The 72,089-nt window shown below is 38.2% G+C and overlaps 5 protein-coding genes across 5 annotated transcripts in view; 1 reads left to right on the plus strand and 4 right to left on the minus strand.

The window, feature by feature from the left end:
- The window catches only part of LOC108671277 (malate dehydrogenase, cytoplasmic), an 11,086-nt gene extending 10,402 nt beyond the window's left edge, over positions 1–684 (minus strand). Inside the window, exon 1 of the mRNA XM_018158779.2 lies at positions 507–684. Within this exon, the coding sequence (XP_018014268.1) occupies positions 507–509 (3 nt within the window). The 5' untranslated portion in view covers positions 510–684. The remainder of the gene's footprint in view (positions 1–506) is intronic.
- A 5,448-nt stretch (positions 685–6,132) lies between these two features.
- On the minus strand, positions 6,133–8,126 carry LOC108671262. Its single transcript, XM_018158760.2, has 2 exons — positions 8,101–8,126; positions 6,133–7,100 (listed from the first exon to the last, which is right to left on the minus strand). Exons 1-2 carry the CDS (start codon positions 8,110–8,112, stop codon positions 6,687–6,689), a joined length of 426 nt encoding a protein of 141 aa, XP_018014249.1. The 5' UTR covers positions 8,113–8,126; the 3' UTR covers positions 6,133–6,686.
- A 4,364-nt stretch (positions 8,127–12,490) lies between these two features.
- Positions 12,491–15,645, minus strand: LOC108671293. The gene is made up of 3 exons (XM_018158801.2): positions 15,606–15,645; positions 13,756–15,027; positions 12,491–13,614 (listed from the first exon to the last, which is right to left on the minus strand). Exons 1-3 carry the CDS (start codon positions 15,615–15,617, stop codon positions 13,417–13,419), a joined length of 1,482 nt encoding a protein of 493 aa, XP_018014290.1. The 5' UTR covers positions 15,618–15,645; the 3' UTR covers positions 12,491–13,416.
- A 6,026-nt stretch (positions 15,646–21,671) lies between these two features.
- LOC108671257 (protein amalgam-like) lies at positions 21,672–58,498 on the minus strand. Its single transcript, XM_047885597.1, has 9 exons — positions 58,305–58,498; positions 38,646–38,761; positions 31,824–32,031; positions 30,494–30,658; positions 30,030–30,164; positions 28,116–28,400; positions 24,964–25,020; positions 24,359–24,705; positions 21,672–21,752 (listed from the first exon to the last, which is right to left on the minus strand). The coding sequence occupies exons 1-9, from the start codon at positions 58,453–58,455 to the stop codon at positions 21,672–21,674; spliced, it is 1,545 nt and encodes a 514-aa protein (XP_047741553.1). The 5' UTR covers positions 58,456–58,498.
- Positions 58,499–71,528: 13,030 nt separating this feature from the next.
- LOC108671294 (26S proteasome non-ATPase regulatory subunit 4) overlaps positions 71,529–72,089 on the plus strand; it is a 10,150-nt gene continuing 9,589 nt past the window's right edge. The window contains exon 1 of the mRNA XM_018158802.2: positions 71,529–71,629. Within this exon, the coding sequence (XP_018014291.1) occupies positions 71,604–71,629 (26 nt within the window). The 5' untranslated portion in view covers positions 71,529–71,603. The remainder of the gene's footprint in view (positions 71,630–72,089) is intronic.

The raw sequence follows: 72,089 nt of genomic DNA on the forward strand, positions 1-72,089 counted from the left end.
CAACACAATTTTTAGTATTGCAATATTTTGATTAGTTTAGCTGCCACAAGATTTCTATGAAATGTGGGATGACTGTCCCAATTTATATACCCCACCCAACACCCATCCCTTATTATCCCATTTGACAGACCAACAGTAGTGGACTGTGGACAAACAGTTTTTTATATAAAATCGAGGATTTCTTTTGGAAACTGCAATGTTAGTGCTGCGCCACCTGCAGCAGCATTAGTGGCACTGATAGAGTGATAGTAGCCCAGTCCCCAAGGCCAACTGTATTACTTTTCTTTTTGGCTCTATAAGAAAAATTTCAATATTGACCACAAATTGAACTTGGGAGTTGCATGCTTTTTGAGGGGAAGTTTTGGCCTAAGGAGAAATTTTCAAGTTACAAGGTGAAAAATTGAGATAATTTAGTAAATTCCAAAACAAAAAGTATCATTATGAATAACATAAAGTTTAGATCTCAGCTAACTATAAGGTTAAAAAAATTAATGCAATTATCTCACCATTTTCGATTAGCTAACTAAGATAGTAAGGATCTAACACGCACTTGTGGCTTGACAATCAGCTAACAGCCGGTTTCGTTTTCTAGGACACAGAGTTTGAAAGGAAAAACGTTTTCATTTCATTACTATATTCGTCAATAGATGGCGCTGTTTTACTGGACTTGTCTAATTGAAACGCAGTATAGACCCCTGCATAGCCCAAGGAAATGGCACCTATGGCTTTAGGCACTTAATCACACCGGCTAATATGCCCTCTAGCGTGATTACGAGCAGAAAGGAATAGATATTGAATTGTGGGCAAGGGCTATGCAGGGGTCTATACTGCGTCCCCTAACACGCTTCGGAGGCTCGGAGCGACACATAGACATGGATCGACACTTTTTGCTTAATTAAACCATGAAAGTGACATATAAACACATGTTAATTTCATTCATAGTAATACAGTGGACACTCTATAATTGAATAAAACCACATCAGCGCCCAATAAATTACAAATTGTGAGTGCATGGATCGACTTCACTTCAGGGTTATTGTCCAGGCATTATAGAGAACATATGTTAAATTGTCCATTTATGTGGAAATAGTCTATATTTTATGGAATGATCATGCGATGTGTGTAGTCAAACATCATGCGATGTGTTGACTTTAACAATTAACTCGCAGATATGTGTTGCACCTTAGTGTTCATGAATACCTAGTGCGACTAATATGTTTTGTTGAGATAATCATGAATTGCAATACTTAATCCCCCCACTGGGGTTTGGTCAAGTGAGGAACAGGTTCGGTTAGTGTGATTCCCCCCCACTGAGGTTGGGTCAAGTCAGGAACAGGTTCATTTAGTGTGATACCTGTCTCTTATACACATCTAGATGTGTATAAGAGACAGTATATCAACAAGGTTACGGTATGAGGCTTCTGTTTATCATTGGAATATATCAACAAGGTTACGGTATGAGGCTTCTGTTTATCATTGGAATATATCAACAAGGTTATGGTACGAGGCTTCTNGATATTATCTACTTATATTTTAAATTTGAAGAAAATCCGTCCATTATTGACGGAGTTATGCGTGCCACAGTTGAAAATTAAGTTAGGTTTTCCGTATTAAAAAGAAAATTATTGATGAAAAAAATTGAAAAAAATACCCTCCGCAGCGTACTGATATTATCTACTTATATTTCAAATTTGAATAAAATCCGTTCATAATTGAAGGAGTTATGAGTGCCACAGTTGAAAATGAAGTTCGAGCTCGCAGGCGAGTTCGCACGCGAGTTCGCTGAAGTGTCGAATCGGTTTTAGTCCTGGCGATGACTGCATTTAGACATAGCAATGATATAGGTATAAAGCTATGACATAGTAGCAATCATGGTTGAACTAATACAAGGTTGACCCACGCGCAGCTGCGATTTGTGTATGTCATTTGTTATTCGTGATGTTACCTTGGTCGTTGTGACGTCACCTTGTGACGTCATCCTGTGATTCAAATTGATTTGTAACACCTGTTTTGCTTAAAATAAGAATAGTTGCAGTAAATAAATTTTTTTGGCCATTTTAATAAGGTCACTTTTTTGTGGTTGAACTTACACAAGGTTTTACCTGGTGCAGCTGGGCCTTGCGAATGTCATTTGTTATTCCAACTGTGACGTCACTTTGGCTATTCTCACATTGGCTCCTGTGACGTCACCTCGTGACGTCAAACTGATTTGTAAAACCGGTTTTGCTTAAAATATGACTAGTTGTATGCAGTAAATAAATTTTCATGGGCCATTTTGAGGAGGCCAATCATTTTTTAGATGCTTTCAAAAATGACATGAAAACAGTGCATTGATCTACACTATTTACATTTTGTGCCTACAGTGACGTCACTCATGAGATGCGCTCCCCGCAGAACGGCGAAAAATCGTCATCGCCGTGGGTCAACCTTATATTAATTCAACCATGGTAGCAATGACATACTTTAGCTATGGAATGGCAATGACATAACTATGATTGGGTTATGACATGGCGGTTATACTGCCCTATGAGGCTATGACTAGGCTATGACATGGCTATGATAGCTATGATATAGGTGTGATATGGCTATGATATAGGTATGACATGGCTATGATATAGCAATGTTATGGCTATTATAAAGCTATGACATGGCCATGATATAGCTATGATGAGGCTATGATATAGGTATGACATGGCTATGATATAGCTATGATATTGCTCCGGCATAGGTATGACAAAGGTATGATATGGCATAACATAGTGATGTCGGCGCTGAAGATCGAGTAGGCCTGATGTGGCCTGTCGCCGATCCTTGTACTTTTTGTGACTTGTTCACAGAAGATCCAAAAGCATGTCATTTGACTGGATCTTTTCAAGACTGACGATAATTTGAAATTGCTACTCGACTTCCACCGGGATCGATTTGGTTGTAGCGGGTCTCGCTACATAGAAATAATTTTATGTTTATCATATTTACTATATCTATAAGAATTGTCCAGAGAAAACTCACTGGGCAGGGTGGCCCAGTGGTTAAAGTTCAGAGTACCAAGGTTGACGCAGAGAGGCGCGGGTTCGATCCCAGCTCTGTGCGCCAGTTTCTGGTCAGAATCGGCAAGGAGGCCGGGCGATTAAGCACAGCAGAATTGTAGCAGTGAGTTGCGAGTTCGAGACCGCAACAAGCTGTGAATGTTCTGCGATGTTGAGAATCGGCGACAGGCCTACGGCCTACTAAACGCTGAAACCGCTATTATAATATTATTATTATTATAATTATTAAAACTCGCTTCCGTTGGCAGGCAACATTTCCCTTCCACTAAGTCCCTGCCCCTCTCTTTCTAGCTTCCTCCCACGCTTCGAGCTTATTTTTTTCCTGCCGCCGCACTGCTTACACCTTCTGATAAGCTCCCTAACTTAGAAATCGTGCCTTAAGGATAGCTCTTGTTTTCATTTGTGCTTAGTGCAGTGTAGCCCAATAGCCGTAATAGATAAATTTAGAGACATTGCAAGGTTCTGTGACAATCGATTTGGCCACGCCTTAAGCTCACGTGATAACTTGCTCACTCATCAAATCGTGTCGTGAATTGTAAACTAACGTAGTTCTGTTTCGCAGTGATCTCATATCGGCGATCACGAATCATTCCTGCCTCTGCAACGCGTAAACTCAACATCTCGTGTCTGTGTAACGACGCTCATCTCGTGTCTGTGTAACGACTCATCTCATGTCTGAGTAACGACGCTCATCTCGTGTCTGTGTAACGACTCTTCGCATGTCTGTGTAACGACGCTCATCTCGTGTCTGTGTAACGACTCATCTCATGTCTGAGTAACGACGCTCATCTCGTGTCTGTGTAACGACTCTTCGCGTGTCTGTGTAACGACTCTTCGCGTGTCTGCGTAACGACTCTTCTCGTGTCTGTGTAACGACACTCATCTTATGCCTGTGCAACGACGTTCAGTGCTGCCTGTGTAACATCACCACGACAGCGTCACGTCACATCACGTCTCATCACGCACCACTTGTGTCACTGTTCACCACGCAACAACGCGTATCTCGCCGAGTCAAGCACCTCGTCTTCACTACTGGCTTGGTCTCCCAATTCCTCCGAGATCATCATCATCGAGCAGGTCACATGAGCTTAATCAAATAAAGTATTAATTATTAATGTTGTGTAATTAACCGATCAATTACACCAAGCCGCCCCTCAGCAATTATTCAGTCTGTCTTATTGAAATAACTCTAGTTACCTTGGCTTCAATATCCCCTGATAGGAATCAAATAATTATTAGACGTGGTCGGGTGCTTAACCCCCACATGGTGCTAGGCATTTCAAGTCTGAACATTTATTTTTTCATATCATTACCTAGTTTGTTCTTGAACGCGTTTATACTCGGAGCGTCAACGATGTAATCGGGAAGGCTGTTCCACATGTCGGTGATTCGAAGCGTGAAGAAATGTTGTCGCGTGGATGAGTTGCAACGCAGTTTTTTAGTTTATGGCCATGCCCCCTGGTGATAATTCTTGTTCCAAATTCTAGTAATCCTTCTGGGACCTTGTATAAACCATGAGTATACTTGTATACTTCAATGAGGTCCCCACGCAGACGTCGATAACAGAGACTTGGAAGCTTCATAATCTTTCTTCATAGGACTTGCTCTTCAAGCCTGGAATTATCCTTGTTGCACGTAAATGAACACTCTGTATCAAATTTTTGTCCTTATCAAGCCTCGGTGACCACACGGCGTTCACAAGCTTCGGGCGCACGACAGCAACAAACAACTGCTTCATCGTTTCTGCAGCTAGGAACTCGTAAGAGCGTCTGATCACTTCAAGCAGTTTGTTGGATTTATTAGCTTGCATTTCAACATGCTTGGAAAATTTCAGCTCCTTGTCAACATAAACTCCCAAATCATAGCTATGATATAGCAATGATATGGCTATGCTAGAGGTGGGCAGTAGCGCGCTATATGTAGCGGCCGCTACATTTTCAGTAGCGGTAGCGGCAGCGGCGCTACATTTAAGCAATTGTAGAAGTAGCGGTGGCGCCCGCTACATATTTAAGTAGTGATACGAGGTTTTGCCGCTACAGCGCTACCGCTACATTTATTGATAAAGCCTTTAGATTTCACTTAATAGTATTAAATATTATTTAAAAACCAGCATGATACATACATAATATAAATTACAGAATAAAACTGTACGAAAGATTTTGGTGTAATGTTGTCAACCTCAGCCTGTTACTAGTGTCAGCATGTTAGTTGTTACCAGAAGTGGACAGTAGTAACGCTACATGGCTACATTTTCAGTAGCGGTAGCGGTAGCGGCCGCTACATTTCAAAGTAGCGCTGCCCAGCTCTGGCTATATGATATAACAATGATATGGCTGTGATAGGGCAATGATATGGCTATGATATAGCTGTGGCATTGCTATGGCTGCTGGCTACGCCGACATTTCTCTTGAAAAACGCATTTTATTTGAATACCTACACCACTGATCCAAACAACAATCGAAGCAGCTCATCGTACAAAGAGTACGAGAGCACGATCAGAAACTGACCGACTGAACACGTACTTCATGGAGTATTCGAAGAATATTGTGTTGACATTTTTATTTGAAGGAACATTTCATTATCAATTTTGTTTGCATGTGTAGTCATTGTTTTCTACTCATGTGCCAGGGCTCTTGGTAAGCTAAGGTATCACACCCTTAACATGCAGTCTTGTTACGAATTGAAATGTTCATCTTGGGTTTTCATATATAACTCTGATCTCAGTCAAACATAATCAGTTTGGCGATAATTTAGATGATTCACACAAATTATTACCTGCACTCGACTGCATTTTAGTCATTTGTCATAGTGCACTCGAACTCCATATGCGTGAACTTATACGTTCACCAATCGCTCGTGTATGTTATTTTTAGTATATAATTACGCTATCTTATCTCTACTTACTGTGCTTATAAGAATTTACTGTATCACGGGCCTCGATCACGATTCCTAGCCGACTTATTTGCAAGCATGCCCGGTTCTTCATTTCAGTTTTTCGGTGAATTGGAAAAATTCTCTGTGCTTATAATTAGATTACGATAAAACTGTTTTGAGAAAGCAAAAAAAAAGGAAAATTAAGAACACGTTTAATCTATAGCCATTGTTTTACGCAGAACACTTTTGCCGAATAATATTTTAATCAAGATGACAAAAGCTGCAAACCCTTAACATTAAAACAATAAAAAACGACTTGTAGTTGTTTCAATTATTGCCTCCATTTTTTTCCAGGCGAAAAAATTAAACATGTAAAATTTAATAATGCAGAATGTCGTAATTTAAACTTCTAACAAGTTATGAATTTTATGCCCCACTATGAGGACTATCAGAATCTTCTGAAGAGCGCTTTGTATGTTTTCTGCCGAATTTTGGAGATAAAATGATAAGCTCACTTGATAATGTATAGCATTTAACTCGCGATTCGGAGTTGTCACAAGAGTTGTCTCATACAAAACGATGAGCACATTAGACTTGATCAAACACATAACATAATGTTGCATCGGCAACATTATGTTATGTATCATTTATAATTATTATAATCACTTTTCGAGCGATTTTTTACATATCCCTTCGGGCACTAAATGCTGAAACAACATTTAATCAACGTTGATTCAACCTAGCAATGTTTATTTCAACGTTCATTCAACGTCTTTTGCCTGATAAGATGTCTACAACTGGAACATTATTAAAGAAGGGATTATAGAGATAATAACCGAGAGTAGCATTTCCGTTAGCTGCCTGGTTGAGAGTGATGAGGGTATCTTTATTGAAGACTGAGCCTCCAGAGATGCCGGGAATTGGCCGGAGCAATATGGAAAAGGGAAGAGGGAAATTGGGGAAAAGACCATGTAATTCAGGGATCAATGGGTTGGGAACTGACAAAACAGGGAAGTCTACTTGAAATGGACTTGGCCATTCCGCAGGAGAGTTGTCAAAAATCGGCAACGGCAAAATTCTGCCCTGGCGGTTAGAAGGCTCCCTGGGTTTTCGTAACTCGTCCTCCGGTATGACGCGACCTCCTGCCAATAAACAGCAGGTTCCGACCACAAAGATCAACTGCGAAAGAAATTTAACATTAATAGCGATCAAATCAATTAAAAACGGCTAATATTTATGGCTAAGACAAACGAAGGCTGTTATTTTATGTTTCGTCGAGTAAATTGTGTGATCGATGTATTGAAAGTACGAAAGCTGTAGCTTCCAAAATTGCCTTATTGTGGGAAATGTGAATTGCTGCTCTAAAAATCCGGTGCTGCCTGAAAGAGGTTCGTATACAAGTGAGCATCGCTGCACCTCATCAAGATGCACAGCCACTGACATCATCTGACCACCTCTTCTTCCCTGGTCCATTCTGATGCTGACCGCATGCCGCCCATGTAGTGTTTTAGTTGGCTAACTATTTCGAACTTATACATGAGCGATGAGACTAGATGTGAAGGGATAAATAAACCTATAAAGAGATATGTTATCAAATTAAAGAGAGTATATAAAATCTGATAATTAGGCAAGAGCGAGCGCAAGCGAGCCCATTTTTTTGGGACAGAATCCACAGTTAAGGAGTGAATTTGCTCATTGATAATATATCAATCTACACATATTACAAAGAAATGGAAGTGTAGAATGTAAGCTAGCATTGTTGGGAAAAAGCATATTCTACATTATTCATCTATGAACTTACATCAACATCGCACGAATCCCGTGGAAGCGTGCGTGAATCAATATCTTTCCGGAGAGCAATATACTTCGTTGCATTGTATAATATACAGGGTTTGCAAATACAGATCAATGAGCTCTTAATTAGAAAACCCTTCAAAAAAACTCTCATGTAAAATTCTTAACATACAAGCTATAGTTCAGAAAAAGCAGACCCTCAAAAATGTATTACACACCCATGTTGCTAAATACCCTTTCAATTGCATGAGCAATATGAAGCACAAAGTATTTATATTAGCCCTCCAAATAATATCATGCTTATATACTAGTTTATTTATCAGCATTGCCATTACATTTCTCCATGGATTCTGACACTGATCTGACTTGAAACAGATTAACTCACTTGTTTCCACATGCTGCGTTGGGAAGTGACCGAGAGTAAATGTCATCAGCCTGGGTTCCAACCTTCTTAAGGAATCGGAGAAAGCTTAATTTCTATTCATCTCTGGCTGACTTGCCACTGTAATTCATCCAGAATCCAGGTCAACTTCTTGAGAAAGAGCTGCCATTTCTAAAGACAGATTTCACGTAAAAATATTCATAAAAAACAGTACGTCTCAGATTTTCCAATATACACGATTTAAATTATACACGATTATACACGACAATACACGATTTAAATTTTAAAATCCTGTTTGGAAATTAGCCTTCAAAGAATTGTATCAACCGAACTCGAATCTGCTGTATTCAACGATTAAATTTTAGACATCATCCAGAGTGATGCTACTCAATAATGACTATAAGTTCATGGTTCGTATGATTTATTTTTGGAATAAGCCCTATCATTTATCACAGTCGACTTTGTTGTGATTCTTCTAAACTTTGAGAATTCGACTTGATCTGATAATTAAAAATATCCAAATATCCTGAAAATTTTTAAATCACAGTTCAAAGTTCTTAATCTTTCATATATTTTGCCATTGTTTTTGTCAGGATATCATTTGAATGAAAGTTACCTACTGAGAGTGGATGTGAACTTTCCTTACTTTTGATTATGGTATTTATTTAGTTTCAATATTTCTAACATGATTCGGGATGGCAGAGTTCTGGATGACCTGATGGGAATTAATGTAATTCTCAAATGAAAGAAATAATCAATCCCAGGCCACTTTGCTTAGATTTCACCCTTTACTTGTTTTAAGTTTCAAAAGTACATTCATTCCAATTTCACGGCTTTCGTTACGCGGCACTTAATATATGTTGAATGTAAACTTATTTCGTCGTGGCCTTCTTTTAGGGAATTATTAAGGCGCGTAATTAAACGGTTTCTGAGAGAGCAACATTTTTACCTTATACGCGGAGGATAAATACCGACACACTTCATCAATGGGCAAGATATTCGACTAAGTTGTTGTGACTCTATTGCACTAACTACCAAATACTTGAGAGAAAATCGAGATAAGATCACCAGCACGAGATGGTTGCGTTATGCGACTAAGCAAGTGATAATAATAATGATGTTTACTGCCATAAGTGGGCAAATAATGGAAGCGTTTAGAATGTGAGCGCCCATGAAAATCTTAACACTCAAACATATTCTAGCATGTGAAAATTTGTAGCTCATAACTCATCATAAGTATGATTGACAAACACAACTTTTTAAACATCTTTTCTGCGATGCATTATAAAGCCATAAAAGTCAAGTTCTGTTGCCTTCGCAATTATTTCACTTTTTCTTCACGCAACGTTATATAGGTAGCCTTAACCTTAAGTTTATGTTCTTGAGTTCTGTATGCTCATAAACTTAACCTTATCTATACTCATAGTTTTGCATCCTCATGAATTTAACCTCGTGTTCTGCATGCTCATAAGTTCTGTATACTCATACACATGAAATTTAGCTCATGTTCTGTGAGCAGTCCATAACGATATTAATAGACCAATTTTTTATAATTTGCCCAAATTATATATTACTATAACGGCATGTAAATTGAGGCAGAATAGACGCCTTTTTTAAGGATTTTCATCACATAAGTTGTTTTTTAACCTCTTCATATAATATTTAGTTTTTTCGCACGTTAATATATCAATATCGAGGTTAAATGTTTTCAGCTGGGTATCGTCTACACATAATTAAGAGTTATGTCGAGTTTTTTAAGCCATCATTGTGCTTTAGAGCGCGAAGACTGAGTCCATTATTTTTACTCCACGCATAAGTCAACTTATAAAACATCTAATATTTTATTATAGCAGTGAAATAGATGCCCGTTTATGCCAATAATCATTGCACACGCATTCCGAATATTTTCTTATCAGTTAAAATGGTTAATGTAGACATTTTCGCCTGTGATTAGTATTATAATGTCAGGGAAAGCTAGTTTATTTTAGAACGTTAATTCCTTGTGTACATGTTCTACTGCAGGCAGTTTTAACTTGCATTCATCTGAATTATTGCAGTTCTCTCAGTATAGATGATAGAAAGTGTGCCTCATGCAGAGAAAAGGTTTTTAACAATCACGAATACCATTCCACTGCCTACGTTGGAATGAAAAAAAGCTATGTAGAACATTTTGTTCAGCGTTAAACTGATATACTATTTTTATAAAAAAGTGTAAACATTTATACATTTTCCTAAAGTTATTATTTATAATGAACTTTTTCTGAAAATCCAGCTAATGATCGTCACTGAAAATTACTTAATTAATTAATTGCTCTTCATTAATATCCTTATTTAGCTTTAGCTTCATTTTTCCAACTTTATTATATACATGATGATTAACTTAGCTAGAGTGAGACGACCACGTATAATGGGGTGCATTCCACTGAGAAATTCATTGCTGTCACTATATTTTGATCAGACATTCTGATGATCAGTTTCTGACTTGCGAATTTTAGAGTCCCTGTATATTTTTAAGCTAAAGCCTAGTTTAAATGCCGCCTTCAGTTCATCTCCCCTCGGAATTGTAAATAGATAGTTTTATTTGCTCATGTTTATTTAGTTTTTATTTGACGAATTAGGTTTTAATATCTTCAATGTGAATTTCAGTCTGCTAAGTGTTTTTACTTGCGTTTCAGTTTTTGAACTGACGATGGAGCTGGACTCCAAATTAAGCGTTTTCTCTCATAAGAAATAGTGGATCTTTTGACTGTTGTATTTGTTTTTTAATTCCTGATAAACTTGCGATTTTAGCAATCAAGTGATCTCAATAAAAATAGTTTTGAGCTCACCAACTCACTTTTAACACAGAATTTGTTCTAGAATGTTTTGCTATTCAACCACAAAATGAATATTTTATTATTTATGTTTCCACTAGTCGCACGCGCTGAGGCTCCAGTCACGCCCCGTGTTTAATCCGGTATCTTAAATATACCTTTGCAGTACTATAGATGAATTTCTGTAATATAAAATGATCTTGAACTTCAACTCATTTGTTGCGTCATATCTCCTACAGAAATGGCAAGGTTTTAAGCTCTAACTCAATTATTGCGTAACATCTACTACAGAAATGGCAGTGTTTTAAGCTCCAAATCATGCGTCACATCTCCTTCAGAAATGGCAGGGTTTTGACGTTTAAATTTTTCGTTGCATCAGATCCTCGAAGTTTTAATTTTTAATTTAAATTTTTATTATTATAATTGATGGTTTCAACACGAGATTTAAATGTCGTAAATGCTATCGTATCTAGGCTATTCTCATTTAGGTTTGAAGCTCAAAATATTAAAAAAAAATATTTTTATAAGCCAGTTTATTAACGGCGGGCACAATCGATGACTGATGAGTGGCTTCAAGGAAATTTAGATACTAGGCATTCCATGCAGGGCTGATTGGTGTTAAAAATTGGTTGTCCATGGCCGCTCTTCCCCGCTAGTGAAGAAAAAATCATTTAATAATAGTTTGGCTGAAAATATCATGTAGATTAGCTCTCTGAGTCATCAGTGGTGGTGTTCATGAGAGCTATGTGGATTTTTTGAGAAGTTGTAATTGTTGAATGGGATAGATGTTTTTTTTTTGTAGAACATTTTTCGCTAATGTGTGGTGCCATCTCGTATCTGGATAGCTTTTCAGAAACATCTTCTCAACTGCGATTGCCTCATATTCAAATTTGAAAAGCCATATAGTTCAGAGAAAACTTAACTTATGAATTTGCTGATGTTCTGAAGTTTTCTTCAATTCTCGTTAAAAAATTAAACAATGAGCGAGTAAATATAATCAAAACGGGAATGATGTCCATGCGACAACATTTCTTATCGCTTCGAGTCACCGATATGTGGAACAGCCTCCCTGATAGCATCGTTGACGCTCCGAGTATGAACATCTTCAAAAACAGACTATATAGACGAAGCTATGCAGGAGCACATGTTCAGTCTTAAAATGAATAGCAAATTACGGGCCAGGCAATAAGTCCAGCAGCTATCTCAATCAATCGTCAGCTATGGAAAGATCGGGTTCCAAAGGCCGGATCCCTTGTGAATCAAGTCACGAAAAATTCAAGAATCGGCAACAGGCCATGGGCCTATTTCTTCACCGCCGACACTTCTTTTCTATTCTTCTCCTTCTACAAAGCATTTAGTACACTAATTAAACTTCAGTTGACAGAATGATTTAAAATTCGTTGAATATTCAAAGGTTAACATCGAATTGTGTCTGCTGCTATGCCCCAAAATTTATTCTGAAGTAAAGCATTTCAAACGTTCATGTCAGGTACGTGGATCGAAGAAATTCAATCAGGAAAAGAATATTTATTAATCGATGCAAAACATAAATAATAAATAAAAATTGAATTTTTAATATACATTTTCAATTAAAAACAATTTATTGTTCTCGAAGTCCTCAAAGTACAGATGTTCCTTTTTTATTGTAATTTGTAGTCTGAGATTATTCTGTTTGATGGTCAATGTTCTCAAGAACCATTTCTAAAAGAGATAAAATTTGTTTCCCAACAGTAAATTCGACGCACTTCAATCATTAGTTTTGGGCATCGCCATTTTCTTCCAGGAAGTCAAGATTTCAGAGCTATAATTTTATGGCTACTTTATCTCATGATGTTTTGTATTTTAATTTTTATTTTTTAAATTGACAAGGGTTTATTGTTCACAGTACATTCAATATACAATTACGTTGTTAAAGTAATTAGTTAATGAAAACTGCTTTAAAGGCTGGAAACTTGAACCTCTTGTATTCTCAACAATTGCTTTCAAGTTTTATCCTTTTCTATGATAGTGATAAAATACTTTTCGAATTGAAGTACATATTGTGATCAAAGGAATTCGATTTTTACTTCCATTCTTCCACGTGACAATAATTTCCTCAGCGCTACGTCAATGCCGCATAAGTCATGATGATCAGCACGATCATCACGAACTGTAATAAAATGGTACTTTCAGTGCAAAAAATATCTGGTAAAGTGTTAAGGATAGCATGTTAAAGTGATATAGATGACCAACTGAATTGATAATTATCTTCAAAACTGAAGAAAAACATCTAATGCACAGTAATTAAAAATCCTAAATAGAACAGGATAAATCTAGACTAATGCTGAAAAGAAGATCTGAATAACATAAATGAAGTCGATTTTTTACAGCAAAATTCCCACAAATCTCACAATTTGGATCAGTATATTATTTTATTAAGAAATATTCTCACAAATTAAGCCAGTTCTTAACATGCCTCAAAATTCTTACAATGTTAGCCTGAAATTATTTTATTATCGACGGAGTTTTAAATGTTTCTCTGGAGTCTGATGGATAAGACTGAGGGAGTATCCCGTTGCTGGACTGTGGCGGGACCAGAGACTGGGTTAGGCAGCGCCGCGCCGCGATGTCGAAGAGGTGTTTCGTCATCCCCTCTGGAGGCCGTCGATTTGGAGTTGAACTTGGAGTTCTCGCGCTCCTGGAGCGGTAAGGGAGTGGCGGTCTCCTGAATTGGGATGGCAAGAGAACGAAGCTTTGAAGATAATATAACCATTAGATTTCAAATATGACAAAACATATTAATAGTTTGTACACAAAACAAATTATACTAAACAACCTAAACTGACTATCTGAACGTTAAACTGACCTGGGATTGATACCGATTTTTTTTGGACGCTGGATCAGATCCGCTGCCTTCTTGGCTTGGATTCGGGATCCTAGATGACTGCTGATCTGTTTTTTCTTTTGATTTTAATTGGAATTTACTGCTGCTGATGGGGGAGGATTCGACATTTTGTTTCATATTTTCGGTTGCGGGAGGGTGATTTGAATCTATTTTCAAAGTAGTTTGGGGCGTTTCATCCTGATTTTTGACAGTCGTAGTTTCCAGTTGTCCAGACTGAGAACTTACTGCGTTAAATAATTCTTGTTGTAGGGTCTGAAGTGCCGAGTTGGTTAACGGATTTGATGGAATATTAGGAAGTTGGAGACCAGCAGTTTGAAGTGGACTTTGTGCGTTGAAAAAAGGATTGGTGAATTCATTTGAGAAAGAATTAGATGGAAGATACATTGATTGAAAATACGATTCAAGATTCGGCTGCATAAGTGATTGCAAGTTTGGTTCGAGAAAGGAATTGGACAGCAATTGAGAAGAGGCAGATTGTCTACTAAGAGCATTTTGTTGGAGCAAACTTATCCCATAGATTTTTTGCAAAGTATCCAGAAACTCTTGAGCAGAATCCGGGCCGTTCGTTTCATCTCGTCCTTGCTTTGTTTTATTCAAAATCCCGTTGATTGACACGAGACCAGTAAGCGGTGTAAAGAGGTACACACCTTGACCGGGTTGACCTAATCCTCTAGTTTTATTCAACACATTAAAGAATGGGGATGATGAGGTTATCGATGGATAAAGGTCAATCAGATTCTGTAAGCCTGGGATAATATCATTAAAGGTTACTCCATTCAGTGACGGGAAAAATGGGAATATTCCTCCGGTATTTAAACCCCCAAGTCCACCTAAACCCCTAAGTCCTAAACCTCCAAAACCCGGAAGTCCACTTAAGCCACCTAATCCGGGTAAAGTTGCTAAAGAAGGCAGGAAATTGTTTGATAGACCATTTAGCGGCTGAAATATGTTTGAAGGCATGGCTGGATTAATCTTGGAGTGCGCCGATTCACCCATTGGGAATTGCATTTCTAAGTTTTCTCCTTCAGCGTCTCGTCTTCCAGCATGCGCCTTCAGCGGAAGTAGATTACTTTTTCCTTTTCCATTATCGTATATAATCATAGGAAACAAAAACCGCTCTTGCCTGTCATTGGACGTTTTAGCATCCTTGCTTCCAACTTTAGCTTCATTTGGAATCCTTTCTATTGGTGCTCCTAAGATCACCGTAGCGCTCAGTAGCTGGAGGAGTATCGCCTGTGAAAACAAGAAGGTGTAAACTTAATACAGAACATCAAAAAACGAAGACATGCCAGCATTACGAATATCTCTTATATGAATATCAATCATGAACACAAGCAGGGTTGAACGTGCACTTGAATAATACATGAGATCGCAATTATATAAGGCTTATTTCGTTTAGGATCTAGCGTATAAAATAACCTCTCGATGTTGTTCACATGCATGGAAAGGCTAAACATATAACAGAATATTCCTTTAGATTAGAGGAAAGTGGGACGTTTCGATAACATCTCATCTCACCGAAAAATTATTAGACTTTGCACAGTATCACTTTAAAAGTATATTAAAAATGAGCACTCAAGCTTTGCTCAAAATCAGTTGATTGGCGGTTTTATTGGGAAAGTTTTCTGCATACATTTTGATAATCCATTTAAAAAAGGCAAAGCAAAATGGATTTATCTTAATTTTCATGTTTTAAACTCAGCTTCACCCTAAAATGGTATTGTATGCGCAGTATTGTATCGAGTTAGGTAATATTAACAAAATCAACGGATATGTACGTAACAAAATCAACAGCTGTAACCATAACGCACCTGAAGCATCATCCTTCCTGGTCGAGTTTAGTTCCAAAAATGACGGCTTTGTTGTCCACAAACCAAATCCTCAATGATATACAATAGATTCGCGGTGCCCCAAATACCGTTAGTCGTTCGTTGTACATTGAATACAAATCAATAACTTGTGCACGCGTTGCCTCTCTTGCTCAACTTTTTACAGCCTCCTGTTATGTTAGAAGATAACACTGATTACACTATTCCATGACGAGTACTGAATTTAATCGCATAGCCCAGTTCCATCAAAGAGGGAATTTTATTATAATTGTATTGACCGTTTTGGTTCATAACAGAATTAATTTCTAGCTAAGAGATCATTAAACTACGCATATATTTGGTGAAAAAGAAACTTAATCATTATTGCACCAATTATTGACTTGCTTTCTAAACTAACGTACTATAAAACAGCTTTGATGCCAAATGACATCAACGACATCCGTCCCCGCCACGGCACGACCGTAAAGGTTCCGCTATGATCAATATCCCGAAACGGAGGTGGGTACCGTCGGGCGGGACATGTCGCGGTTGCATTCACGCGAACTTTTTCGATAAATAAGAACTTGAGCGCCGGCTGAACCGAGTAAACATCGAGGTGCCTTTAGCTTTAGCATAATTTAATGCAAATACGCCGTAAGAAACATCAGGTCGGCAGTTCCAAATCGATGCGTTTTCTTATGTGTATATCATGGAAGTTAGAAATGAACTGATTCGAAAGCAGGCTCTACCAAAATTGTGAACCCGTTACAACATAATACTTTATTTAGATAAGTAATAGATATTTTTCGGTTTAGTTGTCCGTGAGAATCACAAACAGCTAGCTGTCAGATGTTTCCTTTGTAACGTGCTTCCCTTTTTTGAGGATGTTGAAACCTTTGGCAAACAAAATCGTTTGTTGTAATCTAACATTCTTTTTCTTGTTTATTTCTACGATCGATTGAACACTTTTTCACCCAACGCGCGCATCAATTGAGTTATGAACCAGGTACAATATTTCTTGATATTTTTGATTGAATATTTTTTCAATTTGTCAATAAGTTAATGCATTCCTTCATTGTATTTCTTCGTTAAAACTTCTACTAGAAATTGTAGCTAAAGAAGAAATTCGAGCTTCTGTCAGCGATCTGCGGCTGACATGCAAATGACACTCTATTGTCACCCGTCTTTTCCGTCTCAGTCGTGGCTGCAAGAAAAGACAGAGAAAGGAGATATCGTTCTTTCTAGTGCAGTTATGCTTTTCTTTCGCTAAAGGTACAACGAACTTTCAATTTCCTCACATTTTTGCTCGTTAAGGTACTTCTTAATATGTGAATTTGAGAAGTTTTTGCTCGTTACGGTTCTTCTCTATGCACTATCATATATTAATTACACATTACACTTTTCAATATACTATTATGTATGAACTACGCTTTACACTTCTCAAAACATTTTTAGGAATTAACTGAACTTCACTCTTCCAGTACGGTACTATGAGTTATTTACGCACCACACTTCTCAGTACACTACTGCAAGTATTAACTACATACCACACATTCAAATGCACTGCTAAGTGCCAAATGTATTGCATGCATTCAACGTACCTGAGTGGTCGATGAAATAAAGAAGTTAGCCCGTAGATGTAGCAGCACGGAGGGTCAAAGCGATTAGCTCAAGCACCATTTGTTTGCCGAGGCGGACAGTCGCATTTGGGAAGGCGAATCAATCCGCGACTTCCATTATAGGATGACCCTCTTTTGTGCTCTGTGGGATGCTATAGAAACATCACCATGTCCCTCACCAGCGATGTCCTTAGATCAAAAGCAGCACTAGGATGTCAAAACTTGTTAGGATGATACTGAGTTCGATGAGGATCCTAAGTTTAAAGATGATCATACGTTAAAATATTGGAACTCACGATGGTGTTGTTCACTGATGGAAAGACTTAAGGGCTTTCATAGTCTTATGTCCTACTTCCATGACCTTTCTGTATGACATTTGGTTAAAAATTAGGAATAAATTTCATTTAGGTAGATGAAGTTTACTCTAAAATAGCCTCTAATCGTCTACTCCTGTAATGGCAATCAATTAATCGGAACCCGAGCGGGATCACTCAGACATTTTTAGAGCCGGTCAAGAACTCATGTTTATGTATGGCACTAAAGGATCGCTAGAATAACTCTTTTCTTAATTCGGCTGTGGATCTTCTAAAGTAAACTCTAATCGGCCTCGCTGATGAATACAAATTATGACAAGAATTAGAAATGTGTAAATCAAAACGAAATTGGAAGCCCGCATGATTTCCAGTGTTACTGAAATAAAATATGTAACGATCCCGTTATAAATTGAAACCATTCTCGACCGTCCAAACGTAGAGCAATGTACTCTGATAGAATAACGGTTACTGAAGAGGTGCGTGATGTGCATCATTTGGTAGCCGACCTACAATTGTGTGAAGATTTCCTGACCTGGAATTTTGTACGGCAGAGACGTGCTGCTCATGCAGCTGAGCCTGATGCTTCAGCGGTTGGTGTGACAATTATTATTGACAATCGCTCACCCACATTATACACTGACCCATTTCAGACGGTAACATTTTTTACATAGACAAATGTTTAGGCATTTACTAAATCCCTAAATGAATACGAGTTGAACGGTAAATGTGCAATTTTAAAATAGTTCAAATAACTCAATGTTCAAATTCAATGAAATAATTACTCTACCACATGATGAACGATAACGAAGAATTAACTGATCGCTGATTAATCTCAAATTACTACTGCGCACTTGTGACGACATACTTCGACATAGTTTGAAAACATGAAAGCAATTGTCATCATTTCAGCATTCAAATTCATTCAAATCACTAAATTGTTCGCCTCAAGCATGCAGTTGAGCTCAAAAACTTTACTGGTTCAAGTGCAGTAGCCTCCAAATGAGCTCTTGAATCTTGCTGCTTTATTCTTTTCTGTATTATTTTCAAAAATTACGCCTGAATTGAAATGAAGATTTGCATGATTGCCGCTTTTGAGCTTGTTCTTGTTACGTGAAAGATGTTATTTGCTGCGACGCCGACAAGCGTTGGCTGCATGACGAGTGACATCGGTCGTGGACTGGGCGGAGGAGTCCTTACCTCTTTTGATGCACGTTGCATATTTCGATCTCAAACTCCGCACACTTTTGCTGCTATTAATTACATATTGGGGATTATTATTATTGAGATCATTGATATGGAGAAATTCTAACTTTTTTTGAGCTGTTTGCGATTCCGAGTCTTTCAAATAAACAAATGTCTGCGCGGCCGCAGATCCGACGGCGAAGCTTTCCAAACTACTGTTATTGCTCGTAGGACTTGATGACCGAATAACAGGCCTGAGAATTGTGAAATTGCGCGTGAGGCAGTAGAGCCAATACTAATTCAGATCAGAACCGAGTTATTTTGATATTTAATAAAAATTCTGACTAGATTATTCCAACGTTGCCAACACTCTCTGCACTGCGGTTTGTTCAGAGATACAATTCTTCATCGTCGATTGTAACGCCAGAGGCCAGAATTCTCTGCATTTCATGTCTTTCGTGATTCCAGTTTCTATGACCATTTTCAGCATACATGTTCCGTAAGTATACCTAAGGCCTGGGCGTGAGGGTCGTGTGGACGAGTAATGCTAACACTACTATAAGGCATGGGCGTGAGGGTCGTATGGCCGAGTAATGCTAACACTTGATATTCCGGATTCCGGACCCGCACTCCCAGCACACCTGCTCATTACGATTGTGATGATATTCCGTACCCGCACTCCCAGCATACCGGCTCATCACGATTGTGATGATATTCTGCAAATTGGTGCAATGGAAGACGTGGCCTCTCGAAGGCTTTGCGAATCCTGATCACCATTCCGGAACGGGGCACAATCTCCATCCATTTTAATCGCACGCACTTCAAAGCTCGCGGTTCTTTTCAGAAGTGCAGAGGCCGCCTCGGCTCAGATTGGATGTACATTACATATCGCCTATGATTTTAGGCCTACAAAGTGACGTGGCTTAGCTTGCAAAGTGACGCTGATGTTGTGTAGAGAAATCCTAAAGCTTTCCTCGATTCCTGCCGAATGCAGGAATAATTTTAAATGCGTCTGCAATTCCAGGCGCTTTCATCCTGTCGTTGTTTGTATTTTATCTAGGATCATGTTAGTCATAGTGAATCCGAGCAATGATTGCTACATTTTCTGTTAAGATCATTTGAGTTAAAATAATTTCAAATGTAATGTTGTGCGAATTGAGAGGACTTGTAATTCCAGCTTGAATGAAAAAGTTAAGATATTTTCTATTGTACCTAGTTTAAATTCGTCAAGTTTGATCATTGTTCGAAACTTCTACACGAAAAATTATCCGTTTATATCGTTGCTAAAATAACGCCAGAAATTAATAATTCAGAGTGAAGCTCTATTAAGCCAACATAGATAATAAATATTCAAAATAGCATTCATGCAGCATCAAAATTTATCGATTCGTAATTTTAACTTTATATTAGAATAAATTTTCCCAAAGCTATTGGAATCAAACATGAGCACCAAACACAGAGTAACCTCAGTCTAATTCGTGTTTGACGTGAAGAACAAAATTTAATTGTAAACTGAAAACTTGTCGTGAACAAAATAAAATTGTATTCGATACCTCCATGTGACGACTCGGGTTTGTATCTTTATATTTCTGGTATCGATTGCTCGAGGGCCCAGCAATACAATTAGATGAGCATTTCCGCCCAGTGCTTTCCTAGAGATTACGGCCTCGGTAGCGCGGTGTTGCCCGACTGCCAGAGGTTTCCCCCAACATCTATGTTGCGATGTTGTGTGGCAGCGCAGTGTTGCCAGACTGCCGGTCAAGCTGGAGGTTCCCCCAACATCTATGTTGCGATGTTGTGTGGCAGCGCAGTGTTGCCAGACTGCCGGTCAAGCTGGAGGTTCCCCCAACATCTATGTTGCGATGTTGTGTGGCAGCGCAGTGTTGCCAGACTGCCGGTCAAGCTGGAGGTTCCCCCAACATCTATGTTGCGATGTTGTGTGGCAGCGCAGTGTTGCCAGACTGCCGGTCAAGCTGGAGGTTCCCCCAACATCTATGTTGCGATGTTGTGTGGCAGCGCAGTGTTGCCAGACTGCCGGTCAAGCTGGAGGTTCCCCCAACATCTATGTTGCGATGTTGTGTGGCAGCGCAGTGTTGCCAGACTGCCGGTCAAGCTGGAGGTTCCCCCAACATCTATGTTGCGATGTTGTGTGGCAGCGCAGTGTTGCCAGACTGCCGGTCAAGCTGGAGGTTCCCCCAACATCTATGTTGCGATGTTGTGTGGCAGCGCAGTGTTGCCAGACTGCCGGTCAAGCTGGAGGTTCCCCCAACATCTATGTTGCGATGTTGTGTGGCAGCGCAGTGTTGCCAGACTGCCGGTCAAGCTGGAGGTTCCCCCAACATCTATGTTGCGATGTTGTGTGGCAGCGCAGTGTTGCCAGACTGCCGGTCAAGCTGGAGGTTCCCCCAACATCTATGTTGCGATGTTGTGTGGCAGCGCAGTGTTGCCAGACTGCCGGTCAAGCTGGAGGTTCCCCCAACATCTATGTTGCGATGTTGTGTGGCAGCGCAGTGTTGCCAGACTGCCGGTCAAGCTGGAGGTTCCCCCAACATCTATGTTGCGATGTTGTGTGGCAGCGCAGTGTTGCCAGACTGCCGGTCAAGCTGGAGGTTCCCCCAACATCTATGTTGCGATGTTGTGTGGCAGCGCAGTGTTGCCAGACTGCCGGTCAAGCTGGAGGTTCCCCCAACATCTATGTTGCGATGTTGTGTGGCAGCGCAGTGTTGCCAGACTGCCGGTCAAGCTGGAGGTTCCCCCAACATCTATGTTGCGATGTTGTGTGGCAGCGCAGTGTTGCCAGACTGCCGGTCAAGCTNCTCTACTCCCCCAGCGCTCGCTCTACTCCCCCAGCGCTCGCTCTACTCCCCCAGCCTCGCTCTACTCCCCTGCGCTCGCTCTACTCCCCTGCGCTCGCTCTACTCCCCCAGCGCTCGTTCTACTCCCCTGCGCTCGCTCTACTCCCCCAGCGCTCGCTCTACTCCCCCAGCCTCTGTGTCCCATTCACCTTCATTCTTTATTATTCTTTTAATGTCATTCTGCTAGGGAAGAACCGCAAAGTTCATAGATAAAACAAATTAATTTCCTATAGATATTACCATTCAAATATCATACCTCGTATTTAATCTTCCAAATAACGGCATATTCTTGTCAAGTCCGTCCGTGGCACGAGACCTGCCCAATCACCGCACATCTCAGGCGCGCCAATTACTCCACGCGCACAATAATGCCTCCTTCATTAGCGCCCCACGCGCCCGGCAGCCCCAGGCTGGGGTCTCGTCTTTCCCTTCATAGGAGGATGCTCTACGTCTTCGACTTTAATATACTCGTATTTTAATGCTAGTATTAAATTCATAGTATTTGATATCCCGGCCAGACGGGGAAGGTTCTACCTACGACACGCAGAAGACCTTTAATATACTCGTATTTTAATGCTAGTATTAAATTCATAGTATTGCTATAGGGCCGGTCTGCCCCTTCCAAGATAGATGCTCTAAGTCATCGACTTTAAAATATTTTAATAAACGAGTAGTATTGAATGTTATACGAATAGTATTAAATTATTGTTTATTAGCATGAGGGCATGGCATTTGATTTTTACGAATGTGATTCTAATAAATTAGACGAAGCATCTTCCTCAAGCGGCCGAGTGGTAGCCAGCGTCTCTAAAGAGTCGCTTGAATTTAACACACTTAACAAATTCAACAAAAGTCTTCATGATTTGATAAGGGCAGCAGTGATCTGGTATCTCAGGTATTATGTGTTACGAGTAATTTTGTGTTTTTAAAATGTAATAAATGCTATGATTGTTCGCAAAAATAATTATGACTGGGTTAAAGAACTAAATATTATAGAGAATTAAATACTTGAATTTGATACAGTTAAATTTCTTCGAAAACTCACATTATCAGTCACATTCCTTACATTAGAGGAATGACTGGATGGTATTAATTTAATATGCATTTTATCCATAATGACTCGTATCTTACCGTAAATCCTAAGACTATTCGGCTATTACTGAGGTTTATATAGGAATATTTCAGAGCTCTACTTATTGATAGAACTATTGATGGCCTTCATTATTTATTGGCTCTTAAAAAACATGATTTTTTTTCGTTTATGGACAGGCACACAATCTTGTGACTGGTGAGGTGTAAACTCTAGAGGAGCAGAATAAAACGTAGGAGAAGCGACGTAGCATGCATTATATTTACTGATATGTTAAATCGGTTACATAGTTAGAATTAAAAAACGATTGGAATGCAATCATTTACAGATAAGCCGAATATAGAAAATATCAAAACTTTTGAACTGGGACGATGTTCAAAATTGATTCATATCGTCCACCGATTGATAAATATCGTTTATAATGAAAGTTACTGAAAGTTGTTGGTCATCGGTGGCATCAATTCTTACTGATTTGAAATTGTACCAAGTATACGTTCCTATCATATAAATTAAAACGAAAATATATTTGGGGCAATAGGATTTAAAATATATTTTCAGAATTCTTTATGTAAGCAAGAGTGCGTTAGGCCGATCTGACAACGTGAGAAGACTCGTGTCGTAGTATGTATAGAGCGAAATGAACAATCTCCATATCATCGAAGCATTCATTTCCATCAAAGAAACATAAATAAAAATTCGTGAATAACGTTTAATATGGAACATTTAACTCAATCTAATTACAAAAACACGAACCAGACTGCACGAAAGTTATTTTTTATACATTTATGAAGGAATTTTTCATCTTATGCACAGCCTAAGATACAGCGAACTTGTCTAATATCTACATCGCAAAGACACGAGCACTTTCAATACACTTGAAGCTCCCTAAATGATATTACTCAAGTTTCTAGAAACAGTCAATAGTTTCCCAGTCATGAAATATATTGCCTATTTTCTTCTCAGTCTACCCTAGAAATTATACATACTTGTATAATTTTTAGGAAATACGACGCGATATTAGTGAAACGTGAAGAGCTGTTCCTAAAGTAGGAAATAATATCTGAACATATTAATAAGGTGTTAAAGAATACAAATAATTCCATTAAATAAACAATGAGCAACTTTAGATACAATGAGCCCTATAATGATTTCTTAGAAATAACTATTGAAACTTCCAAATTACGTGAAAGAAACGTTAAAAAACTGTGTTACCTAATGTCTGTTTAGCGCCGAGAACAAGACGATTAATATATGATGCTAATTGGCTAGCATACCCTATAAATAGATTTCCAAATGGTTATAGTTAATTCATAAATATATACACAATCATGCATTATGCACCGTATGATATGGTTACGCGTGTGATTATAAATACCTAGACATATGACAAGCATGAGCAATTGTTTTGCGAGGAATGCCAATGACCGTTAATTCTTACAATCAACTATCACCAGATGGAATATATATATAGAAGCTGTCTGGTAATCGAATTATGTTTTTAAAATATGATAAACTTTCAATGAATTTGTCTCTAGAAACGCTAGCTGAAAGCTAGAGCGATTCATCCATCGAATCTGCGAGATGCAGTAGAATTTATAATCGATTTGATACTAAATCGGCGTGGTGCCGACGCCATGAGGAAGCCAAACACTTTTCTATTCTTCATTCCAACAATGATTCGCAAAGTACAGATTACATTTTGCAAGTTTCCTACACCCCATATTAAATATTGACTCGGACATGCCTCTGAAAATAGCAACAGAAGCAATAGCAACAATTCGTAACCATGGGGTCGTGGTCTGGAGCTGCTGCCAGCGATGCTCGAGAAGATGGATGGGAAGGAAGATTGTCGCGTGGGGATGGCGTTGCTGCGTATTTTGCCAGCGTTGTTGAAGAGGCCCATTTGGTTGAGGTTGAGGCCTCCCTTCCTGTACACGTCCTGACGCTTGTGATCGTCCAGCGTGTAGAGTGTAGAGTCGCGGTCAAGGTTGGGGACGCGTTCTGGTCCCGTCGTCTCATCGTAGTCGAGGGGCTGCGAGGGCCCTGTATGAAAGTTGACCAAAGATTTTATTCTCAGGAATAGTTAATCAAAAATATTTATCATTCAGGTATATGTCTGACAAATCCTAAGTGGAGTTGCTTCCGTGATATAGTGAGATTAATCATATGCAAATAATTTTGAAAATTTAGGTAATCTTACTGGTAGTTGGGTATCGATGCTTTTCAAGCTTGTTTTGATTTTTTCCCACTCGCACTTTAGAAATGTAAAATAATATAATCGAAAAGAAAGTTCATACTCACCTCCTGTTACATCTGTCGTGCCTTTCAAAGCTTTCTCGGAACGCGGAATTTCGATCTCTGTAAAATGATACTTTATTTTGATTTAATTTTCTGTGATATGTATCGAAGATATTTGAAACGTTCAAAAAGTTTAATCTTGAAAGTAAATTTCAATATAGTACAAGACGTTTTTACTCATCACAATCTATATTGTTTCTTCACTATTATAAGCAATAAAAATAGAAAATTGCTTTTTAAACAAAACGTAAGAAAGATTTAACGACATGGACAGTAATTTAATTAACGATAATGTCCAACAAAACAAGATGCACACTTACAATGTGATAGTTGATATAAGATAACTTAAGGTTTTTTGTAACAAAAATGGGTTTATTTTCTTGCAGACGCATTCAATAGTACATAATATCAACTTAATGATGGCACACTGGCTGAACAACCTTAACTATTATGTTTTTAATACTACATATGTTACTTTATCTTTGCTTTATTTTGTTTCGGTGTCTTATCATCTCTTTTAATTAGTCTAAGTCGCTAATCGTAATTTGATGTCCGTAATTTGATGTCCGTCCTCAAAGTGTAATTTGATGTTTGAGGTTCAAAACACCGGAACAAAGGAAACTCTATAGGGCGACGCGGATTTATTCGGGTTAACTAGGCTGCGGTAAACCCGAGTTATTTGAATTAACTCGGCTACAGTTAAGTTATTCAGGGGAGTTAACTTGCTACTCAGTAATTATCAACCCTGACATTGTAATCTAATATATCTCTGGCAGACTGTGGAATATTATATGAGTAATTTCATACATTCGTATACGATAACTAATTTTAAATAATTTCCATACAAAGAAAAGACGCGTTGCCTACGAAAGGGATAAGTTCGCCCTGGCGACGATGACGAGTTTGTCGCTAAGTTCTTTGCTCATTAGAGAGAGCGAATTCGAGCGAGGCGTTTCATCAAGATTATTGACTCGTCGCAACTTTCTTTGGGAAGCCATGAGGTGCCTTTAGAGTGGATAATCAATGCCCGCTGTACTGAACGTCCCACAGAATGACTGCGTGAGAGGAAAATCAATGTTGCTCCCATTTAGAGATTTCGTTCTGCTCGGACAAAAGGGTATAATGGATTCTTATTTTGCTGAACATCCTAGAGAAATTGAAGAATTTGGGTCAATTCAATTCACTTCAAGTACGTACCAATTGGGGAGTACATGATTTGAGATTAGATTACTACCGTGTTTAATATCGCTCAGGTACGAGAGCGTTGTCGCATATATTCTTTAATTGAAAAGCTCATTGTTCGGAGGATCCGTTGTCTTTGTTTACCTTTAACAACGGCTTGAATGCTGCACATGCCATTAAATTACCCACTTCCAACTCTGTCATCTTAATAGGAATATATTAACGCAGCAATTGGTAGTTCACAGTTACAGTTCTCGCACAGTGATTTATATGGAATGAGTTGTGGTACTCATTGAATTGGGCCGTTATCAGCTTGTCTCTTGCTTGTTTTTGGTCAGGGTCTGAACCCAATTCAACTCGAAGCGAAATCTCAAACTGAGCTAAAATACTGAATACTTTTAACTGGTAATGGAAAACTCTTCATTTAGATTCTTGTTACCAGCTCTGTATTGGACTTAAATTTTATTTAAACAAACTGCAGCTCTTTTGCTCAAAGAGTATTGTCAATAAGTAGGATAAAGATCAGGTAATTGATAAATCAGGCGCAGTATTCCCGCAACCTCGTCATGATGAAAGAAAGTTTGAATATCTCGACAATGCATGCACGTAGTTTAGTATATGTATCCAATATTGCTGCTGAATGAGGTCATGTGTAGGGAACTCCTGCAAATTAGCCATGAGCTGCATATATTACTTCAATGGAGTAAATCGATATATCTTTTGAAAGGCTTTATCTATTATCACCATTGATTATCTAAAAAACGCTGCATGAATGGAAGAAGCACGAAAAAACAGTAACTTCTTTTCCACAATTGTGAAGCCGTACATAGCTTTTTTAACACTCATTAAAATTAAACTATAAAAATCATATAAAATTCCGACCTAATTAAATATTCTTTCTCATCAGACTCCCAAGCGCCTTCTTATTTCATATGTTCCAGTCTCTCCCACTCACTTTAGGAGGCAAATCTGCAGCTTTCACTAGATCTCATATCGGCGCAATTAGAGAACATTTTTGTTCGTCTGTATTGGCGAAGTGACATCAAAAGCGTCTTATGTGAATGTTTCAAGCCTGATTTGTAGAAAGATGTCAGTTTGATAGCCAGTGAACGAAAGAGGGAAGTTTGTTAGCCGTCTCTACGACCCTTCTCAGAAATATGATTTAGTTTTGTAAAATTCTTCTGCAAGTGACAAGAAATCTTTTGGATGTTTCAGGAAAGTATTAATAAATATCGTGAATAAAAACGCTTAGAATTTTACAAAGTTTGAAAAAAGTTTGTTTGAAATATTGTACATGTATTCCATATCCATGTTTTAATGAAAACATATTAATTCAGAATTTATTTGAATGTCGCCTAAAGCGCCTCCCAACATTTTCGTTATGTTATAAAAGATGTCGGTGATGAAATATGCTTTAAAACGTAACAAGTAAATAGATTCGATATATAATACAGTATGAGTGGTTGTCGCTTGTTGCGCTTGCCAAGTAGGTAAATGCAGTTGCACTCATCATTCCATCATTCCATCACACCAAAGACCTCTCTGCATGTATGTGCATCACTCACCATACCACCAAAGACCTCTCTGCATGTATGTGCATCACTCACCATACCACCAAAGACCTCTCTGTATGTATGTGCATCACTCACCATACCACCAAAGACCTCTCTGCATGTATGTGCATCACTCACCATACCACCAAAGACCTCTCTGCATGTATGTGCATCACTCACCATACCACCAAAGACCTCTCTGCATGTATGTGCATCACTCACCATACCACCAAAGACCTCTCTGTATGTATGTGCATCACTCACCATACCACCAAAGACCTCTCTGTATGTATGTGCATCACTCACCATACCACCAAAGACCTCTCTGTATCTGCATCACTTACCATACCACCAAAGACCTCTCTGTATCTGCATCACTCACCATACCACCAAAGACCTCTCTGTATCTGCATCACTCACCGTACAGCTGAAGCGTGTTATCCGTGTCGCCGAGCGAGTTCTTGGAGCCACAGACGTAGATGCCGAAGTCTTGCTTGTTGAGCTGGTGGATGGTAAGCAGCATGTTGGTTGTGTAGCCCTTGGTGATCTCGCGCGTGATTTGCCTGCTGGAATTGATGAGGAGGTTGTCGCCGAAGCGCCAGTAGTGAACCGCCTTAGGGAACGCCGTCACCCTGCACTCCAGAGTGATGCTCGTGCCCAGGGGCGCCCCCACCAGCTGGTTGGGGACGGTGATCAGCGGCTCAACTGCAGGACGGGAATGTCCATGTTTTATAATAGAAATCATTTCTAAGCTATGTTGTTATATTGAAAAGCTATGCTAGGTTATGTTGCTATATTGAAAAGCTATGCAAGCTATGTCGCTATATTTAATAGCTATGCTAAGCTTTGTTGTTATATTTTTTAAAATTGAATAGTGGATTAGAAGTCGTCAGATTCAGTGCCCAAAGAAAGCCTAGTAAAATTCATTTTCACGAACTTTACAGCATTAGAACAATACATCAGCATAATTATCTGCCTTTCATTCAAACTTTCGCGCTGATGGACTTGAGAATCGTTAAAGTTCGTTGGTCTTGCTGGCGTTCAAGTAATAAAGTTCAGACATCGTAGTTGCGTTTACATCATATTCAACATAGAAAACTAATGATCAAATCATGCACAGAAACGCTCACAGGATTGGGGAAATATAAATAACGTATCCGTTGAATAATGAGCTGGATCATAATGAACGTTAAGGCCAGGTACTATTGCGCTGAACAATTCTGTTCAAGTGCAATAAGATCTTTGGGAGTACTTTTTCTATGATCGTGTGGAAATCAACATGAAAATATTTAAAACAAACATATTTTTAGTTATCAGATATTCAAGTTTTTAATTAACACCGTACATAATAATGGTTCAATAAAAATTGTACGCCAATATTTATTCATCCCGAGCAGATATTAAAATGCTGGTTGTTAAGCCCGTAGATTGCACGCACAATCTCCGCTCATCTACTACTCGTAGAAAGAAAACGATTTAATGGTAGTCTAACTGAAGAATTTCGACGGTAAATCTGTATTGAATTGCAATATTTTTCATCTCTCGGGGTGAAGGAAACTATTTTTTTAGGTGCACAAAGAAACACTTGGAATGTAATTACAACACTTTTCTGTTCTCCAAAGGTGAAATTGTATTGCATTTTGCCAATGTGAAAAAAAAACAATCGAATAACAACGGATGTAGGTGCACTAACACCAATACTGAAATTTTAAAAAATTGAGGGGATGATTAGTGAACTAATGAATATTTATTTATAGTAAGGATAAAAACCGAATTAAAGGGATTTCGCTGGAAGTGCATTTGCCTTCACGGCAAATCCTTTAAAGCAATACGCAAATCCTTCACGGCAAATCCTTTTCACAGCAATAATCCTTTAAACTTAGAAAAACCAAATGAATTATTTCGTGAATTAGCAAATTAGAGAAAATGACTGAAAAAATGAGCTCTGATAATAATATAAATATCATGCGATGTAATATTTTTTAAACATTCACTCAACAACACCAATGGTCGTCGCAGATTATGCAAGGAAGAAGCTATGCAAAAAAAATTTAAACTGGTGAAAATGATGAATCATTGACGCCTGACTGCAGTAGAATCAAGAGAATATCGTAAGATGATTCATAAAAAAATGATTAATCTATTTAGTATGTGTCCCAAAAAGCATCGAACTTTGTAACATCCCAAATTGCAAATTAAACGCTGTTTCAACGAAATCAACACTCGACAAACGTGGTATCAACGAAATCAACATTGAGTAAACTTAACTTCGACAAAGTCAACTCTCAATCTACGTTTGTTTAACGTCATAGAAATGTATCACTAAGTGTTCACAATGGACGTCGAGTACGATGCGGCGGCTGATGGAGGGCGGGACCTTGTTGCTGGCGATGCACAGATACGCGCCCATGTCGTTCCGAGAAGCCTTAGCGATCACCAGCGTCGCCTCTCCAACTCCTGGCGATTCCTCTGCAGGAATTAAGAATACACCCACAGTTATAATGACATTGCTAGTCGAATATGATACAGAAATCTGCACACAATTCGATTTCAGGAACGCTGGAACTGAAAGCAACACCCACCAGCAGAGTATCCGATGCAAGTGACGAGACCAGATCTCGGATTACAAAAAAAACCGTAACATTGACCGTAATAGCCAAATCATATTTAGGATGGGTGACAAAGCTGTCACCTACTTAATTGTGAGTTCGGTTACCTAAAAAACGCTGGATTATACCTGTAGGTGTTTCCCCACCCACAACCTCCAAGGCGTCGCAGCGTTAGAATGCAGCACCCACCTGCCGAGTCGTGTCTGGAGCGGGTGATAGGCTTGCGGTCCTCCCTGGACCAGGCGACGCTGGGCTCAGGCTCGCCTTTGGCGGCGCACGCCAGCGTCACCTCGGCGCCCTCCTTCACCGACACGTGCGAGGGCGAGCTGCGTGCATCCACGAACTGCGGGGGCACTGCGTGCCAGACGTACTTTCGTAAGAATAACTCTAACAACAGCGGCGGCACTGCGTGCCAGACGTACTTTCGTAAGAATAACTCTAACAACAGCGGCGACGTACTTTCGTAAGAAAAACTCTAACAACAGCGGCGGCACTGCTTGCCAGACGTACTTTCGTAAGAATAACTTCAACAACAGCGGCGGTACAGCATGCCAGACGTACTTTCGTAGGAATAACTCTAACAACAGCGGCGGCACTGCATGCCAGACGTACGGTCGTAATAATGACTTGAAACAACTGCGGGGGCACTGCATGCCAGACGTACGGTCGTAATAATGACTTGAAACAACTGCGGGGGCACTGCGTGCCAGACGTACGGTGGTATATATGACTCAAGACCACTGCGTGCCTGACTTACGGTAGTAGGTATGACTCAAATCAACTGCGGAGAAAATCATAGCACAAAATGAAATGAAATTGAATAACAAATCACAAGATGGTGAAATGCGAACAGCGAGTGTAAATTATTTTGAGGAATATCCCTTGATGGCTCGAGAATAGTGGAAGATTAAATTTCATATACGAAATAATTTACATACTATTGCTCGCAATAGCCTAATAAAACAATATTCAGTCAGGAACGTCGAAATAGAGTGGCTATTAAGAATGATTCACATGAGATCCTGGAAAGCAAAGTGCAGAGATAAAAGAGCAGTAGTTTTAATTGAAAGTTATTCAATGTCAAATGTATATTTAATGCGTAATAAAATTTTTTTACAATAGTTACAGAATAAGACTGTGTATTGAGAATATGTTAGAACTACGATGTATATTGCATGAACCCACTTAACATCTGGCTAAGCCCACTTGGTAGACCATGACCTCACCTGCCACCTGCAAAAACCACCTTGGTTGGTCAACTGCTCATTTACCACCTGCAGGAAGCCCATTTGCTTGACCATCTACTCACCTACCACCTGCAGAAAGCCCACTTGGTTGATCATCTACTCACCTACCACCTGCAGGAAGCCCACTTGCTTGAATATCTACTCACCTACCACCTGCAGGAAGCCCACTTGCTTGATCATCTACTAACCTACCACCTGCAGGAAGCCCACTTCCAACTAGTAGATGACACCTACCACCTGCAGGAAGCCCACTTGGTTGATCATCTACTCACCTACCACCTGCAGGAAGCCCACTTGGTTGATCATGGGCTCCATGTTGACCTGACAGACATAGTATCCCGTGTCGTCTGGTTGTACGGAGCGGATGTGCAGAGTCCAGGTACGTTCGTCCGTCCGCCGGACGAAAAATCGCGGAATGAGCGTCACGGTGCTGTTGTCGATCGTCAGCAGGATCTGTCGGTCAATATGTGTCCAGGCTACCTGTAGATGCAAGCGTGGAAACGTATCAGTTATCGATTCAAATTTCATAGGCAGATGAATTTTGAACTTTTTGATCGAATGAAGCCATTCGTCCACTTCTGAAAATTATTCGTCAGTGACAACCATATCCCAAGTCGCATCTTCTTCGCCCTCAATAAATAATATCAAAACACATTGTAAGTGCTGGACGGCGTGTAAAAATTTCGCCAGGCAATTATTATTTGCATTTTAAGATTCATTTTTATCTGAATTTTATTTGTCGTTGAAGCTTGAGACTTAGCAGATGTAAAAAGCTGATTTGGACGTAGAGAGATTTTTGCGTTATGTTACGCCAGATCGGATGCATTATGTTACGCCAGATCGGAGGTATGTATATGCGCAATCCTAGTTAAAACGTGCAATAGTAGAGAAAGGATGGTGGCCCAGCATTTAATTTCAATAGTATGTACAACTACTTTTACAGTTTTCATAAGTCACAATTTTCGATGCAACTGCCAAATTCTTCACTTCCTTTGACAACACCCCAACACCAGCCACACCGCTCATCCTGACCTCCCCGCACCCCAACCCCTAACGCCACCACACAGCTCATCCTGATCCCCTCCACCCCAACCCCTAACGCCACCACACCGCTCATCCTGATCCCCCCACACCCCAGCCCCTAACACCACCACACCGCTCATCCTGGTGCCCCCCCCACACCCCAACCCCATCACTCCCCACACCGGTGGGAGCTGCAAGGCTCAGCGCAGTGAGGCGCATGTGGTGCTAATGGAGGCTGGATTAAAGCAAACCCTTCATGCAGGTTCACTGCTCGCGCATCGTATCTCAAAATATTGTCTTCTCGGCATTCACAGGATATACCATGCCAGTACCACATCATTAGACGCTAATTAATTCTAAGCAATAAATACAACAGCTGGACGAGCCAAATCGTGATCTTAAGTACAGTTGAGCGCTCGGCATAGCTACAATTTCCGAGTTTCCCGAGAGTTGGTTGCTGTGCAGTGAGAAAAAAGTTAACTTCTGACTTTACGATTAAACGATTAGATGTTTGCTGTTCATTTCAGATTGTTTTAGCTTTGGAATGTCACATTCGCTCATGCAGTTGCAACTATAGGTAGAATAAATAAAAATGTTTGATTAGAACCGAATAGCATCACATAACAACATGCATCGAAGAAGTCAAATCTTCATGTAACTTTAGAATTTGAGTTTTGGAATGAACAGTAAGAAGGAACTTCATCGAATTAGAAATTATGCATGAACTCATGATTTAATATGCCGCGCGTATGTAAAATAAATGGTTGAATAATTTCAATGTCCCTCATTTAAGCCATAATAAGTCTTGCTGAGAATGACTCTTCTCCCGGGAACACTTAGTTTACAATTTGTCTTATCATCTTGCGTTCATAACGTGATAGAGGTGCGTCAAAGTAGGCGAATAATTTGGAGGAAATACAGTGCATAATCATGGGCATTCATTTTCTTGGAATTAAAGTAATTAACGGGAACTACAGGGATTGAAGGCACCTAAAAACGCTACGGATAATTAAACGTGCACTTATGGAATCTTAAAATTTACAGCAAACAAATCACTTAAGAATATTGTTTTATGCTATGAACAAATACTATGAATTCCAGGATAAATAATTCAGCAGGTAGCATTTATATATGTTGAACGAATGCACATTATCATATTCTGTCAGAGACTCAAACATGCAAAAATTTACATTTTTTATGGCTACAAGTTTTTTACAAGTTATTTATGGCTACTTATTGACGTGTGAGATATTTAAAAATATTTCGCTTTAAAAAACTTCTGGTGGGAATTTTGTAATCAGGAGTCAGTTAATTCGATTGACACTAGAAGCGTATTAACTGAACTTAATTCGAAAATAATACAGATGAAATGCGTTCTCCGAAATGAGTAAATACTTTTTTTTAAACATATCTAAAGTGTGACAATTTTACTTCTTCTTACTAAACTCACACTTTTTGCTTCATAACAGAAGTTTATTTCACTAACATCATAATATCAGGAGCAAGTTTTCTATTGCTCTAGCGCCTACATTTTCCATAGATAAAATGTCCGAGAGATTTTGTACTGCACGCTGCGTAGCTTTCACGCTTTTCTAATGAAGCTAAGCAGAGTTAGAGAGCTGAAGCTTAATGGAGGCTGTAATGAAGCTGCAGCGTTGCCATTACGTCTGCTTTGACGGGTCGCAACTGCTGCTAAATACGAGCTGATGCAAACGCTGCAGACGTACGGGGGGCGGGGGTTTAACAAAACGAAGTTTCAAAACCGGAACATGAGTCGAACGCGGACGGTCGACGAGCATTTAGCCACGTGAGGCCGTACTATCAAAACTCACCTAAGTAAAAGTAGCTTATGGTCTATGTACAGGTAGCAGCCTAAGTAAAAGTAGTGGTCTATGTACACTAGCAGCCTAAATAAAAGTAGTGGTCTATGTACACGTAACAGCCTAAGTAAAAGTAGCTGGTGGTCTATGTGCACGTAGCAGTCTAAGTAAAAATAGTGGTCTATGTACGCGTAGCAGACTAGGTAAAAGTAGCTAGTGGTATATATGTACACGTAGCAGCCTAAGTAAAAGTATTGGTCTATGTACACGTAACAGCCTAAGTAAAAGTAGCTGGTGGTCTATGTGCACGTAGCAGTCTAAGTAAAAATAGTGGTCTATGTACGCGTAGCAGACTAGGTAAAAGTAGCTAGTGGTATATATGTACACGTAGCAGCCTAAGTAAAAGAAGTGGTCTATGTACGCGTGGCAGCCTAAGTATGCGTAGCGGCCTCGGCAAACGTAGCAGTCTAAGTACACGTAGCGGCCTATGCACACGTAGCGGCCTAAGTACACGTAGCAGTCTAAGTATACCTAGCGGCCTAAATACACGTAGCGGCCTAAATATACGTAGCGGCCTGAGTACACATAGCGGCCTAAGTACGCGTAGAAGTTTACGTACACGTAGCGGCTTAAGTACACGTAGCAGTCTAAGTATACGTAGCGGCCTAAGCCCACAGCGGCCTAAGTACGCGTAGAAGTTTAAGTACACGTAGCGACCTAAAAACACGTAGCGGACTAAGTACACGTAGCAGTTGAAGTACGTACGTAGTGGCCTAAGTACACGTGGCAGTCTAAGTATACGTAGCGGTCTAAGCACACGTAACGGCCTAAATATGCGTAGCGGCCTGAGTACACGTAACGGCCTAAATACACAGCTTCCGATTTCCCGATAAGATATTTGATAGTTTGGTCTCAGATGTAGTCACCGAACAAAAACATGAGTGGACGACAATAAAGTATTTGTTGTAAAGATGTTAACTGAAGCTGGAATTAAAGTGACACACAAACATCACACAACTCACATTATTCACACAACTCATCGAAACTTTTCAGTGATCACATATCCATTTCATCACAGACAGCACACTTTATTATACACCACTCAACAACACACGTCGCATTAACACACATCTCATTCCAAACGCCTTTCGAAACACTATGCATCATCACACAATATGTAGGTACTGCTCAATACATCCAGCACCTTCACAGAGCACAACATATTACAAATATTCCACATCATTACACACTACCTACACATTTTAAATCACACGTTAAACACCACTCATCAACATCTACACATTTTAAATCAAAAGATTAATCAGCTCTCCCCACCAAACACCACCCATAGACATGTAAAGTATCACATCTTATGCAATACTCATCACCATAGTTGACCTCACATCATACAAATAATACGCATCACCAAAATATCCTGCAAAACGCCACGCAAATCATCACAAATCACCGCACATCACCTCATGTCGTACAATACGCCAAGCAAATATTCACAAATCATAACTTCATATCACACAACCACGCAAATCATCACAAATCACCACACATCACCTCATATCACACAATATGCCACGCAAATCATCACAAATCACCACACATCACCTCATATCACACAATATGCCACGCAAATCATCACAAATCACCACACATCACCTCATATCACACAATATGCCACGCAAATCATCACAAATCACCACACATCACCTCATATCACACAATATGCCACGCAAATCATCACAAATCACCACACATCACCTCATATCACACAATATGCCACGCAAATCATCACAAATCACCACACATCACCTCATGTCACACAATATGCCACGCAAATCATCACAAATCACCACACATCACCTCATGTCACACAATATGCCACGCAAATCATCACAAATCACCACACATCACCTCATGTCGTACAATACGCCACGCAAATCATCACAAATCACCACACATCACCTCATGTCGTACAATACGCCACGCAAATCATCACAAATCACCACACATCACACATCTCCCTCCAAGCCTCCCAGGACGCAGGCCCTCGCCCCTGCTGTGTCTTGCGATGAATGCGCAATGGCGTCGCTTTGCGGCACGCAAATTTCTCGTGCAAATACTGGTAATGTATGACAACCGCGTGGTTCATAGTTTCATGCATCGATAGAAAGTTCATTTGGTACTGTAAACTCAGACTTTCAGACGTCCATTTCAAGAATTATATTCTATTGGTTATTCTCCAAACGGGGTTTTAGTTTTTCGATTGAGATACATGACGAATCTGAAGTGTCCTTTGGTCAATTCGATATATATTAACTACATATTTTCATTGTAAATTAATCCATTCTGTCAATTCATTGTAAATTAATCCAATTAATCCACTCTGTTGTGAAGAGACACTAGCTTAATAAGACACCTATAGTCCAATGAAAAGTTCTCTTAGGCTCGCTGGGCCTACCGAGAAATAAATCCACTCTGTTGTGAAGAGACTCTTGCTTAGTAAGACACCTATAGTCCAATGAAAAGTTCTCTTAGGCTCGCTGGGCCTACCGAGAAATAATGCGAAGAGGCAGGAATGCCGCTGGCGTTACCAGGCCGTCATCTGAGGCACTGGAGGGCCGCTTCGTGGCACGCAAGAGGCTCTTGAACGAGAGCTTCTTCGTCGACTTCTGCTTATATCGATCCCGGTAAAACTTGAAGCACTTCAACACTTGACGCAAATATTTTACATCGTGAAAGAAAAATCGAATTAGTTAGAGCTTGAGTAGATTGAAAGTAATGTTATTTTGGATACTACTATATAATGATAGACAATTTTATCTTGTTCCAAATGGCAATATTTTCAACTAACGAGAAGTAAAGAGCGGATTCAATTTTGAATTCTGTAAAAATGCTGCTGGAAAAACTGAGTAACTGATTTTTTTCAGAATAGAGGAAATTCACATTGCGCTATTTCGAAAATATATAGAAGACAGTATTTAGAAAATAAAAATAAATTCATTTATAATTTAACTTTCGTTTATCCGACAGTCAATTGATTTAAACTTGATAAACTCGATTGAAACACCGAAATTGAACAAATTTATACGGACAAATATAACACAAATGAGTGAAAATTGTCTGCCAAAATTTTAAAAAAAGATTTAACAGTTATTAGGTTGAATACAATGCAATACACTCTGGCAATTTCATTAGTAGTGCAATATGCTTCAATGTATTTTAAATATGATCGAGTTTTAAATACTGATCTCATATTATCTCGGGCACTTTACCCTGAAATAATATCGCTCAAAAAATTCCTATGCTTCAGGGAACTTTCATTTAGAACGCAATAATGATAATGAAATAGCGGCTCAAAAGAACTGAGGCTCTTTGACGGGCGAGCCTTGAGACTCTTGAGGTGTTGGCTGGAGCCGATCACAAGGAGCCAATTAGCCATCGGCCCATTACGGTTTGTTTGATATCACTGTTGTCCCAATTATTAGCCAGCCTCCCAGCTGCCTCACATCAATTACGCGCCACGTCAACACTCCCATAAATTTGCCATAACCACTCCAAGACTAACGTACCTAACAGGCTCCGATGCATCGACATGTGGCGGCTATAAACCATTGGAAAATATTTCATTTTGCTGGTAAGCGTCATCCATAAGCCATATTAAATGTGTATTCCTCAGCTATGAGCCATCAAAGAGCCATATTAAAATATTTCTCTTTGCTAGTACGCGGCATCAATAAGCCATATTAAAATATTTCCCTTTACTTGTATGCAGTGTCAATAAGCCATATTAATATATTTCCTTTCGCTTGTAAATGCAATGTCAATACACAACGACAAAATATTCTCCTTTACATGTATGAGATATCAATAAGCATATCAAAACATTTTCCAATGCCAAATCATCGACATATATTAGTCATCAAAATTCATTAAGTAAAATAGAGATTATAGCCTCGGAGAAAAGTCGTTGTTTTCTCACAAGGCAATTAGCATTATTATGAAAATTCTTGCATAAGTTTCCTTTGCACGAGCGAGGGATTTTATTTTTAAAACCGACCATGAAGTATATTTAGTTTTTCGTGAAAATTTGAATAATACAAAAGTTTTCACTCATAAGTAATACATTTATAATCATTAATAAAAATTCAATGAAGATTTTAAAAAATGAATCATTAATTATAACTCAAAGTTTATAGCGTTTATTTAATTCAAACTGAGAAGTTAGAAAAAAATCACCTTGTAGTTGCCGATGTTGTCGACGACGCACGGAAGCTCAACATCTCTGCCAGCCGTCACGTTGATGTTAGGGATCGTCTCGAGGAACTTGGGATGTTGCACCGACGTTCTCGAGCCTGTATCATAAGTTATTAGTTTATTTGGCTGCTTCAAGGATAATTTTCCTATTTTCTGGAGATTTTAATATAACATAGAGATTCATGATTTAAATTATCTTTCATACTGAATTATTTTCTTTCAGTACAAAAATTTGTTGATGCGGCTAAATTATTTTATTTCTATTACACCTACACTCGCTTCCACATGTATTTATTAAATGTAAATTATTAAATGTTAAATACAACATTACATAAATAATTACGCATTACTGAAGCTATGCAAGCATTTTTTCGAAAAAAAATATCTACGCAGTACGCCAAGTTCAGAAAAGTTAGTCTCTAGACTGTATTCAATTTATGAGGCTCATGAAGCATGTGGTGAGCTACACCATTAAAATTTCTTTTTTTTTTTTGCGGATCAAGATACTTGTATTGAATTGTATTTGCCTAGGGAAAGTTGAATAGCATTGAAATAACAACTCGTCGAAATTCATTCCCGAAACTCAAATTTTATAGTATGCTAATTTATTTTTTAAAAGCTCTTCGATAAGATTTGAAGCAAGGAATCAAAGTTATTTCTGTCACTCGAGACTATTCCCTGTACTTCTCTAGCCCGTAAAGAAAAAGAACCTTAAACCTTCGCTCTGTTAACTTGAGGCAGCCTTTTATTTTGAAACCAGAAATGCAGTTAGGACCGCCGGAGCTACGAAACAAATTTAGTTGCAAGTTTAGTACTTTTAGTGGCGTTACTTAAAACAAGCGCTTGCCTGAATGCCCAATGTCTTCTAAGAGGTAGTGCGCGCTGACACCAGGGAATAATGTTCCATTTATTTGAAATTTCTTCCTTTTGGTTCCAGTTGATTCTTATTGATGAATGTTGAGTGCTGGACCAGTATCATATCAAAACATTATTTAAACTAATTCTTATAGTAGCATTGTGCTTAACATTAAAATGTACGACTGTAGTGAATAAATCAAGTCATCATAAAATGATTCTTTTGTGAATTAGGTTCCTATTACAAGACGAACACTTGTTTTCCATTTTGCGATAATCGTTTTCATATTTCAAGTTCATGTGTAAGTACTTCTCAAAAAACAAAGACAAATATTGTTTCATCAAAACTCCAGCTCGGTCGTTCGAATGTCGGTCTTCCGAAGCAAGAAGAAATGAAGACGCCAAAGTGGCATAAGTGTCAATTTCGTCCAATGAAGGAACGCGCCTAGCGTCTCTTCAGGCGTCTGCTGTCACAAAAACTGACACGAGTTCACGTCACTCTACGACGAGCCAAAACGTCTCGTTGCGTGTAGAAAAAGAGGTCATTAAGTGGAGGTGTGACAGCCTGCAGAAACTCATTATCCGTCGCAGGAAGGGAACTGAATTATATTGTATCGTACATTGCTCTCTCATCCTTCTTACGAGATATTCTTACGCGGGACTAGCTCCCGCCGCGAGCGGCTTAGGCGACTTTGAGAGGCTATAGTAGATTGACTGTGTACGACATCCTTTTAGGCTTTGCTCATCGCGTCCGTGGGGGTCATAATTTGTGAGGAAAATACAGCAAACTTCTGATATTTCTCTCTGAAAGTTAGTAATCCATCTTCTACCGTGCAAAATTGTTTTCATGCATTGCTATACGGAGCGCGTCACGCAGTATTTTCGACAAACATTTCTTTTCTGTGCCAATAATGTACGACATGTGAAGAAATACATTCAGATTGAGTGAAAATTTCAAGTAGTTGAATGTTTTCCAGATGCATAATTTCTATGTGTATGCCACGTTTTGACAATGGACCTTTCATTTCATTAAAAAATATGCTTCTTTTCCAAAGATTCAAATAAAAGCTCATTTGCATTTCTTCGTGCAATATAACGTGATATCTTTTTCATTGTTCCAAATAATCAACTTAAAATGCGGATTAAATAATTCAAAATCAGTATTTATTCAAAAACTTTTATTTTATTCCAAAATTTGTCTAAAATTAAGGCCGACGCATTTCTTCACTATATGAAGCAAAGCGTACGATGTAATTCAGCGAGTTACGCAACGACTTTTCCAGGACGCAAGCGCGACCAGCAGCGGCAGATCCCGGCGTCGTGTTTGTCAGATAACAACGAGCGAGTTTGTTTAGAGTGCGCGCAAGCACCTGAAAGAAATGCTTGTTTTGTCGGGTGTAGCTGCAGCAAATTATGACGGATATTACATCACTGAGCTGGCAGCCAGAAAACTTCTTGGTAAGTTACCCGTCTGCCGCGGACGTTCCAAGCCTCGCTCGAATAAGTTGGAGATACGCATGAGCGGCGCGAACATTTTTACAGTAGCTGTTACATTGAGCAATGAAGTTAATATCATCTGCTTAATCATTAAATTTTGAACTGATTAATAAAGAACCCCGTAAGATTATCTTTAGGAACTTGATGAAACATGGAATCAATGTCGTAGGAATTTGTTATATCCTGACATTGGCTTTTAAATCTGACACGAACAGATTACAAAGTCGCTTGATGCTCGTGAATTTTTACAAAACTGAAGCTTTATCCTTACAAACCTAGAAGGGTGCCATCAAATGAACACTTGAGTCTACAAAACAGATGCCAATTTATCCCTAATGTTTTCGACTGCATGCATTTTCGTCCTTGAGCACAAGATTATGTGACAGCTGTGAATGCATCTGCACATAAATTAAGAGACGGCTGTGCATCTGCACATAAATTATGTGACAGCTGTGCATATGAGCATAAATTTACTGAACCGATAACATTTCAGTGCAGCGCAGATGTACAAGTTTTATAACACAGCTGTACAAATTTTATACAGATGTTCAAAACATCCCTCTGTCGCCCATACCTAGTCTACAGTAGAGTGAGGCAAAAACTACACGTCCCGAACACCGACGAAACTGGCCAGCTAAGCACGACCGAAACTTCTTGTGTCACGTTGTGGTGTTCAAAACTCGTTGATGTCCAACTAAAAAGCAGTCACAAAAGTACAGAAGATTTTTAACAGGAGCCTTGGTTTTCAAAGGTAATACGAACTTTCTTGACCAGTGTGATTGCGTGACTTTATTAACTAAATTTACTTTTAATGGCTGCGTTAGGAACAAAAAAAGGACGAAAAATTCAATAAATATATAATTGCATTTTACACTGTCGATCTGCCACTGTCGTAAATTGGATAAGACGAATTTCAGTTTTTGTAACATTTGTAACTTAATTTATTCGAACGCATGGCTTTATGCTCGCTAACGATTGTAAAAAAATATAACTCAGTACTCACTGCAGTGAGTGACAGAGAGCGCATTTTCTTGCCGACGAAAACGTTAAGTTACGGACGGACGGACGGACAGACAGACGAACATGACGAGCGCAATAGAGCCTTTTTTGCTTAAATGAGAAAATGCGCTATAAATAACAATTTTTGTTTGTCCTAAAAATGAAACGATTTCAAAATTAAGTGATTGAAAATATAAATATTTAACCAATAAAGTTGTAACGCATATGTAGGATTTATTGAGAAGCGGTTAAGTGCCGACGGGGATCCTATTTTATTTATAACAGTTTGCCATCTGGAAATTTGATTAAATAATTAGTCTCAATTTCTAATAAATGACACAACGTTGAGCCATGGCACGCGCTAGTAACATTTACCACCACCGGCACCACCGCTAGCGAGTAATTAATATTTACATGGTGTCCGGTCCATTAATCGTATCCGTGATACCAAACTGCCATGTTCGCGCCAGCAGGAATCATGCCATTATTGTCTCATATTAAATTCGTCCTTTGGAAAGTTTGCGCGTCATTTGTCCCTGTTTTACCAGGACTTTTAATTTTTCAAGTCAATTATTGTACAACAGTTTCTATATTAACAGGTTGAGACAGCAATTTAAAAAGGCTCATATATTCTTCGAACGGGTGACACAGATGTCAGTAGGCTAATTTGATCCGATTAATTTTTTGCGTGTGGGCGGAATATCGCTTTGCTGCTGTTGACAAAGGCTTAATTGATTGTCCCAATTCAGGTGAGAAATTCGCACTTAAGTGCAATTTAGTAATATACGTTGCCGCCGAATAATAATTAATTTTATTTTCATATCTTAATACATCTCTGAAGGTTACAGTAGCGCTCACCAGATCGAAATCATAACCAACGCACTCGAGGCGCGAATTGTGGCCGTGAGAGCTGAGTTGTAATCAGTGAGTGTTGTTGTTAGGTCATCCTGTAGACGATATGGACCAGCCAAGTGTGTTCTAAAGCTTCCTGCAAAGGACATGTTTATTTCATTGTCCTGTGGTTTCCATTCAACAAAGAGTCTCCTTCAATACAGTTTACGAGCCCTTGAACGGAAGGTAAAAGCTATCCCATCCGTCCTAGTGTCTCTTGAGTGACCTCACTGCGCATCCACTGAGCTGCAAAAAAATTTGGTGACCCCAGGTCAAATATTGCGCTTGTTCAGCGCATATTTTGGGTTGATGAATGCGTGAATTGTGAGAACCCTTCGAAGTCCAGATTTAATCAAACATGAAATCTCGGTTACAAAATTGCGAAGCGCAATTGAGAATTGAAACGCAACATATACGCCATGTCTTGACTACCTGGACAAAAAGTCCGCATATATACCTTATCAACTCCTCATCTCTTTAGAACTAATAACGCTATTTTCCCCAACCCTTTTCTAAAGTCCAGTAATATCATATCTAACGTTGGTATCATGGTTGGTTTTGCCACGGTGAGGGAAGCTAAATACACCATTCATAATTTCCTTGCTCGGACCTAAAAGGTCTATAGATGGCGAGTTCTTTTCAATTGTTCAGCGTTGTTTTGAAGACTCGCTTTCCACTTCTGCCGATGACACAATCTCGCAGCCATCAATTGCAGGAGCGTTCCAATTATGTTATCGCCAAGCACTCTTATTATGGCTATAAGAGCGATGATTCTTTAACACGCTGATGTAGGTTGCTCCTTTCTTTATGTCAGCGTTCGGCTAAACTTTTTATAATTTACGTTCATAAATTACAATCAACCACCAGTTGTCCACAGAGAAGAAATTAAAAGATATGCGCAGCCATCGATTGCATTAATTGAAAGCGATGCTATGCAAAAAAATTAAAGAAAAACTAAAAATTTCTTTGCATCCGAAATTATATATAAAATAATTATTTAAATATATAATATTACCAGATTGTATGAGCGATTTGCAAGCGAGAGTAAAAATCCGAAAATCTCCAATTTATATTGTATCTATATTTATTTTAAGTAGAAAGAATAAGCCATTTTTTTCCTCTGCCAATGAAAATTGTAAAGGAAATTTGTGTCATCGAAGGCGTGTATTCTAGTTGATGAATTAGTTACCATGATCAAAATATTTGATAGTTTGAATAAACATGATGATAAAAAGGAAAGCTATATCTGATTTGGTCAGATGCAGTATCATTAAATTACCTATACCACTCGTACAGATATTTCATCCAATATATTTGAAAAAGAGGAGAGCGGTCAATTTTAAGTGGTTAAAGTTCAGAGTACTAGGATTGGAGCAGAGAGGCGCGGGTTCGATCCCAGCTCTGTGCGCCAGCTTCTGGTCAAAATCGGCGAGGAGGCCGGGCGGTTAAGCACAGCAGAATTGTAGCAGTGAGTTGTGAGTTCGAGACCGCAAAATGCTGTGAATGTTCTGCGATGTTAAGAATCGATATTATATTATATTATATTATATTATATTATATTATATTATTAATTCAGGAACATGGACTTTATTTACTCAAATGACCTTTTTCTAATTTCGAGCTTGGTAGTGTATTTTTGTACGTACGAATGGTCTGATAAACAAATGAATGGCGATCGCCGCTAGCTCGGTTGAAAATTTTAATATACAATACAAGGAAACTAGCATACGAACGGTATGAAAAGTGGATGAGCAACATGAGATGTGTTCACTCGCCGAACAGGTCATGTTGACCGAATGGGTCATGTTGGCAGAACAGATCATGTTGGCCAAGATTATGCCAATTTATGATCATGTTATGCAGCAGTTGGTACAATTTGCAAACATGGTATGCACAAGTAGGTATAATTTTCTTCTTATATTTTGAACAGTCGTTAGCATTTTCCGTAGGACCGCGTAATGCCTGCCCCCAACAGTTTGGCTCTCAGGCAGATTGGGTCGTTGCTCGATTCGACTTTCGTGACTTGAATATCAATCGCCGAATTGGCAGTGACTCGAAACCCTCGTAAAGGTCTTAAATCCCTTCAGCACCGTCGCGCTGAATAATTTGCCAACGTACCAATGTACACATTTGCCTTGTTTAGAATAAATATCTAAGATTGTTGTTTTTCTTATTGCCAATTACATATAAAAATTATTAGAAGAACAGAGGCGCTTGTTTTCACAGAGCACTTTTACAGTTTTTTAGAACTTCTATGGCTATGTTCAGTATTAATAAAAATTACGAGTTAATCACACAATTCAGCAATGCAATTATTAATATGTTTGTTGCATTTGCCTACTCATTTTATGGTGTACATTTGACCGCCATATTTACAGTCCCGGCTAACATGCGATTCAATTCTCGTCTCATTGAACCCCAAATTGTCAGCCGAGTGGAGTTATACCGCTCCCTCCAAGTAGAGTGATACCTCTCCTTTGATACCGCTCCCTCTAAGTGGAGTGATACCGCTCCCTTGTTCCCGCTCCCTCCAAGGGAAGTGACTCCACTCCTGCCAAGTGGAGTGATACCACTCCCTCCAAGTAGAGTGATACCACTTCTTGCAAGTGGAGTGATACCACTCCCGCCCAGTCGAGTGATACCACTCCCGCCCAGTCGAGTGATACCAGTCCCGCCCAGTCGAGTGATACCACTCCCGCCCAGTCGAGTGATACCAGTCCCGCCCAGTCGAGTGATACCAGTCCCGCCCAGTCGAGTGATACCACTCCCGCCCAGTCGAGTGATACCACTCCCTCCAAGTGGAGTGATACCACTCCTTCCAAGTGGAGTGATATCACTTCCTCCAAGTGGAGTGATACCACTTCCTACAAGTGGAGTGATACCACTCCTTCCAAGTGGAGTGATATCACTTCCTCCAAGTGGAGTGATACCACTTCCTACAAGTGGAGTGATACCACTCCTTCCAAGTGGAGTGATACCACTTCCTACAAGTGGAGTGATACCACTTCCTACAAGTGGAGTGATACCACTCCTTCCAAGTGGAATGATACCACTCCCTCCAAGTAGAGTGATACCACTTCCTCCAAGTGGAGTGATACCACTCCTTCCAAGTGGAGTGATACCACTTCCTACAAGTGGAGTGATACCACTTCCTACAAGTGGAGTGATACCACTCCTTCCAAGTGGAATGATACCACTCCCTCCAAGTAGAGTGATACCACTTCCTCCAAGTGGAGTGATACCACTCCTTCCAAGTGGAGTGATACCACTCCCTCCAAGTAGAGTGATACCACTTCCTACAAGTGGAGTGATACCACTCCCTCCAAGTGGAGTGATACCATGAGGCATGCAGTCCCTCCAAGTGGAGTGACTCCACTTCTCTCCGAGCTCACGTCGCTCATCCGTAAGTTTTTCCTCGTCCATCTGCGGACATTTGAGCGGCCGCTTTTTACGAGCGTGCGGGCGGTTGACCGCCAGGAGTTGGCCATTGCACGGCCCACAATTTTCCAGTTATTTGTAAGACACAATACCAGCGCACCGTTCCCCTTTCTATTTATAAATTCACTTTGCTCTTCTGGCGTATCTTTTTTTCTCGTTAATCTGCCACTGGCATCCTCACCGCATCGTAAAAAATCACGGCATTGAATTAAAATATTATCTTGAGTATTAGGTTAAATAATTCAGTAGAAATTGGTAATCGGAGTAGATATTCTCATTCCTTTTCTCAATTTAAACATCAACAGCTTAAATTGAGTAGATTATTGAGACGAAATTACTTTTTGGCTGAAATTTTTTTCTATCATTATTTCTGCATTTCTAATAATTTTCAGATTCATATTCTCAATTCCCACAATTCTTCGACACATATCCATAGCATATGCCGACACACATCAAAAGCATATCTAGCACTTCCATAGCATATCATATATACATCCATAGCATATCATATACACATCCATAGCAAATCACATACACATCCATTGCATATCATATACACATCCATAGCATATCATATACACATCCATAGCATATCACATACACTTCCATAGCATATCATATAGTGTAGGTATCGTATAGATATACACATCCATAGCATATCATATACACATCCATAGTATATCATATAAACGTCCTTAGCATATAGGAGCCTAGGAGAAATCTTAGATATGGATTACAATAATTTATTTTGACTTGAGCAAAAAGTATTGTTATTGTAAAACGAATTAAATTTTTTCACTCCCCAAGCATTTTAGGTTCCTTTTACGAATCAAAACACATTATAAATTTTATCCCATAGTAATTAGTAACATCGTTATCTAACCCATTTGACCTCACGTCAGGCTGGGCCAAATTTCGCAAGCGCCTTATTTTTCCATATTAAAGCGCCTTATTTTTCCATATTAAGACGCCTTATTTTTCTATAACAAGCCTCATCTGTTCACGTTTCAAGCACATATCTTCATTTATATCACGAGGTGATGACTCGCATGATACAAGTCGTGTATTAATTTAGTCATCAAAGCGACTTCGGTCTTCATTGCCGGACAATCCGGCAGCGTCCCGCGTCCGCTTATTGCTTCTCCGGCGCTTTGAAGTGCGGATGGCGATGCTAGGCTAGTTTGCCTACGACATATTTTGCATGTCCCGCGACCATGTCCCTCAAAATCCAATGATCGCTAGGCCCTCTATGACCTGTAGCTGCACGTTGAAATTTCGTCTGTGATTTCCAATTAACTTGCAGGGTTGAGCTGTGCATGATTTACAACTAGTTGGCACAGCTCGCAATGAGGGAACGGAGGCTGTAACTGTTATAAAATAATTTCTCTATTTTATCATGCATGTACCTGAATGGCTTCAAGCTGGTTACAAATTAGGATGAAAGATTAAATATCTAAACCAAATTTTGAGTAATCGTATAGGAATCAATTAAAATAAAACTCGAGAAATTTGTGGCTCTATTATAAAATAAAACGTAAAGAAATACGCATGGAGCATTAGTTTTTCACCTCACACACGAGATTCTGCACACTGTTGCAGATCCCTTAATGATCGAACGCAGCAGCCTGCCGTCAGCTGATCTGCAGAGAACTAGTGAACAGCTGGCAAGATGAAGCAAAGAATGCGTGCAGCCATGGCTTCTGTATTTCTTTCCGAGTTTACTGACAGCAAAGGTTGACGTCTGACCGATGTATCCAAACTTGAGTGTAACGAACCTCAAGGTAAATTCTGAGATCAAAGTGAAACAATTCAATATTACACCAAATTTATAGACCCAGCAACAATATAGCACCAAGAGGGTTGATATTAGAAATGCAATAACTAAAAGTTAACTAAGCTCCATACTTTTTTGATGAACAATTGTACGCAGAGACATTTTTACCGTAGCTAAAAGATTTCGCCGTAACCCAAGAAACATCAAGAATTCTTCACAATTTCACAAGCCTGATGCGCGTTGCACTTGACGACGCGATATTTAAGAGACAGCGAGAGTATTTAGAGTATTCATAAGGCAGTGTCGGCGAGCAGCTGCGACACAAGATAGAGCAATATTTTACGCTGCTCTGACATTGCGTCGTTGCTGTGCAGCCTCGCCAGATTGAGGCAATAATACAAGCTCTGGACACGCTTGTATTGCCTGGAGTATGAAACACAGCTCTGTGATCAACTCTGTGTGGTATGTGTTATCGAAAGTGTTGGCATGTGTGTGTATGTGTTTGGTTCAATTCCGATATACTAGTAGTTTTTTTCGTACGAGGAGCTTTGTATTTCAGGCACACATGTATAATAATTTGTGAAGGAAAACAAAAGCAGACTATGCAATTATCATTAGAAATAAGGAGAAATTAAATCTAAAAAAGGAAAATTAAAAATATAATCGACATCATTTTAATTTATTTGTTCATTGTAAACTAAAAAAAATTATAATAACATCTGATGATTGGAGCCTGCTTAGACAACATAAAAATCCGTCTTACTTCAATGGATGCTACAAACATCGTGATTGTTGTGGACAAGAAAGTCGGAAAAATAAACCTCCGGGGAATTTGCTCTTCAGGTTCGGCAGCTTCAAAGCTCAAACAAAAAATTTGGTCAAAAAGCGGTCTCGGCTTCGCGCATTACACAAAATCTCGCTGACTGAAAACACGCGCGCCACTGCAAAAAAAGACGCCCGCTGAGAGAATTTCTGAATTCGTAATAGAGCTTCGGTTCCTCACGGGAGAAGCGGCGCAATATGCCAGCCCTCCTGACTCGGCTGTGGCTCTTAAGCAAGGCAAGAGTCGCAGAGTGGGTGTGAGCAGCCGCTGCTGATTCAGCATGACAAGTGACAAGTCTTTGAAAAAAGGAACTTGTGAAAGCATTGATCACGTTCAATAACTTACAAAATACACGTGAGAAGTGTTTATTAGGGCTCGTAATTCTAGTATGTTGCAGCTATTAACGCATCGTGATTGGATTTTGCGACAATGGTAACGCCTCAAAATTATAATGAGAATATTGCTCATAAAGATGGAATTTTGCTAATTTTTCGCTCTTAAATCAACGCAGTTAATTTTCACTTCCAAATTAATGGAATATTTTTGTTTTAATTTTAATTAACGCCCAAAGTAGGAAATTAAATTTACGATTAATTTCAAGTTCAGCTACTCGGAGTATTGAACTTGGATATGTTCAGGATGAATACTTGTAGTACCAGTCACGAGCACAGTTTATTTTAAAGTTTATAGCCAGAATGCGGCATCGAAGCATTATATTATTATTTATTGGTAAATTAAAATCACTGTTTATGATGCTTCCGCGCTGGATCTTAGAAGGAATTTAATTCTCGATCACGTTTTTTTTGGTTAGTTTCCGTTAAAATATATCAAGATATTTTAACATTTCATTTTAAATTAGAACTAAAAACAAATATTGAGGGTATGAACAATTTGACCAAAATTAATAAAAATTAATTACACGAACCTTTTTAGAGACCGAAAAATTTGTGATTCGAAACGCACATGGAGGTTAGATATTATAAAGAGCTGCAGGACAGCGGCTAGCTTGCGCATCATCGCCATGCATGCCAATGATTGCGCAATGCTACGCAGACTTGTTCGTTCTCGGCGCCTTCGTTTGCACCCACGATGGCTTCGCCGCGGTCAGAAATCAGCCTTCAAAGAGCCGAGCTCTGCGATCCAGCCCCGTATGTAAATGTTATCAACTTGGCAACTGCAACCAAAGCCACGTCTAACTACGGCTCACCGACAGAGGCAAAAAAATCATTTATTGTGAATTCATAAGCAAATAAATTTTAAAGTCTCTGTAGTTCCTAGTCGCAGACAAAATCCATTAATTTCCCATTACTGTGGAATAAGAATGCACTAATGAGTAGGACACCACGAATTAAACCCAGATCCAGAAAGAAATAACTCAGGCAAATCAAAATTACAAACCATGAAAAATTGTAATGCCTCGTATGGATTTTGAGAAGCTGTGTATGCTATCGATTTTCGCTCCGAACCTGGTAGCTGCAGACGATATTCGAGAAAGCTTTCTCGCGGATATTTAAGGTCATAAGGAAGAAATTTAATTGGACATACAGCCATGGGGCTATGTTTCTGCAATAGTACCTTATGTATCATAAATGCATATTTTATTTCCAAGGCAGCACAAAAAATAATCAATGACACATACTTAACATAATGCTACGATCGATTCAGCAACTACTATCATCTAGTATTGCTCTTCTACAACGTAATTTAATAATTATATTATATTGATTTTAACAATGGTTTTAAAAAACCTCAAAAGTTTTACATTTAAACAACGGAAGAGAGGAAGAGGCTGAGAGGAGCAGAGTAAGAGGAAGGTCCTAATTAAAAGAAACAAATCCTAATGAGCTAATGCACCTCATGAATAACCATGTCAGGAACACAGCTCAGCTGCAGGACGCCTGTAAGGAATCTCCCGCAGAGTCTTGCATCTCAGCGCCTCACTTATTCGTGCTGTACGTTTTTTTGTTTTGATTGCTTGTCATCTTCATCAAAACTACTAGGCTTCTTGTCGGTTGCATCTAAAATGTGAGCAAATCTTTCTCTAGTGCGCCAGTCTGTAACTACCAGAGATCCAGCATTACATAGTGGAAATTTGGCAGACCATTAATCCAGTATTGTGGGAATTTAGTAGACATTTTCATATAAGCAACCGGTTCATCAATAATTTTTAGCGCATTTTCTCATTCATGGAAAAAATGAGCTATTGTGCTCGTCCATCTGTCTATTGTGCTTGTCCGTCTGTCCGTCCGTCTGTCCGTGACTTCACGTTTTCGTCGACGAGAAAATGCGCTCTTTGTCACTCACTGCAGAGAGTACTGAGTTATATTTTTTACACATTTTGCATGACTAGATTCGTACAGGATTAACAAGGTCATGTACGGTGCTTCTTGAAAAACAGCAAAGTTTTATTGTCAAGAGCCAATGCCTCGATTTGGGCCCGAGGTAATCTAGCGTAACTGTCAAGTGATTGACAGATGAGTTGACAGGAGCCCTGTACCTCCGGCGCCGGGAAGACGCATGCGTTGACATATGCAAGCTTCAACGAATTCTTCGAATTCAAGAAGCCATGAAACTTCGATGAGAGCAAAACGGACACGGCTGGCTTGTCGGTAAAACGTCTCGAAGTCTAATTTTATCGCGGCCATTCATCTTCAAATGAAAGCACTCGATCAGCATGAACTCAATAAGTTCTCTCAGCATTAACTCGATCAGTTCTCTCAGCATGAACTCGATCAGTTCTCTCAGCATGAACTCGATCAGTTCTCTCAGTATGAATTTGGTAAGTTCTCTCAGCATGAGATCTTCTCGATCATGTTTCTCGATCATTTCTCTAAGCAGAAAATATGTCAGTTCTTAAAGCGTAAACTTGACTAGTCAGCTAAAGGTGAACTCTAAGCATTCCATCAGGCATTAAAATAAAATTCTTCAACCGTGGCTTTCCTTGAGTTGAATAAATTTTGAATTGAATAACTTCTACGTACTTTTTGACGAACAGGCATTACCTAATTAGATTTTATAAATCAATGCGAGATAGTTTCGACCCACCTCATTATGAGTTGTGAGGTTTCCTATTGCAGTTTTGAAGGCTAAATGGAAAATTTCATTTTATGCATTAATACTATTTTTAGCGCATTTTCTCATTTATGAAAAAATGCACTATTGTGCTCACCATGTCCGTCTCAGACAGGCAGGCAGGCACTGGAGTTCAAAAGCAGCTGCTCTTTTACGCGAGAGACAGTGAGTGACGTCACTCATGACTCAATATAAAAAATAGATGATTTGCTTAACCGATTCTTTAATTATCTTATGAGAGGAAGAATGAAGATACTCTCGAAGTCATGTTCTGAATTGGCGTTTATAAGGTTTTTCAACTAAAATGTATTCATGAATTTCATTTATACGTTGATTTTCCTTTAAAATTATTTACATTATATTATTACAATTTAGCTTCTGAGAGTTTATATCATCGTAAAATCTGGAAGAAAATTCTGCCAATCGAAATGGTAAAGCTTTCACAAACTGCGTGGGCGATAAAACAAGCAGCCGCTATTCACTTTTTACCTTCCGAAAAAAACGATGAAATTGCTGTTTAGTTTAGACTTAGTTTGCGTAGCGTAGGACAAGGATTTTGTGTAGCCAGGATGCGGTCCAAAGTCCTGTAGTTTATCACAGTCTTAGTGCCAGCTTAAAACTCGTGATGGGACAACTTGTTCGGCACGAGAGCCTCTTGCGGCCAGGCTTTCCTCACGTCTCCGTTGATCGTCAACACGCAGCCGTCCTCGTCTCGGTGTGAGTGACGTGTGTCTCTGCATCACGAACGGTGCATCCGAATATAAACGTTATACTCATCATTTCTAGGGGGGACATCCTTAGGCTTTTCCATTTTACCTATCGATTTTGAGCCTTAACTTCGGCCCTAGGCGCAGATCTGTTCATGATCTGAGCCTGTCTATATCCCAAATTATTAGGCTAGTCCCATTTTTGCCATTGAAAAAATTCAGATTTTGTGCTAAGTTGTTTTTCTTAGTTTGAAAATTCAACACTTAAATGCTTTGTAAAATGAATTTGCTATTTGCAGAAGTCGATAAATAGACAGTTATTTTTTAGAAAGAGTCAGTCTTTCGCTGTTCAATTTTAAAAGTATGTTTACTAGAATCGGTTTTGTTGTCAAAATAAGACTCCATTAAATACAATCTTGAAGTTTTTTTGTGAAAATGAGAATGGACATGATGTTACACATTGGTATTCTAAAAGGTAATTTGAACTTTCAATATCATGTTAAGGCCATTTGAGGATTTAGATGGCTGGACTATCGTCTCATCAACGATGCCGATCCAAAACTAGATGGTTTTGGATCGTCAACGTTTTCGTGTGAAACGTTGAGGCCAGTTGATTTGTTTGAAACTCAGCAAATACTCAACAATCTATCTTCATGTATTCTACAGTCCATGTTAGCCTGCATTTCTTATGAATAACTTTCATAATGATATCTGCTGTCAAATTTCTTTACAGACGACATTTGGTAGATACAAATTTGTCTCGCAATCCAAATGTTTAAATACTCAACAACTTGGCCGACATTGCGTCTTGAAAACTTTTAGTTTCGGAAACTTTTCGCTACCAACCTCTCAATACAATTAAAAATAGTTTTGGATGAATATGTGGCAGTTCTGCGTATGTGCTATTTTAAGCGTATTAATATCAGATATTCCTAACAAAATTATTTACTTAGAAATTTTTCCTTCATTACACGATCCTGCAAGGATGCCCGAGCAGCGTGGGGATACCAAAGCTGTTTTCACCTGATTGCTCATTTCCCAGCACACAGCCTGCTAGGGGCCGAGCTTCGGGGCTCGGAAATGATTCTGTCAAGGCGTTACCGGCCGCTGTGTGCTGAGTGCTGACACTATGTGATCAACACTACAGCATCACTACAACGTCAGCATAAAACCGTTACCATCGTCAGGGCAGAATACGAGCGACTACTCGTCATCAGCATCAACGTGACCATCGTCAGGGCAGCATTCTCCCTCGCTGAAACGTTTTACAAATGTTTTTAACAAGTACTTTCTCAAATATTGACCGAATTTCAACTATCGTTTGAATTATTATACTCACTATTATAGGGGCGTGCAGTTAACGCAAACCATAATAAAATCTTTTTTACACTCTTTTATAATTAAAACCAGACAAAGGTCCATACAAGAAAAAATCCTCGATTGTTCGTTGCAACATATTAACAAGAAAAATGACCGAACGCCATCTCACTTATTGTGATTCAATATATATAAGGCATCATTACGAAAATATACGCGGATTATTGAGGACCCTCACGGACTCATTTTGCAGAAGGTTTTCTGTTATGACGCTAAGAGTTGTGAACGATTAACGAGGTTTAATTCTGTAGTAGTGTCTGACTGCGTAACTTCTGATATCGATAAAGCAATTCGTAATTAACTCATAACAAACGGCCCAGTTCAGGCTTGATACGGTATTCAGATGTAAGCAAGAAAAGCACCTCAATTTCAATGCGCATCACAGTAGGTTTTGCTCATATTTATTAATTATTAAAACTATATTATAGGTTTGATGATATATTCGGTTTAGGCAGGAATAGCGTTCCCATTGCAATGCACATTGCCGGAAACGTTGCTCATGTAAGTTGATTATTGAAAATATAATTGCCTTGGGTACATCGGATGTAGATGTCAATTGTGCTTCGGTTACTGAATTTAGCTGAACTTGACACGAGCGGCGTGCGTCTGAATCAGGGTGCAGAGCTAGAGACAGCCTAGGTCTCTGGTGTTCCATTTGTCCGGAGTTAGCTTGAACTCCTCATTGACACTAACGCTGTTACGAAGACGTGTGATGTGCCCACGCTGTGTTCACTTCGGGACGAGCTTTCCTTGCATGTTGTTCTCTGACTGATCAAACGAGAAGACTTACTGAATTATGGATATGTTCTCATGTTCACCTCGCATACTCATACTAAGTAAATTTCCCAATCATTATCACTTATGTCTTTTATTACGACGAACGGGCCTAAGTCATCTATTGAAGTTTATTCTATTAATGCTATTATTCTAGCCACGAATCTAGAGTTTGACTTATTTATCTAAAAATTTTCAGTCGTGAAAAACGTAATTTGCAAAAACCAACAGCCCTCTGTAGTTTTAAGTTAAATGTTAAGTCTAAGTTGTTGTTGTTTCAGGTTTAAATGTTAAAGTTAACATTTTGCGTGGTTCCTAACTCACACAGATTGCTCGCTTGTTCGACTGTTATGAGTTATGTCGGAATTCTTCTAAATACTAAACCACGTGGATGTAGTGTTTCACAACGATAATGGAATTTCCAGGATAATAATTTAAAAAACTGCGTGAGTGTAGTGACAAATTTTGAGCCTAAGTTTAAAAATTTTTATTGAAAACTTAAAATTTCCTTTCACCACGACCGAAGTCTCTAAGAATTGACTGCAATTTAACTTCTTTAAGAGTACCTATACGTCATGATAAATAAGAAAAAAAATTAAACTCTAAATAAGGTTTTTGGATTTGTGGCACTCGGAGTCCGTGAAAAAATAGCAAAATTTCACTCTTCACTTGGGAATTTAATCCATCTTTATTTTCCGTCCTGTCTCCAGCTATCGTGGTCACAAGTCAAGCTTTTTCGGCCTCGCAACAAACTTGTTGCAAGTGAGTTAGGACTACGGCAGTGAGACGACACGCACAAAAAACTACCCTGAATGACATTGCTAGAGGCCAGTCTCTCTGGAACTGGTGTTAGGGCATCTGCAAACCTCATGCCTAGTTTCTGTGAAAATCAAAGACATGACCTATGTAAGAAAATGACTCCAGCCTATGTACATTATGAACGATGAGCAATATTCTTAATTAATTAAACAGATTCCTGTAAATGCCAATGAAAATTAAATTTCTTGTATCTTTGCTTACTGTTGCGCGAATATTTTTCGCGATCACTTTCATATTTCCAGGCCCAGTACTGTTTCTAATTTGCCACCATGGACAAACCATGTCCAGAAGATTTCAACTTCTACGATGACCGCATAGTAGATAAACGCCTCCGTCAGTTTATTCATTTTTCCTCTAAAACAAAAAGTATTGTCTTGTGTGAAGTGATATCGTCAATTCTTCCCCACTCGATATACAGGGAAAGTCACTGTCATTATTTCACTACGCTTCGTTGATAAATGAGAAGCCTGGAAATTGTGGGTATACTTCTAATAAGCTTGGAAATATTTTTAGTTTTAAAAACAATGAAGAAAACACCAGATTAAATTATTGGTTTCCTTTCGAGCAACTGTGTTTATTTAAGCGCTGGCAATCTCCTATGCTGAGCTGACGATCGGGCGCACGCCGCAAGAGGCGGCCGCGGCGGAGCACTTCCTTAAATGAAGCGCGTCCGTAAATTCACCGAAGCCGTCGATGGCGGATCAGCGGTCCGAGATTCAGCGGAAACGTAAAGCCGCGGATTGCGGGTGCATGGGACTTCTTTTGGGCGAAGTTGGTGGTTTCTTTTTTAATTGCAGATGAACAATTTTTTTACTAGCATTGAGTAAGAAGATTGCCTAAAATGTTCTTCATGTTCTAGAAAAATTCCATTGATTAGAAAACATTAAATAAGATTTATTTGTGGTGATCCAAAGAAATTTGATGAAAAAAGTTCCGTAATAACTTTTTCGTTATATACAACTAATTTTCTTACGTTACACTGACTCGTTTGAATAATCCAAAAAATTTAATTAGTATCTTTGGTCGATGTCCATGATGCTTTTTCGGTTAGAACAATAAAACGTTTAATGCCACCCGACCAATACAGAGCAGTAATCAGAGATTCTCCTATAAAAGATCTAGCATAAAACCGTACACAATTATGGCATCCGACACCACAAAACCCAAGGCACCGTATCTCTGTTTCTGAAGCCTGTGTCCTTATCCATCAATTGTGCGTTGTTTTCATAAAGCGCTTACCAGACCCGACGAGTTAAGGAAAGGTCAGCGACGCGCTCCTAAATGCTAGTCATTAAAAATGCACCGCCAGCAATGCTCCGATCGGACCTTATCGTACAAAAGATTCTTCATTATAATGATGCGGGATGAGAGATAGTGAAGGAATCGAAGGTACAGTACAGGAATATTCATAAGTAGTTACAGTTGCTGGTAGTGAAATATAACACCGTTGTATATAAGCCATGAGCTACATTTAGAATTTAAAGATATCATTTCTCGATTTTCGAACGATGCAGGTTTAGAATGGAAAAAGTCACGCACAATGAACCCAATTGTGAACTGAATAAAATCTCTTATTTATGTGATATCATTGTTTAAGCTATTGAACAATGCTTTATTATAAATTTAAACTGAAAAGTGAATTTATATAACGATCACTGTCAATATTTTCGGAACAAATGCTTGCAGTGGAAGGGAAAGTTAGTGAACCGTGTTTTGAGTCGCTGATCTAGAGTGACGACAGCAATTGATGTCGTCCTGTTTTTTATCGGACCGGAAGCTCGACTTTAAACTGTGAGCTGCGGTGGGCTTGCGGCTAATTACGGATCAGACAACAACATCAGCGTTTTGAGTGATGCGCGCAAAAAACACTTGCTATTTACGAAGCTCGTGAAGTGGCATAAGCTTACTGAACTCGGGGGAAAAATGGCCATTTCTGAGCATGATGAACTGCATTGTGGAAATAAGCCAGATAACGAAAATAGGCATGTTTATGGCCAGAATATCGACTGCATTAAAACAAGAAATTTATGAATTTATTGCATCACTGCTTATTTTCACCGAAGAAATTAAGAGGAATAATTTATAAGGAATAAATTTATTAAGTATAAATTTAAGAAATTTATTCCAGCATGGCTTATTAATATCCGAATTTTAGGAACGAGTTGGTGTAAGTTGGAACGAGTTGGTAATTCATTGACTGACGATTACCGACTCCTTATTTAGCTCTCACCGCAGATGAATATAATGTCAAGCCTGAGTTACGGCAAGTTAAAAAATATTCAGTCGCTTTCGTGCGGGATTGAATTAGAAGAATTTTTTAAGTTCATTACAATGCAGTCATTAATTACGGGATTTTTAAAGTTTAGAAAAAATAAATATTGAATTCGAAGTAACGTTTCAGCCAAATTTTCGAAGAATAAAAATCCCCCACAATTCAATAAACTTGATAATTTTCTGGCATAAATTTGCACTGGTTGAAAAACATGTTATACCAGTGAAGACATGTAATAATGTGGTCTGTGTATTATGTTGTCCTCACCGCTCACGAGGCAGCACTCTAGTACAAGTAGTACTCACCGCTCACGAGGCAGCTCTCTAGTACAAGTTGTACTCACCGCTCACGAGGGCCGCTGAGCTGAGGCCGGTCACCACGATCGCTGCGATGGTGAGGCTCCTCATCGCTCCCTCTACTGACTTGATATTTACTTTATTTCGCAGGAATGCGCGCATTTCATAGTATATGTACAAACATTTATTATTACTCATGATTTATTATCTATTAATGGTTTATTGACAACTGACATGAAATATCCATGATTAGTTTTCTTTTGTTTTCTGTTGGTAAAAATATAGAAATTATACAGAAATTAAAATATTTTAGGTAATTATTGGTATGATGGAATTTATTCGCCAGTTTGACGTGTATATTCATTCGGTTGCTATGCTTTTTTTTGTTTTTGCGGTGACGTACTAGCACTTCATGAATACAGCCATTAATCAGGTGCCATTTTGTAATTGATACAAAAGCACATACTGGTGTTTAAATAATTTAGGTAATTGTTAATTTAATTAGGAAAATACTCTCATAACCTGTGCAGGTAATGCCTCATCTTGTAGGTATACAATACAGATATTTTTTATTAGAGTAACATTAGATGAAGATATCAGCCACTTGCACGCTGGATTAAAATAAATTAATTCGGTTTCATCAAATTTTTTGTCACCGAAGTTGCACACCGAAATGAAAAAATTCGTTTTTAAATATCTTTTTCAATGTACAATGTTGTATCAGCATTTAATGCCATGTTGCTGCAACTCATAATGCTAATAATAACTTATGTTTCAGGTGCTATAACTCTTATAAAACTTTTTTCTACTATCTTGAGCAAATGATTGGCAATAAGATTTACATGTTTATGTAAAATCTGGCGGCAAATACAGAAAATTACAACATTTTCCACAAAATGCAATGCATTTTAATCGTACACTCACATCGAGTCCCAAAATAATATTTATAGTTCAATGCAACAGATCATAGCAATATGTTGCAGCAAGAAGGATAGCTGCTCTGTATTCAATGAAAATCTATTTTTACTACAGTTTAGTCTTCCTTCCGAACACAATAGTTTTCAGAAAATTGCTATGACGACAATAGATTCTTTAAAAAGATTCTGAAATCTGTACACATGTCTAAGAAAATTACTTTATATCATGGATACGAAAATCCAGGTCGTGCAGTGACAGAGACACACCGTGCAGTGACAGAGCAACGCCGTGCAGTGACAGAGACACACCGTGCAGTGACAGAGACACGGGCACGTCACTGTCTCGGTGCGGCACGTCACTCAGAGCCACGCCGTGCAGTGACAGAGCCACGCATCCGTAGGATGTTAATGATAATTAATCCAGCGAAAAGCTGAAGACGTTGGGACGATGACATGCTGCACTTCACTGTTAAGCTGTCTTTTAAGTATTTTATTTTCTCCTTTTTAGTCCGTTGCTACACATGAAAAACGTTGTTGCGAGCCAATTTACTTGCCCTGACGTATGTATCGATGATACGCAGCGTAAGCGCCTGCTGGTCTATAACGTCAGCGCCCGCACGTCATACTATATATATACTATTTATATATACTTTACTCAATTAAGCTAATTTAGGTCTCTAATTGCTAGTTTTTATGATTGTATCTGAATTTGTTAGGCGAAAATAGCCTGCATGCCGAATTTCAGATCTCTAGAGCAATCAGAAGTGGGCTAATTTTCGTTGTCAATGTTAACAACAAACAAACAAACAAACAAACAAACAAACGCGAAGCTAAGCTAAGAAAAACGTGTTAATAACAACAAACAAACAAACAAACAAACAAACAAACGCGAAGCTAAGCTAAGAAAAACGTGTTAAAAACGTGTTAAAAAACCCTGCTAAAACTGTCCCCTTGGTGAGTTTATGTTTAGTATGGAAATTTAAGACTAAATTTAATAAAAATAATAACTCCTCTGACGTGGCAATTTTTATCATTTGAAAGCCAAACATATTTCAGCCAGTTCAAAATAATCTATCATCAAAATATTGAATACAAGATATCGTCGATACAATAGACGCTATAATATCTTCTTCTGGTGCTCAAAATTTCATATTTAGTAGTAATTGATGGCTATGTGTAGGGATATTTTTATATATGACGTCTAGAGAGTACATTCCTACAAGTCTATTACAAATGATACTTTGAGTACAATTTTCTGATGGAAAATTTCACCGCTCAATTATAAATAGAGTTACGGATGAACAAAATTAATTTAAAAAGCCTACCGAATTGATTTTACAATTTTGTAACAATAAACATAACAAATGAAATATTTGCACAAGTGTAAATGCGTGTACATCACCAATTCCAAAATCCAGGTAAAACTTAAGAAAAGTTCACAAGAAATCATTAAAGCCTTCTATACTTTATAATCGAGAAATTTTTAAAATCAATATTTTACTAGTTATAAAAAAGGCACGACAAATCCAGCAATATTTCTGGTCCCTTCTTGCAGTTTAATCGAATGATCTTTGCTAAAATATTTCTTTTTCTTGTTTGTTTTTAACAATGAAATGTTCTCCCTAGCGCCACGTGCTTCCTCGTCGGGCCTTCAACGCGCTTATGGCGTCGAATGCCTGAAATTATTCAAAATAATGAATAAATGATATCACTTCTTACATCAACAATATATAATAATTAATACACTTCCAGCAAAGCTTTAAATATAATATAGTGCTAGTTCGGGATACCATCACATGAGTAAAGTAATATATCGAGGGAACGGGTCGGAGCACAAAGCTATACATGCGTCCTCTGCAGCAGCACACGACGGTCTGATCAGAAGAAGGAGTTTCCTCATCATCCTTCGCTCCATCGACACGCCTACTGCTGTGTGAGCCACGCCTCCTCATCTCTCTTGATGAAGATAATTCAATAAGACATTTCATTTTTGTTTCAAAATAATTATAACGGTTTATATATTTTTTAGTTTTAGTTACTCACAGAATTCAGTGACACAAAGATTTCATTAAAAGTGTAAATCAGTCCACGGAGTTTACAGCCAATATTTAAGTTAGTTACTCAGATACTTGTAGCGCCCGCGCCAGTGAGCAGTCGAAAATAAAACAAGCATTTATACAAGCAACAAAGAGGTTGTTAGATGCAGAGGATTTTATGACGACTGGTTAATGAACACAAACGGTAACATGAGTTAAGCCATGCTTTAACAGTATCACTAGAACCATCGTGACCATTTATTTGTAAGCATGCGAATATAACGAAAATTTATTACCAACGTTTGACTTTATTCTTCTCCATCGAACAATTTTTCAACATTTATGCATATTAAAATAAGCCAGTTGATCTGATATAAATTGAGATATAACTTAAAATTTAGATAAGTAGCAGGAGTGAAAAATTAACAGTTAATACTGAATTTATGTTAAAAAAAGCTCACAATTTTTATTATTTTGTTTACGTCGTATGGTACATGCATATTTTGTACATAACTATAGCAAGATCCTATTTCCAACCCTATTTCTCAGAAACATCGTTTGTTACACAAATGATTCACAACATCATTCGGGATTAACTGAACACTCCAGCACAGGAAGTGTACAAGCTTGATTAAAGTACAAGCAAAGTAATCGGCGTTGAAGTAAGTGATATGTTCCTTTATAGCTCTAATGCCCAATTAAATTTCGTTAAACAATGTTCAAAATAACGAAATACCGTGTTAAATAAATAAAATCGTCTGTTGAAAATCTATTTGTAATGTTCATTCTCTTGATCTCTTACTGACTTCTGAATGCCCAACAGATATTGCCATGCTTGTTAAATATCTTGTTGATATTTATCGTGTATATTATATTACATAACTGTATATAATATAATTTATTGTATATATTATAAAATTGTGTTATTATGAAGCCTATTAGGTGCATAGAAACTACCTGAGATTAACAAAAATTTATATTCAAATTTTAATATTTATATACAATTCGTCTCAATTTTAGATTGTGTTTCATTTACAGGTTCTAGCATCAATCATTCATTTTCTACCTTACGGCTAATGCTTTTAGTGAAAACATAAAGAAACACTACTCCTGCTACCCCTGCGTGAGATAGCCAATTATTTAAATATTGTTATGCACTATTGCCGATGGAGCAAGTTTTCATGCAGCTAGTTGTGATGTGTTTCATGACGTAATGTCATGTATTTTTGGATGTAGAAAATTTTAAATAGACATATATAGCATTTCCCTCGCTCTAATTCATGCCACTTGATCTCTTATAATGTATATATTAGGCCACCGGCAATTCAAACCGGCCTATGTGCAGCGCACCGCTATTTGCGTGGCATTAACGTCGACATGTACATATTACAGTATAACATAACCAGGGCTATTTACAAGGCATGACGCGATACAAAAAATTCATGCAGAATCAATATTCCCAAATTTATAATCCCTAATATCTATTTGCAACGATGGAAGAGCTGTGCTCCCGCGCTGAAGTTGATGTAGTGAGCCCGTTGGCTCCGTCGTTTCTGAGGTTATTGGTCCTTCAATTCTCAATTTTCGTTTGCCATGTGCCCAATCCGTCCACGAACTTTTCGTAGAAACTTGCAGGCTTGAATGCTTTGAAATGCGCAAAAATATTCAGCCATCCGATTTAAATTGATAGAAGTAATTACAAAAATATTATAACTATCACAAACCTAGCTAAGTAAGTAGGGAAAGTTATTTCTGTAATTCTCCTGTATTAAGATTTTCCTATTTCTCGACATAGTTTATGTTGGACATGAGCATACCTTTCAATCGGGATAATTGTGTTTGCTAAGAATCTCAATCAGAATTATTTGAACAACTTGATTATATGAATATTATGGAATTCAAAAGGTAATCTATTTTATACGGAAGCTATGAATAGAAAAAGCTCGAGCATCTGCGTGCGTGGTCGCCTCAGGCAAGCTTTGTGCCCGTCCGCCGGTGCGGAAAACTAGGTTCGTTCCGAGCAACACATTTGCCGGGCAATGGCGTGTGAGCAGAAAAAAATGTGGCCACGACATTCCTCCTCTCAGGGCTCAAGCAAACCTTTATTTAATGCAAAATTTTACTAAATAAATTACGCGAGCAATTAATTTAGTGAACATAAGTCTAGTATTAGGATGAATTTCAATGATAGTAGGCATGTAATGAGCACTTTAAAAGAACTTCTAGTGTTCTATTCTCTTGAAGCTGTGCATGTCCTGAGATGCGCCGTCATGGAAGAATATTGTACTCACGACTCTATGGCGTACGATGCATGCCATGGAGTCGAACAGCATTCTTTCATGATCAAACATTTAGCTTGTCAAAACATGAAACATTATTAAAAAATTAGAGATCAACGCATTTGTGTCGACTGAATTTATCGCGCAGGTTTATAAATTTTCAATCGCATTTGCGAACATGTCTGTGCATTACCTGAGTCTACAATGCATGACGTTTGTGAATAAACATAACGTTATACAAAACTGCAGTGTAAAATTATACGAATACGTTTGTTTTGAGCAGTAAATAAGACGATAATCTAAAATCTTAAATGCAACCTCATGAGACTGCGAATAAACGAATATTCCTTTTAGGATTCGTCACTTATCGAATTTAAATCAATTTCTAAATACATGTGCCATCGTACTACAGGATACAACATGAAAAGTCGCATCATAGATCTGCTTCTCGAACAAGTGCCGTTCTGCAGGTATGAATCCATTATACGTTGTAGGAACACAATTGAAAGCTATTGATTTTATTATCTTAATTGTGTACCCTATGTTAACCAGGAAGTGAACTACGAACCCCGCTGAAGTCTCGTCTGGTGGCAAAAAGTGACGGCCAATTACTACTTGAAATAATTAATTATTTATGCAGCTAAACTCGGACAGCGATTGCCTGCCAACAATCACAAAAAATTAAAGCGCATATATAAATAAATAAATGAATTTTACCTCAGCAAGGAACTCGAGAGCTCATCTCGCCGCCCGAGTTGAATAACGCGCCGCTTTGAACCTCCTGTGATAATTTATGACGCGTTCTGGATAATCAAAAGCGTCGTTTGCTCAGCGATTGTCCATAAATTATGTGGGGTCGCCGGGAACTGAGAAAAGATTTTGTGTATGAGACTCGGAGCAACATCGAACTTGCGCAAAATTGTTGTAACAGACGATGTTTTAGGATGGAATGTATGTCCAGAAGATTGTTGTGACAGACGATGTTTTAGGATGGAATGTATGTCCAGAAGATTGTTGTGACAGACGATGTTTTAGAGTGGAATGTATGTCCAGAAGATTGTTGTAACAGACGATGTTTTTGGATGGAATGTATGTTCACAAAATTTTTGTATCAAACGACGTTTTAGGATAGAATTTATTTTCACAAAATTTTTGTAGCAAACGACTTTTTAGGGTGTAATGTATATCCACAAAACTATTGTAACAAACGAAATAAATGCCCATATAATTGGATGGGATAAATGCCAATAAAATTGTTGTAACAGACGCAGACGTTGTTTTAGGACGGAATGAATGTCCACAAAACTGTTGTAATAGACGATGTTTCAAGATAGAATATATGTCCAGCTTACATAAATACTTTAATGAAATAAATAAGCTTACGATGAAAGTAGAAATGCTGTCAGTGATGCTGTGGAGCAGATTTAAAGCGGTTATATTGAAGATTTAAATTCTGACCATGTTTGCAAAGACATACGTATACAATATTTTCCGTTGGTATGTGTTAGCTAACAAAGTTTTCAACCAACCCAACGCGGTTGATTATCAAAATTTGATCTCTAAACTTATTATATAATTCGAATTAACATAAACTGAATTAATACTGACCAGAAGAACTCCCGACCAATCATAGGAACGTGGAGGCGCATAATGGATTTGAGCCTGTGGAGAGCTCCTTGAATATTTGATACATTTTTTCGGTTTTTATGGAATAATTTGTGCGTAGGAATAAATGAGCCCGGCATGCATCGCCTCCTCGATCGCCACTAGCGTTGTCAGTGTTTGAGGAGCCGCCGTGATTGAGATTCAAAGAATCTAATTCAGGAACCCGTGAACAGAAAGATATAGACCACAACAGCTAGGGACTTCGAACAATTTTAAGGTTAGATCTAACAAATATCTTTAGTTTTTAAGAACCTTGGAGATACCTAAATTAAAATATCTACGATAAAAAAAAACTCTGTAATTAGATAGATAGCGATGTAAACTCATGAAAAACCTGCCGCAGGATAGATACATTTCATGGTACAACTATTTCAAGTTGCCAGTTGAATTGATTCAATATTCAAGCAGATATAGCTAAGTTTTGGATAAAATCCATTTCATACATATATATATCTTGCAGTTTTGCGAGTACAACTTCGATCCATGAAAAGTTAAAAGTCAGGTAAATTTCAATATATACTCATTAATTCTGCAGTAAATGATATTTTCAATAAAAAATTTATATGTAGAGGATTGGTTAGATTCCTTTAAAAACCTTGAAAATCTTACAACAGTACAGGTTTCGATGGATACTCGTTACTCGTCATTCACTTGGAAAAATGATGAGTCTACATCGCCTGGGAATTCAAGCTCAATATTTTTTATATATTTTTCAGCGCACAAGGACAACATTGATTTCATATCGCTATGTTTTTTCTCCGTTATAAAAAATAACCGAAATAGTGGTCACTTTTTTGTTAACGCTTTTATAAGTCAACTTGATTCAAAGTCCCTTTAGAAGCACAGAAGATTCTTCAAACGCAAAGTTGAAAGACAATTCAACGAGCTGACTGGTGTAATTTTAAATAATATTTAAAAATGGAAGCAATACAACAAATACTTAAAAATATAACTCAGTACTCACTGCAGTGAGTGACAGAGAGCGCATTTTCTAGTCGACGAAAACTTGAGGTCACGGACGGACAGACGGACGGACGGACAGACGATAGACAGACAGACAGACGGACATGGCGAGCACAATAGTGCATTTTTTCCATAAATGAGAAAATGCGCTAAAAACAGTTGTTTCTGTATTATCAAGCTGCAATATTTTCATCATCTGTGAGAAAGACCTGTAGTAACTGTGATTTTCTTACTCCAGGAATCAATGGTCCGAGTAGAAATCAAACTTTACACTGAATTTGAATGCTGTCATCATGCCTCTTTCGTGGACTACCTTTACACCAAACGATGTCATTTGAAAGCAAGAGCGGTTAGCGAGTTTTGCATTAGCTGCGTTTTGACGTGAATATTAACTGTGAACAACTGCTAGCAGTAGCTGGGGGATAGATAGTCATTAGTTATATATCATATGAGCAACTAAAACCATATGACTGCAACTTCCTCACCTGCACTTCAGAATTTTAGTGCATCAAATAATTTTAATGATATTAAATTTTTGATCATGGTGCATCGAAATTCAACTCACCCAGTTTCATGGTACAATTTCGATAGGTCGTTGTGTGAACTTTTTGAAATTAAAATATATATTGCTGTGGTGGTTTCTGCGTTTCTGTTTTGTTCTAATTGACTAGCACTCCTCAACTCAAGCCAACCATTATTAACTTTAACGTGAGTCAACCATATTGACTTCAGATGTTGCAGCTTCTTCAGATTCTCAGTAAGTCCCTCAGTGGTATATACGAACTGAGCATTACAGTGGCACCTCCTTGTGATTCTGCAGGTTTTGCAGCGGCGTAGCGAGCTCTCCTAACTCGATTCGTCCAGTCTGTCAAGAAGCTCCTTTAGTTATAGTGGCTATAGTATCTCTGATGTTAGAGACATTCTATGAGCAAAGCCATGAGCTTCAATACTCTTTTGCTTTTTGTATTTTGATATAATCAAATGCATTCAAGCATCACTTAGATTAAATTTAGATATCTCCTGTAAATTCTTGGTTGTCGTGAATACACACTCTTCAAACCACAAATAATTTTAAATTGGCCTGGCATAAAATGCTTTACATGAATTGATCTCCACTTGCTGACGTAGAATGTCAAAATCCCTATTTAACTCCCGGGTTGAAATCTATAGGAATTTTATTTTTTCATTCCATTTGAAATTATTTACAATTTTTTTAATATTAACCCCCGGTTGAATGAGTGCAAATGAACAGAACATGTGTGAAATTGAATGGGGAGTGCAAAAAATTATTTTGGTATGTGTTCTATGTACTGATTGGAAAATGAAATGTAAAAGTGTGTGAAATGCTTTGAACGAGACTGACAGAAGTAAATAAGGTTTATAGAAAATGCCTGCATTTTTATTTTTTGAAAACGATTATAAAATGTTTGGAACGTGTGAAATTTTTGTACAAAATTTTTAGTCCAGAAAACAACGTATAAATTTTTAAAACAACGCATAAATTCTAACTGGGACTCAAGCTCAAACTTGAGCATTCATACAGATAGATCTCTATCAATATTCATAGAAAACCCAAATCTGGTATATTCTCATTAATAGGGCAACGTGGGGCAGCGCGCCCCCCACTTTTTTTAAACTAAATTTTTGATGAAGTTTTAATTGATACGAGGTGGTTCTTTGTTTTGTTTAACCTTGGTCCCTTTACCACAATTGCATATTTTTCGTTTAAAAATGATAAAACAACACTTTACAGTTAAAGATAAGAAAAATTTAATAAAAAATATGACATTCATTCATTTATTAACAACTCAAAAATCATATCCATAACATGAAAAAAATATACTCTTGGCTTAAAAAATCTATCACTGACGTGAAGAAAAATATTTCATTAACATAACATTATATATCCTTGACTTGAAAAAGATATCTTTGCGATAAAAAATTCGTCTTGACATGACAAAATGTATCCTTGACTAAAAAAATATATTTAGTTGATCAGAAAAAAACTTCGTTCCAGTTTCGTCCATTATCCAGATATGTGCAGAGAATTCGGACCTAATCGTGATTTCAGCCAACACTCATAACATAAAAACTCTCATAAACTTTTGGCTCATTGGTGTTGACTGAAATAAACTTTTGGCAAGGCAAGAGTCAATAACTCGAAAAGTGGTCATAAATACGCATAACTAGAAACTAAACCTGCTGCCTTGAGGCGGCAAATAAAAAAATCATGCAATATGAAGTGTAATTTGTAATTCAAAAAGCTAGTCATAGTTTGAATAGGTCATTGAGACAAATCTAATGATGTATAACACAAGACTTCACCATGGGCGCTTTGCCCCGTGACACGCGTGGGCCCGTTGCCCCACTAGGTATCATTTAAATTTATATCGTGTCAACATTTTATTTTAAAAGCTAATAGTCTAAACTTGGTCTCAAAATTATCCCTATAAATATTACTTTGAAAAAATAATTCAAATTAATTTCGAAATCTTCATCTATAGTAATGGAAAAAAAACTTTATTTAGCGGCAAAAAAATTTTTATCTGGACTAAAACAGTTATTCGCAAAGAACTTAATAACGCACACACTTAGCAAAACGTAAATCCGTACACTTCATCCCAGTGAAACTGTCGACCGGCGGTAGAGAACACGGACCAATATCTGCCATACTTAGCGAGAAACCCGCTATGGGCCCGTGACCCGCAGTGGGCTCGCTGCCCCATGTTACCCTACTAATTAAAATCTTTCAATTAAAAAATTTATTCAGGATGCCTACAAATCTGAACGAATGCAGATAAAAAGTCCTCAGTTTGCTGGATAGCAAATACTTGATTTATCTTTATTTTCTTTAATCCTAAATAAGGCGTGTACATGACAATTTGGTTTCGGCGTCACGTTATGTAAGTTTAAGAATAAAATCGTTTATTCCTAATTAGTATGCTGAGATATCGAAATATCTTCCAAAATCTCGAAATTCAACTATAATAACTATTCAGATTTAATATGTTAGAATTGAGATAATCGGCATTCCGTCAATCACCGGAAGGAAATGCTCACTTTAATGTGTTATTGTTGTGGATGATGCAGTGCAAGAACTTATTGAAAAAATCGCAAGACCCGAAGACTATTATTATCTATCTGTATTGGAAATTCTTAAGTACGGATCAAATTCTTCAACTTAAAGATCAATCATAATATTTTCATTTTTGAATATTAATTAACACTGAATATTAATGCGAGTATCTTATTGATAAAATCACGAAACATGAAGAATATTATTCATCGAAATTCTATTGGGTAATTTTAATTACGGATAAAATTCTTAAACTTTAGCATCTATCATAATATTTTCATTATCGTTTTGTCGAATATCCTAAGCTTTAATGCGAGTATCTTAGTTTGAAACCCTCGACAAATACACGGAGTGTTCACATGTGAAATTTGTTGGACCGCCGCGAGAAAAAAACCGTCAGCTGACGAAAATCCCACACGGAAGTGGCCAAACAAATTGAATTAGAGTTCATTATCATAGACGCCGCAGGAGCGCAAACCTCGCTACACTTCGATTGCAGCACAAGGAACAATCATATTAGCAGTTGTGGGACGAGATGCGCAGAAACACGTACGTCTCTTCTAACATGCTATCCTCAAATGCTGCTGGTTTCGTTACTTTGGTTCCTTTTGGTAAAAATCGGGATCAAATGTACAAATGCATTAAATTATTTTATTTGTATATTCATTCGAATTATAATGAAAAACTCCATAAGCCTCATATATGCGTAAGGTCTCCGATAACCTCCTGGAAAATCAAGGTCTTGCAAAAGACTTGTGTTATCGTCGTGGAAAAGAGGAACGGGGGTGTGAGAAAGTTTGATGAGTGGAAGATAATTTTAAAATCCGACGTAATTTTCTGCATGTATATTTACAACACTTCTCTTTAGAATTCGTAAACTTGAAGTGCATAATTTAAATTATCTTAGGTTTAACCTGGTATTCACTTGAATAACTTAGAAAAAACTTATTGATGACATATTTTCCTGTATATTATATGCTCGTTCACGAAAAGTTCAAACCAAATAATCGCTTTCGTATCGGGCACGCTTAAATTGTTTCATGATCGAGCATTCCGTTATGCAAGTTTTTATGATATATAAATATACTCGATACTGCCCATTTATGCATGCTATTCCAATATGAAAGGTATCTGGGTGGAGAAATTATTTATTTCCTATATCATTGAAGTTTACATGCAAATAGATGCTTGGAACCGTGATGCAAAACAAGCTAATTTTGTGCGTAATGACCGTTTAAACGTTCCTAAGTTGGACTCCAGCAGCCAAATCATAAGCGTTTTCTCGAAGAAATCATTCTAGTCTGGACTCGAGTTCCCTATGGGAACAAATTGAACGATGAAAGTCTATTTCAGAGACCAGGGGTATCGAGTGCGCAGTACTGCTGTGTATCGAATTCTTCATGCTGCAGGATACAGGAGAAGTGGCCGAAAATTAAAGCGACACTCGTTAAATCATAGACTTGTAATCGTGTAATCGTGAGCTTACTGAACCCTTTTATTGGGTTCAATTTGTTTTTCAGCTGCGGGCTTACATTCTGCTGCTGGACTTATCAATCATTTTTTTTTTTATAATGGACCCTAGAAATACCTTGAAAACATATAAAGAAAGGGTGGCGGCACAAGTTACTCAATGGTGGTAAAGTGCTTAAACTCTCGTTTTTCCTTAACAATGCCTATACTGTAGAAGGATAAATTAACATTTCAATAAGAAAAGAAGGATGAGAAAAGATTGAAAATACAATTTCTCGCTAGTACATGGACCCATTGTGTGGATCCCAAGAGAAATCACTGGCGAATAAGAGCGATAGATATGAGTTTGCCAATGCAGATATGAGTTATTCATGGTTTAATGAAGTTTTTTCGACTCGCATGTTCATAATTTTGATTATAAATTGCTACAGATATTTAGTATCTCTTATAAATATCTAGCTAATAATGTACGACAAACCGGCTAGAGAATTGACCGACGGCAGATGCTGAAATAGAGAGAATGTTCATAAAAATTTATTAAACCTAGAAACCTCAAGCACAAAATAAATCGAACCTGAATTAAATTATTCTAAATACAAGTATAAAAGCTCTATTTGCTATGTTTTTTTTTATTTTTTCAAATGCTCACGACCGAATAAAGATGAATATTCCACTGAAGTCTGCAGCCATCTATATAACATCAATTTAATTTTGACCCAACACTTTTGGAAAATAAAATGGTTTTATTGTTTGTAATTGTATATTTTTTGCCAATTTTTTTATATTTCATTCATTCAAAAAAATACTAGTATATTCTTCACATCAAATTCTTAAGTTTTTCGAACGTGCTGTGCGTCCATGATTTCTTCGTCTTGGTGTTAGATTTTGTCAGAACTGCTGACTGATTTGTGTTATGGTGTAGCAAAAATTTGCTGTCGATATGGGCCTTGAAAGTACAATTATATGGTAAGTTTTGTACCGAAGTATTGTACTAATTGGAGCATACATTTTCAAACTTTGAATTGCATGCTAATATTATTTGAATAATTCAGGTTGAAATTTGAGAGATTAGCTATACGTCTGATTATCTGAACAAATGCAAGGATCTGTTGGATCAGAAGAACTGAAAGGCTGAAACAGGATCATTCATTCTCCTTATCAGTTCATATATAGACTAATATTTAAGTTAACAAGCTGGATAAAAAGTTATCCAGTTAAATTCATATTGAATAAATTTATAACTCTTTGAAGAGTTATAGTACTACCCTCTCATAACTCATTGAAATTAAGTGATTTTAAAATTGGTTGAAATGTGAAAGGGTGGTTTAGGGGGCCAGGGCCCTGGGGCTGGGCCGGGGGTGGGCCCCATTGTAGAATTCTAGGTTTGAAGAGACCTTTAAGTCTTACTACATCCACCGGCATGGTG

This window comes from Hyalella azteca, unplaced genomic scaffold (assembly GCF_000764305.2).
Source record: "Hyalella azteca isolate HAZT.00-mixed unplaced genomic scaffold, Hazt_2.0.2 contig2483, whole genome shotgun sequence".
Lineage (NCBI taxonomy): Eukaryota > Metazoa > Arthropoda > Malacostraca > Amphipoda > Hyalellidae > Hyalella > Hyalella azteca.

What these genes read in the sequence shown, in the direction of transcription:
- LOC108671293 (XM_018158801.2), bottom strand. An exon ending in AAAATCGGTATCAATCCCAG is followed by an intron (nt 13,615 to 13,755) that starts GTCAGTTTAACG and finishes ATCCCAATTCAG; the next exon opens with GAGACCGCCACTCCCTTACC.
- LOC108671257 (XM_047885597.1), bottom strand. Translation starts at nt 58,455, where the DNA reads ATGAGTAATAATAAATGTTTGTACATATACTATGAAATGCGCGCATTC. An exon ending in CTCCAGACACGACTCGGCAG is followed by an intron (nt 30,165 to 30,493) that starts GTGGGTGCTGCA and finishes TAATTCCTGCAG; the next exon opens with AGGAATCGCCAGGAGTTGGA. An exon ending in GTGTAGGAAACTTGCAAAAT is followed by an intron (nt 21,753 to 24,358) that starts GTAATCTGTACT and finishes CTTCCCTAGCAG; the next exon opens with AATGACATTAAAAGAATAAT.